Source organism: Athene cunicularia (assembly GCF_003259725.1).
Source record: "Athene cunicularia isolate RWA chromosome 3 unlocalized genomic scaffold, athCun1 chr3_part1, whole genome shotgun sequence".
NCBI lineage: Eukaryota > Metazoa > Chordata > Aves > Strigiformes > Strigidae > Athene > Athene cunicularia.
Genome location: NW_020799097.1, coordinates 39,420,563 through 39,478,856, shown reverse-complemented (window position 1 = coordinate 39,478,856; position 58,294 = coordinate 39,420,563). Strand labels below are relative to the sequence as shown.

The 58,294-nt window shown below is 37.7% G+C and overlaps 2 protein-coding genes across 6 annotated transcripts; one reads left to right on the top strand and one right to left on the bottom strand.

The window, feature by feature from the left end:
- The first annotated feature begins 10,038 nt into the window (after positions 1–10,038).
- AKIRIN2 (akirin 2) lies at positions 10,039–15,968 on the top strand. Of its 2 annotated transcripts, none has more exons than XM_026844466.1 (4): positions 10,039–10,249; positions 10,944–11,078; positions 14,857–14,928; positions 15,269–15,968. In XM_026844466.1, the coding sequence occupies exons 1-4, from the start codon at positions 10,054–10,056 to the stop codon at positions 15,277–15,279; spliced, it is 414 nt and encodes a 137-aa protein (XP_026700267.1). In that variant the 5' UTR covers positions 10,039–10,053; the 3' UTR covers positions 15,280–15,968. The 2 variants fall into 2 exon arrangements, with proteins under 2 accessions (XP_026700267.1, XP_026700266.1); XM_026844465.1 differs by having other exon boundaries at positions 10,929–11,078.
- A 5,257-nt stretch (positions 15,969–21,225) lies between these two features.
- ORC3 (origin recognition complex subunit 3) lies at positions 21,226–55,871 on the bottom strand. Of its 4 annotated transcripts, none has more exons than XM_026844459.1 (19): positions 55,817–55,871; positions 53,024–53,121; positions 48,855–49,014; positions 47,518–47,622; positions 46,601–46,755; positions 45,521–45,657; positions 43,311–43,470; positions 42,386–42,499; positions 40,503–40,636; positions 39,962–40,025; positions 36,649–36,765; positions 35,681–35,760; positions 31,641–31,774; positions 29,124–29,209; positions 28,557–28,654; positions 27,524–27,665; positions 23,711–23,827; positions 22,526–22,605; positions 21,226–21,369 (listed from the first exon to the last, which is right to left on the bottom strand). In XM_026844459.1, exons 3-19 carry the CDS (start codon positions 48,907–48,909, stop codon positions 21,264–21,266), a joined length of 1,884 nt encoding a protein of 627 aa, XP_026700260.1. In that variant the 5' UTR covers positions 48,910–49,014; positions 53,024–53,121; positions 55,817–55,871; the 3' UTR covers positions 21,226–21,263. The 4 variants fall into 4 exon arrangements, with proteins under 4 accessions (XP_026700260.1, XP_026700261.1, XP_026700262.1 ...); XM_026844460.1 differs by having other exon boundaries at positions 48,870–49,014; XM_026844461.1 differs by having other exon boundaries at positions 29,124–29,206; positions 48,870–49,014.
- Between the last annotated feature and the right edge of the window lie 2,423 nt (positions 55,872–58,294).

Sequence of the window (58,294 nt, the reverse complement as noted above, 5' to 3'; positions counted from 1 at the left end):
AGGGAGGGCGGGGAGCGCGGCCTGTCATCAATCACCCGCAAAACGCCAGTGGGAAAAGGCAAAAGCAGATAAAACAAAGGGGTAATTCCGCTTCCAGTTCCTTAATGCGTGCCACTGTCCCGGCTGAGCCATTCTGTGGCATCCTTAAAGTTTCGTAGGAAAACCGAGCGATGAAAGGGATTGTGTGCGAGGGTGAGAGTTGCCTTTAGGGCAGATAAAATGGAATCGGGCAGTCTCCTTGTCTCGGAGACGTTGGGCGAGAACGAAACCCTTTTACATTCTTAACCTGTGAGAGATGAGTCAACCGGTGGCCCTAAAAGCTTCAGGTCTGTTTGTGTAATTGGTGTCAATTAAAAAATCAACCGAGTTCGTTTTACCAGCGAGTAGGGAGAGAAGAAAGGAATGAATCTTGGCTGGGCACGCAGGATTGATGGGCCCTTGCCACGGTTAGTCTAGTGGGTAGCTTCCAATAATGCACTTAAGGACGGTTAAGCTCGCAGCCATGAGTGGCTGTAGCGCTGAGGTATGGATCTTTGTCCTTTGTGTGCAGGAAAAAAGCCTTCTGCAGTTGTTGCAGTTGAATTCCTTCTGCCGTTGCATTTGGTACTCCCTTTTAGACAAAAGTTGGCTCCGGATTACTGCTAGTATTACGGAGCAGTAAGTTTGTGTTTTCAAATCGCTATCTACTCCATGTAGGATAGTGCCTTGTTTCGATATTCTCAATTCTGAAAACTCTGCAGCAGAATACCTTTTTTACAGGTTTTAATCAGATAATTAAAAATTGCTGTGGAGGAGATATATAGAGGGCATACAAACCACTTAAACTTGGCATCAGCGCCTTGATTTTTTTTTTTGAACCTCTAGGAAAAGATCTTGAATGAGTCAGCGGTCTGGGATGAGAGTTGTGATGGATGGCACTCCCTGGTACAGTGAGGCATTACATATGCTTTAAAATAGATGTTTAAAATCAGAATTCATTTGCTTCTTTTTAGAAGATGTTACTTCATTGCAAGGATTTCTTTTTGCTTGTTTTTTGGGGGATTTGGAGAGCTTAGGTTATGAATATTTGATATAAATATTGTCTGGCCAGTAAATGTGTATTGCTGAAAGGAGACAAATCAATAACGTTTTCAGCAGAGATAACCTATAGCCGTATTTGAGATAATACCTAAACTCTGATCTTAATGATTCTGAAGATCTGAAAAATTAAAATGTTACTGAAGTTGAGCAAACACAGGCCTTATCTTCTCTTGAGAAGATCAGAGGTGCAGGTGGTAATCCATGTGAAAATGTGATTTTGTATTGACAAGGGTGTGTTTTATGTAATTTGTATAATATAATGGAAAGCAAAGGACAGTAAATCAAGATGTCTCTTGAATGCTCCCGAGCAAAACTTGAAACGTTTATAAATTGTGCACATTAACAGGGTTTTTGCTTAAACGCTCCCTTTATGGTTTCTGTAACAAGAAAAAAAATCTTTATACCGTGCTAGTGTAAACGTGACTGTTAAGCAGCTTGTTTAGTTTCTCCTTTCAGTTGGATTTAGGGATATTATGACATTGTGTATATTTCATCAGTACCATCAGCAAATAAAATGGAGCTTATCATTTTGAAGGGGCCACTTGAAAGGTTGTGCGGGATTCATCTCATCTAATTTTGTAAATGTACATCTGACCTAATAATTTGTGGGTTTTTTGATGGTTGGAAGAAACAGATGGTTTCTTCTAGAGCTCTGACTTAGAATGAGGCAAAGTGTGCTGCAGAAATATGTATTGCTTTCCCTTCACTGTAAATGAATTTACATGACCATTTCTGGCATAGATGTCTACGTTTGGGTCAGATAAATCTTTCTTTGTGTGTGAAAAGAATTCCAGTGTGATTTTAGAAGTGTTTTGAGTCACTGTTTTGTTCAGTTTTCATGTTGGGAAGTTTAGTAACAATAGCCAGAGTTCAGTTGACTTCACTTACGGTTTCTAAGCATGTTACTGTGATGCTTAGGTTTCCAGCACTTAAAAACTGTCTGTCTGAATTTTGTTTAATGAAAATTAATGGTCGTACAAAATCGGAGCTCTGGATATAAAACCTGATGCTGATACTTTATTTTAAGTTATTGCTTAAGTGTTTTTCTTCTATATGATACTCTGCCCTGGTAGTGTTTAACTTCACCCAGTGGAGACTATATCAGCACCAGAATTTCTTACCACATGGTTAATCATGTCAAAAGTGAATTACCTGGAAGCAGAATATGGATTGATTGAGGGAGGTGCTGAGAACTAAGAATACAGTGTAGTAGTCAGATGAGAAAACAGCTGTCTTTATAGAGTGGTCATAGACAAATAAACGATACGTCTGTTTGAGAGAGGGTAGGCTTATTCAAGATGAAATTTATCTCTCACAAGAGTGTTTTAATATTTTGTGGTTATTTGAACAGCTGTTAGGTCACTTCCAGTTTCTCAGTGAATTTGGCAGCTAAACTGTAATTGTGGCTTTACTGTCTATACTTTTTGTAGAATTGTGCTTACTGGCTTGAGCATATTTTGAGTATGATTGCTAATTTTTGGATACAATTGTTTGCATCTAAAATTATGTTTTTTAAAACTGTGTTCACTCTAAGCAGTGCAGAGCATATTTGCCTGGCATAAGACAGGTTCCATTTTGAAAGATTGACTCCTCTTAAGAAGTTTTCTAGTCCTTGAATACTACACATGAGTTTTATTTTCATGTGCATTCTAGATATAAATGAGACTTCTGTATGATAAGAATAATTGCACTTGGATCTGGATGCTTGTGCATAATGCCTTGTATGTGTTCAGTTTCCTCTGAAGTCCTAAGGATGCTGTCCTGTTGGGAAAGTGTTCAGTGAATTCAGGAGGGTGAAAGCAGGAAGCAATGGAACTGTTTTTTCTATTATCTGCTGGATATCTTAAAACTGTTATTTGCAATTTTACCCTGATTAAATATTATATTCTGGGCAAAATTATGAATAAACTAGTTGTCCTTTAAATTCAAAGACAGGTCCGTGTTAGAAAACCTGCACGTCTGGATATTTATAGGGTGGGAAATACAGTCCAAAGAATTGGAGGAGGGAGAGATAATGTTGACCACAGGGATTTTACATCCCCTAATTCATGATACATAGTAACTGAGAGGAGGAACTTCCATACTCCTCATCCAAAATCAGAGGTTAACTTGCAGCTAGAACTTCGTAGAATCTAAAAGAATGCTGTATTTAAACACAGTATGTGAAATAGCTTAAAAATCCACAAACTGTTACATCTGCATATGCAGTTTTTTCTCCATCTGAAACATTCATCTACCTCAACACTTCCCCAGCAACTAATGCTGCAAACCAAAAATTGTAGTGGGTGGAGTTACCAAGAACAGTCCTTCAACTCAGGTCACTGGTTGCAGTCCAAACAGTGTCAAAAGTTTGATGGGATATGGGAACTATGGAATTTATGCAGTATTTAGTAGTGAGTAGGCATTATTGATGTTTGCTGCTCTAGTGGCAATTGTATGGCAAATGGAGTTGTTTGTAAGAGTCCCTCTCTCATGAAGGACTCTGCAAACAGAAGGTAGATGAATTTGTCTTTAATGTGTACCTTCTGCTGTCACAGAATAATCTGGAAAAAAAATTGATCTAATTAGCACAGATTTTTTGACCTTTCTGATTAGGAAGAACTGTTAGTCTTCCCTATAGGCTGTCCTCCTGTGACCTTTCGGTTGCCCTCTTGAGCAACCTTCACTACTTCTGTCTGAAGCTTGGTCAGACAGTGGCCAAGTATGGGTTTGACTTTGAACAGATCGGGTGGCTTTGGAATGTGGCATATTAGTAGTGCTGCATCTCTTTCCACTTAATTTCTGTTTTGTTAACATTTATCCACATATGTATTTATTGCTAAATTATCTTGGAGAGATGCCAAGTTTCTCATTGTGTTCCAGTATTGCAGAAATCATTAGGATTTTAAAAAACAAAACTTTCCCACCCCTTAAGAAAAAAAGAAAAAGCACGTAATGGCTGCATCTGGACTTGATAATTTCATTTATATGAGAAATTTCTATATATATGCCTGTGGTGACTATAAATGTTAAATACCCTTGGTTGTAGATGTCGTAAAATGTTGAAGCAGTTTTTTGTTTCGGTGGCAAGTCTGATAAATGCAATGTGACATTTTTTTTATGTGAAGAGAAAGATCTAATTGCTGTGTCTAATACATTTTGCATTGCTTGATTTATTTTTCATTCCTCAACCCCTTGATCAGGAGAACTGGGATTTCCTGAAATAACACATTTGCAGAATGAGCTAATGCATATGTGAGCATCCGGCTTGTTGTGGGAGAACGAGAACCTTCGTCAGCCCGAGACCTTGACTAATTGGATCTCGAGAGGTGGCCAGCTCTGTGCCACAGAGTCCATTATGAGCTGCTTCTGTCCGTCAGTAGCTCTAGACACTGGCTGTGAAGTGTCAGCATGTACACCTTATCAGGGTTGTCTCTGGCTTAGAGCATGCTCCTCTGAGGTGAGCGTGATTTCCAAAAGTATATACCTTCTGATATTGAAGTCTAACAGACCATGCCTAATTAAGAAATATAACTGGAGTGATTGATGTCTGTGACCAAAGCAAGGGAGTAAGAGGAATATCTGGATTATTTTAATTTCTGTCTATGCATTCCCTGGTTAAGTAGATAGAAAAAGTGAAGAGTACTGTTACCCATTGCTGTGCTGCCCCCCGGGGAAGCTGGCTTCTTAAAATTAACATTGTATGTCAGTAGTCCAGTGGGGAGACCAAAACTTAAAGTGGTAGCATCAACTAGATGTTGAATAAGGATGATGGCCTAATAGAAATGTTATAAATGTGAACTAGTGAAGCAGCTTTGCTCTAACAGGAGCTGAAATCCCTGAAGATGTGTACAGTAGACATGAGGATAGCACTTGATTGATTCACTTAAAAGGAATCTCAGGCATGGTTCAGGTTTGAATGCATATGTTGAATGGTGACATTGCAAACTGAAATCTGAGCTTTAGGTTCCATTTCAGGCCAGGAAAACTGCTGCTCTGATTTCAGCCTATTGAGTCACCTTCCTACGTGTTTTGCCAAAGTTTCCTTCAGCTAAATGAGAGAAGCCAGGAACTGAGATGAGAGTTTAAAAATCAAGCCAAAAAAGAGAAAGAAATCCTTCAGGGGAAACAATCAGCACCTTCATAGTTGATAAGCACTTATTAAAATAGAGAAAATAATTGTTTGCCTTGTTACCTTTTCAAGTTGAACTGCTGTTTCCCTTGTACATAATTTCTAGGTAATTATAGGTCAGGATGAAGTAATTAGAAACTTTGAAAGAATAACTTTTTATCATGAATGAAAGGAGGCAAGAAGATGACATCACTCGTTGGAAATATTTGGCTTTGTAACCATTAGTGTGACAGATCATGTTTCAGATGTCGAATTTGAATTCTGTTTTGTCCCCTTCATGTTTCATCCTCTTCATTGGGTATGAAAGCAGCTGAAATATGAAATCTTGGTTCCCCGAATCATATCTGAAATTCTGAAAGAATCCTGGTGTGAATGCTCTCCTTCATCTTAATGCAGTATTTCAGGAACCTTTATGCTCTTAGTACACAGAGCTCTAGATGAAAAAAGAGCACCTGTGCATTTTATTATATTAAGGTGTGTTTGACTGAATCCATTATGCCTTTAGTTGTCATGGTGAGACAGTAGCAGTCTTCCTTTGTCATTCTTTATTTTAGTCTTGAACCTGAAGGAGGAATTGGGGGCATATAATACAGTCTTGCATAACTGGTTGGGATTCATAGTCATCTTGAATTTGAAATGTCATTTATGAAGTACTAATTAATTTCAGTATGTTAGCAGTGTGGCTTTTTCTTGCTACTACCCTAGATTCAGCAAGCTTAATTTTCACTTTCAGTACCTCTGCCTGGTGTTTCCTGTTAGCTAGCTCTGTGTCTTCAGAGGTATCTCTTACCGGTAGGAAACACTGAAAATGGGGGATATAGTGACATTAAAAAGAAACTGAGAATAGGTCACAGTGATGTATGTTTGATCATATTAAATATATTCCTTTTGGCATCTTACAAGTGAATTTATTGCGTGACATTCAATGTCTGATTTGAACTTCACGTATAAGATGGATGGAAGTCTTTATTTAAAATATCTGAGGAGTTCTAGACATATGATTCCAGTTCTCACTTCAGTTTTGTAGTCTTAGAGAAACTCAGATTAGGTTTTCTTTAACGAATGCATTTTGGATTGTAAATTCTTACCTATAAAACAATTTGTTAATTAAAATGCATGTAATTGTTAAAAAAAGACAATTTGGGCCCCCACATCAAGGAACACAAAAAACTTGTCCTGTGTTTGACACCAGTTAAATGCACATTTTAATTCAGTTGTCAGCTGCAGAGAGAATAGTTAGAGCTAATTGGAAATAAGGGAGGTTAAGAAACCAAGCTTGAAAAGGCAGGAAAGTTTTCTGGAAGCAAAACTAGGTTGGAGAATGAGATCTGCTAACTCTAAGCTTAATTTAACTGGGCCAGAGTTTTAAAGGGCTTCACAGTTAGATGTCTGCCACATAGGTGGTGTTAAAAAGTTGTCTGGTTTGCACTGTCTTAATATTTTGTGGCTTCTTTCAAGTGCTGAGATGCTACAAAAACTGTTTTGAACAGCTTTGTTCATCAGACATATTTTTGTAGATTTATTAAGCAAAACTGTAAGTGTCAAGTAACTTGGTACATTTAAACAACTTTTCTTACTCCTAGATTAACAAAAAAAAAAAAAAAAGACAAAATTCACTTTGGCTTTCAGATTTTAATTTGAAATCAGTCATAAATATTTGCGAGCTGACCTTTCACTACACAGTGGTTATGTTTACAGTCAAAGATTTTATGCCACTGTATGTTAATAAAAATGACTACTCAGTCTTCGCTGCTGCAAAAATGTGCCTGCTTGATTTGAAGCATTGCTGGTCTGATCATTTATGTGAGAAGTCATTGGACAGTTCAGTGCTACATTAAACTTGTGTTTCTTGGTTATTAATCCCCATTTTACAAATAGTGGAAATTGGGAGGTATGAGATGAATCATTCTTACAGTCATCTTGCCTGCTAGCAGCACAGTACTGGGTAGAGCTTGTAGTCCAGTTCTCTGTGCTGAGCAGTAGTGTCTTAAATTTCCTAAGTTGGGCTAAATAGAGGAATACTGTTTACCAAATCAGGTTATGTACATGCTCAGCAAGTATTCAGTTAAGACTTCAAATATCAGACTTTTTTCTCCTGGTGGCTGTTTGCAATGTAGACAGTGCACTGTCATGTTTAAATAGTCCCCTCCTCCATCTCTCTGTGCTTAGTTTTATACCTTTACCTGAAGTTAAGTAATGCTAACTGTCAGAGTGGTTTTGTCAGGACAAGGATCTCCCAACATATCTGTCAGTGGCATTTTTTGAGGTTTTTGATCTTCAGAGCAAGACTTAAAGATGGCAAGTTAAAAAGTGTTGTCAAATTAGAAGATGATGAAATTACTGTAGTATGATTGAGACTTCTGTGTCCACAATTCAATATAATTTGTCATACATCACATATCCTTGGCACAGAGTTCTTTATTTTTCTATCCCAGTTGATAAGTTTTCACAAAGTCAGTACCTGATTTTTCCACCTCCCCTCCCTCTTCCCCCCCCGTGTTGTGTTTGCTCCTTCTCTTCTGGCTGGTATTTTAACTTTTTCTCTGAATTATTCCCTACTTGCAGGGATTGTTAGGGCTGGAGGAAACCTGTATGATAATTGTTTTAACTCTTGCAGTTTTATCCATTGACCAGTCTGTTTAGGTTTTCTTTCTTAATGGTTCTGTGGTTAATGTGGCTTGAGAATGTTTCTGCAAAAAAGATAATATAAAGGAGAGCCATAGAGAAGATTTTTATCGCAGTTGTTACAAGCTAAATTTGGCTGATGTTTTTGCAGTTCATAAGAATTTGGAAAGTATGCCCAAGACCAAGTAGTCATAGTGAAGGATGCACGTGGTCTGTTACATTTTTTCAGTTAATGTAAATACAGTGTGAATGTTTGCAGTCACATTTCTCACAGTGTAGAAGTGCTTTAGGACAGACGTTATTTTATGAGGTAATTTGATTCCCACTCAAAATTATGTAGTATTGCTTTAGCTAGAACAGCACTTGATTTTGAGGAAAATTATTGTTTTATTACCATAATGCTGTTGAGTAAAAAAGTTGCAGGATCATTCTTCAACTGATGCTGCAGTGTGTATGCACGTGACAAATTCTACATGGGATTCTATTTAATTTTGAGAGCTTGGTTGTATTTTAGTTTAACCTGGTTTATGTATTTCTGTACCACGCTGCATTGTAGTGTGTATAAGTGTCCTACAGAAAGTATGAAACCTCCAGCCACCCTTGAGTACTTTTTTCCCCACTTTCTCATAGTTTCCTTCATTTCCCTACTGCGCTTCTTTATTACATCATCTGCATTTGCTGCTTCCTTGAACCAAATTATTGATCTCCCTTTACAGAGTTGAAAATTATACAAGCACTGTAGGCATGGGACCGAAAAGATATAAACATCAAGGCCTTAAATCAACAGACAAAATCCAAACAAGAAGCTCCTTTGCTGAAAATGCTGGTATTCCTGTAGACTTGAAACAGTTTCCTCTCTTTTCATAAATTGGAAGTCCCAAGACTGACTTACGGAACTGAAGAACCACCACAATAGTTAAACTTCTGAACTAGGAATTGGCAAATGTTTGCTTCTGCTTGGTCTAGCATGGGCTTCAGCCACTGACTGAATAAGCTGGTAGCTGAAGTTACTTTCTTCACACAGTTGTTAACTAGAAAATGTTCAAACATGGAACCTCAGTCGTGTACTGTTTACAAACCTGAAAATGAATTGAGAAGTTTTAATGGTATTGTATTGGCAAAATGTTGAACAGAAGTAGGAAGGTACTAAGTGGAGTCCTTTGCAACTGTGACATGATCACATGGATTTGTATGTCTGTGAGTTTTGGAAAGCTGTCTTTCCAGAAGTCTCAGGGGAAGCCAATCCTGTGGGAAATTTTTTTAAATGTATTTGAGCATTTGAAAAAAAGAATTCTCATTAAGAGAGTGTCTTTGGAAGTCTTTCTGCGAAGGTCTCCTGTAAAAAGTAGAAAATGGCTTGCTTTTTTGCCCCCCCCTCTTTTTTTTTTTTAACGTTTTACATTGCCAGAGGATATGCAGTTAGGGCACTGATGCACCTGAGAGCATTTTGGTAGATGGAATTTCAGAGAGGTCACATAGGATTGATAGTTTTATTGCAATGATTACTTTTTTCCTTGCAATTCTACAATGGAGGTGAGATTATTAAAAGCACTTGCTGTATTTTATTCGGTGCAGTCGAATGCTGAACTACATATTGCCATACTTCTTTAAAAGAGACTACTGATCCTTCTATTGTGTTTATTTGGATAGATCTCAGGCTGTCAAAAATGTTTTGGAAGGGTTTTGTGTTTTGCTCTTGGTTTCCAGTTCTTTGATATTTTAAGCAGTAGTTGCTTTATACATCTTCTGTCTAAATTGTGTTTTTCTCTCCATTTTGCTACCTATATGTCAGTAACTGTACACAGAGAAATGGTGTTTCATGTGCATGTTTTATTCTGGAGTCTTTTGTTACCCTTAACTGTATGAATGATAAATGCTGTCTTGAGGAGAAAGATGATTGCAAACCAAATGTATGAAGGGATGATGATGAATACTAGTAGAAGCTCTATAGCCTCATTTTTATCCATGTATATTGTATAGTTGATAGTTCCTAAATTTTAACCTTATGCTGTTTGTTTTTCTTGGTAGTACTCTGACACCAATACCTGACCTTACCTAGCAACATTTTTGCTAGTGTTCTCCTGGTGGAAACAGTCTTGAGTTACTTTTCTTTTAGGTAGTTTCATTGTTTGTCTTCAGTAAAACATGATTGGTTTTGCAGGCTGTGTGTTAAGAGTCTGGATTTTATCATCTGATAATTATCTACAGTATTTGGTGTTTGAGTGGAAATAAGTGAGATGCTGAAATGTAATTATTATAGGCTTAATTTTTTAATTGTTTTTCTCTTAGAACAAATTCTGTACAACATAAAACAGGAGTATAAACGCATGCAGAAGAGGAGACACTTAGAAAATAGCTTCCAACAGACAGATCCTTGTTGTTCTACTGATGCACAGCCACATGCATTTCTTCTTACTGGACCAGCTTTGCCAGGTACCCAGAAAATTCTTTATGATTCTGCTATGTATTTTTAGACTGTCTGTAAATAATTTTCCCTAGTTATGTGGTGGTTTATGGCACCTTCTCACCAGTTACTGTTGGGTTTTTTTGGGCAATAAATTCTGTCTTTCTGCTATTTGTCGTTAGGCTGAGTAAATAATTTCCCACACTTATCTGGTGGTTTATGGCATGTTCTCACCAGTTACTGTTGCTTTTCTTGGCAATACTATCATTGATCTGTAAGATTGTAGCTTCTCATTTTAAGAATCAATAGGACACAAAGCTTGCATTGTTTTCAAGAGACCATCCTGCATACCCTGATACTGTAATAGGTTTTTGCAGAGCAGCTGTCTTTGCACAAATACGCTGTACTGTAATTTTTACATAGAAGCTTAAGTTTGTAAACAACAACTGCTGTGTAAATGGTGTTCACAGTGTTTGTGTAACACTTTGGAGTTTTGATTCCCCCGTGTACTGCCCATTGTAGATGTCTTCCTTTTGAGTGTCCAGTCTTACTTTAATAGTAATGAGAAGTGTTCAAATGGCAGAGAAAGACTTCTCCACATTTTTTTTAAAGTTCCTTTAGTGTAAAAGATGGGAAGAAAACTGATCATAAAAATGGTTCTGAATTACTTGTGAGTGTAAATTGGTATGCCCAAATATTTAATCTTAGGTACTTCATCTGCAGCATCATCACCATTGAAAAAAGAACAGCCCCTGTTTACTCTCAGACAAGTTGGAATGATCTGTGAACGTTTGCTGAAAGAACGTGAAGAGAAAATCCGTGAAGAGTATGAAGAAATTTTGACCACAAAACTTGCAGGTATATTATAGTTCAAAATAACATGTTAGGGTGAATTTGAAAGCTTGAAATTTTTTCATTTTTGTGTTAAGTTGGGTTTTCTTTTCTGACCCAATCTGATTAAGGAATGAGATTGCATACAGGACAGAAAAAATTAATGTGTAGTCTGATACATTTTTTCTTCTATGCTGCCTTGGATAGAAACTAGGACTCCTGGGTATTACTAATCAATGGAACCAGTGGATTTATTTCAGATAGAACTTTCTCTTGCTATCATGTCTGAATTGACCATTTCCTTTTCATTTCTTTTTTGCCAGAAAGACTTTCTATTCTGCTGGCTTAAGAGCTCTTTGTGAAGGACTTCTTTTTTTCCTGCTTGGAAACTGACTTCCTTTTTCTGGAATTTGGCAAGATGACAGTACCTAATGTTTCCCTTTCTCTTCCCAGTATTTACCATTACACTGCTGCCAGTGGTGTTTGGTATCTGCCTGAGCAGCAGTAGTTCAGCTGTATTTCTGATGCTCTGTGTTGAATTGTTGTATTTCACACCATTCAGCTGTTATTTTTGGCGTCTGATGCCAACGTACCTTTCCATAAGGATCATGTGAATGTCAGCATTGTAAATATGACCTTTCTTTAGTTGCTGAAGTTCTCTACTTCTAAGCATCATGCTAGTATTTGAGCACCAAAATTCTGGTACATTCAGAAGTAGGTGCCTTCACAGTGTGATTTGGTGTGTAATTTACTATTTAGTGTGATGATAATGAACATCTGAGTGCACTCTTTGGCATCAAACCTGCTTTTGAATGCCCATGGCTGTTCTGCTTCCCATCTGAAAACACACTAGAATTAAAGTTTGTTAATCTTTTCAGGTGTGGGAATAAAACCTTCTATAGGTGTGCCCATGTAGAGAAAGTCACCAGACTTGGGTCAGGCTTGTGGGTTGCCTGTGACAGTATTGTCTCTGTACCTGGGCCCCTGTTCATATTCTGTGCTGATCTGCCATGGCTATGTAATAAATTGCTGTAGTTCTAAGTCCCTCTTAAATTTACATCTATTTACAACTATAACAAGAGCACTAAATACTTCTGTTGCCTTGGGCCCAATATTCCATTTCTATGTTTTTCTTTTTAACCTGCTTCAGGTTGATGAATTAGGACTCTGTAGAGCTTTTTTCTTGATTTATGTGTGTTAGGAACTGGGTCATTTCTTGCATTCTCTTAAATGCATTTCAGTTAGCAGTGATCATCATAACCATTTGAAGACCATATATATATATACATTTGTTTTCAGCGCTTTCTGAGTACAAACTTGTAGTTCTTTACAAGCAGGAACACCCCTGGCAAGTTTCTTCCATGTGCTCCATCTGTCAGTCCCAAAGGGAACATTATCATTTTTGGTTCTGTTTTTGGGAAGGGAGGGGTTGCGATTTCTGTTTGGGTGGTTGTGGTTTTACAGTGAGATGAGTTAGGTTTACTTGCTTTTACAATGGTGGTCACCAAAACAGCCATTAGAAAAGATCATGTTACTGCATCCCATATATCAAGCCAATAATTCATTTTCAGCATTATATGGGAATTTAAAGAGACTGCCAAAAGAATTTAGAAATTCCTTACATAGAAGACTGGTTATGTTTTTCTGCTGACAGAATGATTACATCCTTTTCTAAACTTTGTACAGTAAGGTGATACTCATTCTTAGAAACTAGTCAAGTCAATGGAAATGTAACTAGAAATTCTGTAATAAATCTCAGTCAAATAGCTTCTTCAAGGGACTTAATGTTTGAATCTCAGATATTTTCCTCATTCCTTTCTGAATCATTATTTTCTTGTAGGTAGTTAGATACTGCCTTTTTTTCCTTCCCCTTTGTGAGCAGTTGCCTTTCATGCAGAGTGTTTGATAAATGGAAGAATTAGTCCACTGTAATGCCCTGATTTTCCGCTTCTGCCTCACACCTGAAACTGCTGTTAGCATGAACTTGGGTTTGCAAGATCCTTTGCAAAAAGGTTTTAAAACCAGAGGAGTGTAAGGGGCTAAGTGAAACTTCAGCTTGAATCGGTTTGTGGAAAAAAACATTTTTTATACTAAAGGTCAAGCCATAGAGTATAGTAATCCTATTTGTATTCGTGTCATTTAGCTACGTTTTGATTTAAAATAGTTAGAACATATATGAGATGGGATGCCAGTGGTGTAAGTATCTTTACAAGCATTCACTTAAATTTTCAAATGGTTCACTGCAGGTTGCTCTTACCTTTGGATTGCTTAACTTTTCAAATCTGAATACCACAAGAAAGAGGATTTTTAGTAACCGTGGATTCTTTACATTTCCAAAGCTGTAGTTTTAACAAAAATGATGCTACAAAGCAGCTGCATGTGTTGACTTAAACCTTTAAAGAAGAAAGCGTGCAAGTTGGGTTTCTGGCCTTTAATCCATACTTTTAGGAAAAGTTCTGGTTGCTGTTATTTTTGGAAATGGTTTCTGGGCAACAGATCCTTCAGTCTGCTCTTTGTGTTACTTTGTTGTTTGGCTAAGATCCTTGCATGGCTGCTGAAAAGCCATCAGTCAGAACTGCAGGGAAACAGAGGTCCTGCTTGTGGGCAGAGGGGAACTGGCTGCTGTGACCCTGGGCCCCTTCACTCAGGGATGAATGTCCTTAGATCTTTGGGTCAGGTCCGTACGTTGGGCTGCTGCTGCACTACTTGCTGATTACTGATACCCTGTTTACTTCAAAGGTGAAGCTCATCCCTGCAAGAGGATGGGGACTTTAATGGGGCAAACCTGTGGGACTAGGAACCACTACAAATCTAACTGCATTTTTGGTTGAAGATTGCCTTCTTTGACCTTGCCCTTTTCTCAGAACACCCCACATTGCTGCAAATGTATTTTTCCACAAGGGAGGAAGGGGAATGGAGAGGAGCGGCATCTGGTAGATATTACTCTCCTTGTTCAATTTCCTAATTCTGAAAGGTGATATCCTGCTGATGAGTGCAATATTAAAACTGAGTAAAATATTGCGAATGTATTTGTATGTATGTGTGTATAGAAAGAATAATCTTTCTGGGAAGTAACAATGCTTAGTTCAAAGCCAAATTAATAAGTTTGATATCTAAATTTCACTTCAGATCCCACAGTAGCTGTTTTCATGAAGTTCACAGTCAACTATATGTCTCCTATTGTGGCTATTTTTTGTGATTGGAATTAGTTGTTAGTCACTTAGCATTTCATCCTTTTAGTTTGTTGTTTGCTTTTGATTTTCTGGTGGTCACCAAAAAGAATTTTGAACTCCGTAGCAAGTCTCTTTCCTGTGCTTCTGTGTTTCCATTTCGTTCAATTAATTTTCTTACATCTGGTAGGGATAGGAGCAGAGGGAAGTTATGTTTCCAACCCTAGCACTGACCTTAATGCCATGTTTGCTTAACTACTCTGCCCCCACTATGGATCTGTGAAATGGGACACACTTGATTACTTCAGAATAGTGTCTGATACTTAGCAGTTGTTAGGTGTATTGAGGTCTTTGTGCAGCATAATTCTCTTTGAGCATATTACTGTCTTTCCCATTCCCAAACTTCCAGAAGTTTGTAAGGGAGAGCCTTTTAATTAAGGGGGAACATGTGCTGCATTGTTGTTCTTGGGGATGAAAAGGAAATGGCAGCTATGAACTGTGTAAAGTCACTTAAAACTACTGTTAGTGGATGTGTGTTTAACTTATGATTTGTATGTATAAAAAAGTAGCCTTAAATATTTTTCAGCTTGAGTTAAACATAATATATTCACACTTCTAATGCTTCATGCTTGCAGAACAATATGACGCGTTTGTGAAGTTCACGCATGATCAAATCATGCGACGATATGGAGAACAGCCTGCCAGTTGTGAGTATCTATTTCTTCGGGTTCCTATAGCAGTATTAAATAAATTACCAAATATTCAATAATTTAAATGGCCACCGTTTGTTGTTAAGCTTCAGCTAGACCCCAAGTTAAAATACTTTAAATTTGTAATGTGGAAGACTGAGATTGAAAGGAAGATGTGTGATAAAATTCAGCTTTTGTTTAAAATACCTAGAAACTGTCTTACATAACGTGCTGGGTTTTTTTATTTTTGAAGCAAGTTTTGATACTGCCATAGGTTTGTGATAGAGCTGGCATTTGTGAACTCCCATCATTAACACTTTTTTTTTTTTTTTTTTTTTTTTTTTTTTTCTCTTACCAGATGTTTCATGAATCACACTTTCTGCATATGTGGGCTGCCCTATACACCCTGTTTTATTGTTGCAAGCTGTCCCAGTAAAGACTTGCAGCAATGCCATACTTTTTCCCCCTGTGAACACAGGTTATTTCAAGCTTTTGTCAGTGGCAACCACTCTTATGCAGCAACTGGTTTTGGAGTGCTCCCTGATGTCAGTACCACCTGGATGTGGACCTTTGCTACCTGTAATAATACCAGTGGCCTCATTTGCTGTATCATTACAATTTGGCTTCTTATGTTAATAAGTTTGAAAAAGTAAAGGATTAAAGCTGGTGTTCTAGAAGTTGCCCTTCACTGGTTGTGTAAATAAAAATGTAGAATGACACTTCTGACTGAAGTTAGTGTGGTTTTCATAACTGTGCACTACAACAAAGCTGTAATCACAGTTAAGTTAGAATGTAATCCCAGGACAATTTTAAGCAAATAGCCCACAGTACTGCCTGTGAAATAGTGAAGGAGGGCATTTCTGTATTCCATGACTTTTTTGGGGGTTAAGAATGGGTTTATATGATTTCTCATTTTTGTAGTTTTTATTTATTCTATCAGTCTTTAACAAATGTTTATTGCTGCAATTTTTCAGTGTATCATTGTTTTACTGCCCTTGTAGTACTGGAATTTAGTTGGAAGAATAAAACATTTACTTCTAATCTGTTTGTTTTTAATATGCAGGTGGAACTTTTGCTGTGTATGAATAAAGTTAAATCTGAGTGTTTAAATGAAAACTTTATTTACTAGCAATAGAGGGTGGGTCAGAATTTTAGATCAGGAGGAGGTGGATGAAAACCTCAGGTAGTTCTTCAGAGGCAAAGAACTCTTCCTTAGACTGGCTATATTGTTTCCTGTTGTGGAGGTTTGCTTCATACAGAACTGACAAGAAACTGTTGATTTAATTTGCTGTGGCTGACTCAAACAGCTGTGCTTGTCTTCCTTCAGATTTGAATGACACATCAAAGGAGATCTGTTCATAAGATAGAGTAGGCTCTTGCACCACAAGCTGGAACTGCGTAGGTATTGGAAGAGCTAAAGGTGTGTATGTAATCTTTGCATTCAGGGTCGAGGAGTTTGTTGTTGGATGCATTTAGCTGTTTGCTGGCTGCAGTTCTGAGTCTCAGTGTGAATTACTGAGAAGTTAGTACATGGCAAGTCTGGGTCTGTGTGCTGTGGGGTAGAAGTACTGCTTACCTGCTCTTGAGACTTCAAAGCAGTTTCAAAGTAATCCTTTGATTATGAACTGTTGTTTTCTCTAACTTACTATCAGTTTCTGGTTAAGTGGAAGTCTGTTGTGTAATAGATCTTTTTACCATTTCAAATTAATGGAAGAGTTTTAGTTGAAATGTAATTGAAACTTCAGCTGGTAGAGATACACGCATGAAGTGGCTCATGCTGATGCTAATGATACCAGAGAAGCCATGTGACAAGCTCTAGTTCTTGGTGAACTTTTTTCACTTAGTGAGATTACAGGTTCAGAATTGGGGACATCACCACAGTATCAGAGTATTTTCTGCTCACTTTCCTGAAACCTAGCTTACTTAAATATTTGGATTCTTTTTAGTATATTTTCAGCATCTCAGAAATTGTGACCCTCTGTGAGACATCCCTCTTGGGTCTTCTGTTACTGAAGATAAAAACAAAATTATCAAGGGCTCTAATTTCTCTTGTCTGTCTCAGGGTTCTGAGTCCCTCTCCTTCCTGTTCCTCATTTTTTTGACTTTTTATTGTTAACTTGTCCAGGGTAGGAAAACCACTGCTTCTAAATGGACCACTATCCAAATTCCACCATCCTGATAAACCTGTTATCTGCAGATCCTTGTTCCAACTTGACAGAAATGTGTGTATGCCTAACTGATAATTTGAGATAGGAGTAGAATTAAGATACCAGCCATTGTGATCATCTGCCTCTCAGCTTTTCCTTTGGGATATTAAGAGTTATTATAAATAAAAGTGATGTCATGTTAGCACCCAGCCACTCCTGTGCTGTTCCAAATTAATGCATAATAAGCAGTCTTCTGGCAGATTAAATATAATGCCACCATGGGTGCTTATGCATCACAGCTGTGGTATGCTTAATTTGTGCCTGTTTAGAAAATGAGGTTGCATTCTTTGAAATTTTTCATTTTTTAACCTGCTGCTTGTTCTGTCTTGGACTTTAAACTGGCTCCTTTCCCTGATCTTGGTGCCAGTATCTGATGTGATGAATTTCATGTGAAAGGCTTGTTCTAACAGGTGGCTTATCCTTTAGTAGAAAAATGGTTGGTTGCTTGATTACTGTTGAAAAAATTGGAAGATTGGGGTGCTGTGAGGAGTGGGCTCATGCTTAAAAACAAACTTGGAGAGCCTCTTCAAAGGCTTTTGAGTCAAGTAGAAATGGGTAAGCTTCAATAACTGCTCAGTTCTCGGCACTACGTTTTGTGGTGGCCACATTTAGAATCTTTTTGCGATTTGTATGAAACTGCAGTCTATCCAAAAGCAAAGCAAGCTGACAGTTAACTGCAACTTAACAGTGTGAAACCAAAGATCTTGGTTAACATGTTTTTAAGATAGTGATGTGTAAGTCCTTTTCAAGCAGATCTCAGTTACTGTATACTTAAAGAGCAGCATGTATATCCTGGCTGTGTGTTGATTTTTGTGTCTAGATGTGAAAACATAACCATAAGATTATTCAACTTTTTTCAAGGTTGAAAGAGGAGATGCCTGTGTACTCTTGAACAGTGACACCATTAACTGATTCTGGTTAGAAGTTGTGTTTTGTGAAAGCTCTCTTAATCCCCGAGTTGGGAATTGGGAAAGATTTAGCCCTGTGATTCCACGGTGGGGAAGAGAAAACTGAGGCTGGTAAAGTATTAAGAGTTTATGCTCTTCTGAACCAGAGCTTGTGACCTTTGTATTGGAAGTCATTCTCTGAAATGAAAATGAATATTTTGGCTTCTATAAGCACCTGCCTTACTATGCAGACAGTTGTAGAAACTAACATTTAAAAATTGTGAACATATTTGCAACTGAAATTTCCTTTGTGTGTATTTCAGCTAAGGTATATGAAGGTGAGTTTGGAATATTTCCAACAAAAAGTAGTAAATTACATGAGGAGCCATATGTAAAATTCATACTGTATAGCCAGGTTATCTGCAAACAGAAAGCCTGGTGTTATTAGACCCCTAGCACCAGAATTTCATTAAAGGAGGGAAAGCACAAGGTGCATTTTCATAGCTGTAGTGTCTCTGCTGTTACTGATGTTGGTTCAGAATTTAGTGATGTTAAGCTCTTTCCAGGCAGCTAGGACTCACTATGAAGTCCAGCCTCTGAAGAAAGGCAAACTATGTGAGATTTATGACCGGTTTTGTTTGTGTTTTTAACTGTCCTATCTTCCTACCTTCATTGCTGAAGAAAATGAAATGACACAGTACTTCCTATGTGATTTTAGTCAAGTATTTCTCCTTTTTATATCTACAGGTTGAAGTGCCAAGTACTGAATGAATTAAAGATTTAATCCTGAGAAAACATATATAGCATAGCAAATGTGACTTTAAGCTTCAAAATTTGTTAGTGAAAGGGAAGAAATAGCCATTAGCTGTTAATTTTTTCTGTTTTGATGCCATGTTGCTTGCACATTTGGGGATTAAAAGCCGCACACTGTTCAGGCTTGCTTCTCTTTTATTTCCAAATATTTTACACTCCAAAGGTGTGAAAGTTAGATTGGTGTGGGCTTCTCTGGCAGGGGTGAGGTGAGGGCGGGGAGGCTGCAGGCAGGTGGCAGAGGACAGTTGTGCAGAGACTTGGCTCTGTGTCCTCTGGCAGATGAGCCTGCAGAGACCAGCAAGCCATTTGGCTGTTCTGCTGCTCCTTTCTGTTTGTCAGGTGTATTTGCAAGATAAACAGGTGAGGTTTGGGACAGAGGAGGGCTACTCAGCACTCCCCTCTGATGGAAGTGTCTCATGTTGCTCTCTGCTGCTTGAAAGCCTGATGTATGGAGATCAGGACAATACAGGTCCCCTAACTCAGTCTCTGGGGTGAGGCACAGTGGAACTGGTTTACTCCTGTGTCTTGGTGGAAGAGAGGAACTTTTGCAACTGCTCTGCTAAGATCTTAAAAATTCTTGCTCTGACTTTTCATTACATTTTCCAAGACGTATGTTTAGGCAGTATAAAGACCGATAAACTACTCATCCTTCTCAGCCTCTTAATTTGCCTGGCAGCATTTAGAACCAGGCCCTCCCTCTGTCTCTGCAATTAGAACAGTTGGGAAACACATGACTCCTGCCCTCTCTGAGGGTATTTAAAATAAGCCTAACCCATTTTACATACATTCCTGGGTAAACAGCCTGGTAAGTTATAGGTTCTTGTAACAGGACTTCACTCCCCTCCTAGTCCAGACCAGGTTTATCCAAGTGATTCAATCTTCAGTGCTCCAGGCTATTGCTTCCAGTTGTTTTGAGTAGGCTGAAGTGCAAGTGCAGCTAAGTGGGAGCATCTGGATTCTAGTGGTGGCTGAACACATGCACTAAGAGCAGCACTTAAATGCATCAGACAGAAGGAAAGTCTTTAATCCTCTCTTGGTCAGCTGAGGAAGTCTGGGAGTTTTGGAAGTACATACAGTCTTTTACAATAAATTAAGTAATCACCACTAACTTGAATAGGATGGGAGGGACAAAGTCTTAAATGCTTTTCTCTAACTGCAGCCCTTTCCTAGGTGATAAGACTGACCTGAAGTCTCCACCCATACTGCTGAAATGCACGTGTTGTGGCCCTTGAGACAGTTTATCAATGTACAGCAGACGTGCACACTGTTCTAGAGGGAAACACAGCTTTTCCCCCCTTTGGTTTCTAAGGCTTTTTCCATGGTTGGAAAACATGGGACACTAATGTCAGCATAAACACATTTGCTCCCCAAACTAAGTCTGAGGGCAGTTGAAGCTCAATTCAGTAGGATCTGCAGTGTAGCTTTTGAATGCCAAAGAGAGATGGGGCTGGTTAGGACATAGCCGTGTTACTCTGATACCTGTCATCGGCTGTAGGTTTTTCTTAACCTCAGGTTCTTTGGGGACCAGAAATCCAGTAATAGCCAGGTTGCTTCCAGTGCTACAGCACTTTAATTGGGGCTTTTGTTACAGTATCAGGCACTGATCTGTGAATATCTGAGAACAGCAACTCTGGTCTATCCTGATCAAATCAGAAGCAGCTGTGGGCCATTCCAGTCCTATTCCTGGTAACTGTACTTCAGGTGCAGATTTTACTACCTTCCTCCAGTGGGCATGAGTGCCATGCTCTCAGTCTGCTGACAAGTTCCCTGGCAGCAAGTCAGCTAATGCTAATCAACTTCACTAGAAAAAGGGAATGATTGAAAGAGTTTGCTTTTGCTCTTGAAGAGCAAATATTTGTATCTACCTTTAAAATTATTCTGTCCCTTTCTCCTCCTCATGAAGGAGTTTTCAGGGAGTTATGACCAGTTTTGGTTTGAAGAACATGCAGCAGAGGCTGAACATGGAAGCTTACTGTCTTTTTCAGCATACTGATTTTATTTATTTTTAAATCAGTAGTTCAAGGAGCTGGAAGGCATTTTATAATGATGACTCAAATCCTCTGAGTGTATAAGCAGCAAGTTAATAATCCTATTTCATCGCTTCTCTAGCTTACACAGCCAGTGTTGTCCTTTTGGCTTGCTACCCTGAATTCTATCAGTACAGTGTTAAATATCACACATCAAAGAAGATTAAACCTGGCACAACAATACAGTATTTGGAACATGAGCATTAATAGAGCACTACATCACACAGGGAGGCGAGTTAAAAAAAAAAAACAACATTGCTATTCAAGCCTATCCAGGCACCCAGAATGTATCTATCTCACAACATTCAGTCATCATTGACTTTGACTTGGTATGCAGAATTAGCGAGGACTAGTTCAGTGGGAACACAGCCATTGCACAGTGTTAGAAAGAACAGGTTTATTGAGACCTCAGTGGCACATTAACAGCCTCCCCATGTCAACCTTGCCACATGGTCGGTTTTCTGCTTGCTAGGCTTTATGAAGCCTAAGAGTTCCAGTTCAGAAACAGCTCGAATAAAACGAGCACTGGACATCACAGTAAAGGAAATCAAGGGTACTTTTTATGACATCTATTGATGGAGATACCATTCTCTCTAGGAGGGGAAGGTTTCTAAGTATTTCTGTCTTAAGTAAGCACAGATTACATTAAATGTGTTGCACACTAAAATTGTTGGAAATAAGAGCAGACCATGATTTGCCTACAGAAGCATGAATCTTCAATCTGAGCACTATTTCTTTTGCTACATGCTTACAGTGTGGCAACAAAGGAAGAGTTCCTTTCCCCTCTAAGAGAAGATTAAAATCTACAAAGATCCTGATTTTGTAGTCTCTCAGAAGAATTTATACTTCCATGTCCCTTCAAAAAAACCTTTGTAATTATCTTTTTTTGGTGAGGTTTCATAAAACAGCATCACCTTTTCTTTACTCGCTATTCACTGTACCTTTCTTGCTGCCTTACTGACACTCAGCTATATATCCTTGAATTAAAGAATTTACTTTTGTGTTAATTACCAGTGGAGCTTGTAAAGGGAAGGCCTTATACTAAATGGAAGCTATGTATAGTATTAGAGCATATAAGTGTTCTCCTGTAGTTAAGCCTCCTTTTGTAGAACTATTCCTTTCTTTGTGGCAGCACTATTGTTGTAGTCATGAGTTTTGGTTCTAATGCTCATCCGTTAAACATTTTGCAGACCTCAGTTAAGAATCAGGACAATAGATCTGTGGGCACTAAAATTCTCAACTCTGAGGTACAAGAACTCATGGCTTCTACAGAGACGCTACTTTTGTAAGCATTTCTTCTGCTAATGCTCCTGTCTTCCTCACAATAAATTACTGTCTATTTCTCCATTTGCTCACTAGGTCCCAGCTATCCTATCACCTGTTTCCCAGTAATTCTTTCCCTCTATACAGTAGCTGTACCAACTCTCAGACAATCAAGTAGAATAGCTCTACTTGTTTTAACGACTGTTGGTTCTGCTTCAGACCCAAACAGCTCCCATGGACAAAAAGCTGCTGTCTTATTTCAGCTGATCTAGTTCTGTGAAATTTTCCATACATTAAAGCTGTTCAGTTGTCTTATTTTTCTGGAATTAGTTATCAGTCCACATAAGGCTGTATTTTAAAAATCCTGGTTCATTAATCCTGTAAGCATTTGAACATTGAGAAAAATGAGAAAGGATACTGGATAATATCATCCACCTGGTCTGAGGAAGCTGCATCTGCATTTGGTCCCTCAGCTCCCATCACAACAGTTGAGAAAGCCTAGAAAGGGAAAAGCAGCACAGATTTAATACATTTCATGGACAGAGCTGCATATAAAATAATGAGCTCTGAGCTGATGACTATCGCTCAGGAGGAATGAGATTTTGGAATGGTGATGCCATGAGAATGTCAGTTCAGCAGCAATCGAAGGAGCAAGCAAGGTTACATATTGTCATGGCAGGATACAGAATGAAAGCCATCACTCTGAACTCATGTGCCTGCATTTTAAATCCCAAGACAGTTCTGGTCCCCAACCCATTCTCAGAAAAAATAGAGAGCTGAAAAACATTCTCAAAGTGAGACTGCTTAAACATTTTGCAAAAATGAAGGACATAAATTGGCTATGAATAAATCTATAAAATTGAGGGACAGCAAGAGGCTGGGTAGGAACCTTCTGTCCACTTTTATTTCTAAGACATAAACAAAACAAGCTCAGAAGTAAAAGCTGAATCCTCTGCACTGCTTGTAGTTAAGCACAGAATTCCTTGCCAGAAGATGCCGTGGTTGCTAAAAAGTTATATTGGTCATGTAATCCAGGTGGTCTTAGGAAATACAGAGAAACCATTCCAGTTTAGGAAACTTCAGAGTTAAAATGTGATTGTTAGCTAGGGAGTATTTGGAGAATGTGTATTAATATATGTTCTCTTGTTATACTCCCTCTGCTTTTGGTCTCAGTATGAGACAGGATATCAGGATAAAAGGACCTTTGCTCTTCCCTAGCACAATCGTTGTCTCCAAGAGCCCCACACTTGTCAAGCAGCAGCACTTGCCTGTTTCCATAAAAGCGTCACAGAATATTTAAAAGCAAAGGGGGGAAAAAAGGTAGCTTTGTGAAGCATAAAATCTTATCTGTACCATACATAAAATAGAGGCAGAAGCAAAAGATTTTCACCACAGAGTAATAATGCTGAAAATAAATGATTCACAGTAGTCAGAAGAAGACTCTGTGGGCTGATGATTAGAGTTACTGGCTGTTCTTGCACAGGAGAGATGGAGGTATGCCATGATTTAAGCTGTCAAAAGGGGCACTAAAGAAAAGCAGACATGCAGCAAAAAGATAAATCAGAATACTGAAAGCAGGTAAAGTAACTGCATTGTCACATACCTCTAACCAATCAACAAGATTGATTAATCTGCCACACTCCAAATGAAGCTTGTAAACTATGCATATGTCAGGGGCTTTATTAGAAATGCTTCCTTCATCACTTTTCAATGCTTGATTCTGATGAAAAAAAAATGAAAGTAACTTTGATCAGTTTTTAATCTTGAACAATCTCTAGGGCTAGATATAATATTTCAGGAAATTCACATAGTAGATATTTTAACCAAATGTTTACTGGTTGTGTGTTTAATGGCAAGTTGATGGTACAAAGGAAAAAAAAACGAAACAGGAAAATAAGAAAATGTACAATTGAAAAAAAACCCACCCAAAACACACCTGGATACTTACTCCTGGTGTTCCTTCAACAATTCTTTACACTTACACAGTCTCTAATGAGTTATTATCTAATTAGGCTTTTCCCCAATTCTTTTGCTAGTTCTATTTATGTATCTCTGGATTCAGGAAAATAAACTAGTCATGATTTGCCTCAGACTGTACTATGTAGAAAACAGAAAAGGGTCTCTTCCCCTCTGCCTGCCCCCCACACCGCCCCAGAGGAAAGAGTAAGTCTTACTATAGATCTACCAGAGGTACTAAAAAGGAAAATTGCTTCAATCATCTAAGAGTTTTATCCCTGAAATGTAGTAATTATTTCTCTGTGGCTTCAAACAGCACCTATAAAGGCAGAAATCTGATTTCTTACAAACTATATGTGAGGAAATTCAGGTCATCAGCACTGAACCTTTTACTCGAGAAGTAAAAAAGCCACTTGAGCCAGAAGCAAAAGCCTCTGTAGAGCTGCAGAAATTTACATTTCATATCCGTTTCCCCCCCCCTTCCAGTTTTCAGTTTCATGCACTCGAAGTAGTCAGCTCTCAACATGAACACACCCACTGATCATTCAGTTCACAGAAGGTTTTGTTAAAATGCTTTTATATGCTAGTAAAACGTGTCAGTTACTTTTGGGAAGTCCATAAAACCCTAGCAAGAATACCTTCGTAAATAAATGCTTTTCAAGATAGGAAAGAAGGTTGGGCAAAGAATAAAACTGCTCAAGAATCTCTAGCTTCATAGATCTCACTTCCTGCAATTTGTAAGACTCAGATTCAGTTTGGACTCTTAGCACTTACGAGACATTCACAATTTCCAGAAAGCCTAATAAATTTCAAGTTTTATTTATTCAGTACAAGGGACACAAAAGCTGCAGACATTAGGTTAATGTCTGTCAGTTCAGTCTGGATGGTGTCCAGATAAATTCAGAGTAACACAGCTAAACCCTCAAAATGTTACAATCCAGACATAATTTTACTAGGCTGTAATTCAGGGGCATACCATAATAGTTTCAAATACTACTGTGTTACTAACCAGCACGGGTGAAGTTAGACATGGCTGATCTAGTGGCTCCCCACTGCCCAGAGGGATAACTCTACAACTTTCATTTCCCCTCTGCTACTTCTAGCTCTGTGGCTTCCTATACTGCCCCAATTTTCTAATCTTAAAGCCAGAACAGGTATCACAAGCAAAAGAGGACACAACTTTGAGCAACTACACTCCTGGCCCATCTGTAGAAATGAGAATCTAGCTAGACCACATGTAAGTGCCGAGAATGATCCAGGGAAGACGTTACTGATTGGCACTGCAGGGTCTCTGCCAGCACCTGAACAAATGCAGCCTCACTTGTGACAAGTAGGCCAAGCCTTTACAGCACAGTGGGAGGGAGCTGCAGCTGCATGCAGGGAAACCTCAGCTTCCTGAGGCAGCAGCACACGTGTTGTGTTGTCCCCACAAGGAAATAACTAGACTGACAAGCAGGAATCTGCCCTAGAATGAGCAGCCACTTGTGAAACCACATGTACAGAACAGAGGTGCTATTTCAGAAAGAATATGGGAGTGGGAGCAACCCAGAACACCACTGATTAGGTGTTTCTCTTGCTTGACCCTGCCCCCAGAGGCTAGATGGGACAGATTCATACCTTGCCCTGGAATCAATGTTACTGTCTTTCCCAAGGACCAAACACTAGTATCCCCATTCCCTGATGTGGGAGTTTAATCGTAACTCAAGGACTTTTGTTTCACAGCAATCATAGTATCTTCATAGGTAGTAGGGCTCATTCCCTGAGGTCAATGTGAAAAATCACCCTTCTTACACAAGGTCAAGAACAAAACTCACATGACCATCTAAACCCCAGGAAGAGCCAAGATCAGATTTCCTTCTGCTGACACAATACTAAGCAGTGTCTTGCTGGTATTCCAAGTTAGAACTTGTTGAATTTTCAAGGGATCAGTGAAAACAAAATTATACTCCCCTCCCCATCCCCCCCAAGGGTAAGCATGATCCTTAGTTCATGTTTTGCTAAATAACTGGACTGAATTCCTGTAAGAAATGCATCATATATTATCAATCATTTGCTGGTACTCCACTGAAGCAGATCCTTTTCTGTCCTAGACTTCTGGAAGGAACAGCTCTAGAGAACTTTGCTCTGGTCATGGCCCAGGAAAGTACAAGCTATGCAGAAGTCACGGATACAATCAAGAAAAAAAAATTTCTTTGATTCACATGGATTAAAACGTTAAGCAAGGTACACAGCCAATACTGCTGCTGCTAGAAACTATGCCAAACCTTCACAATCTATTCAGAAAACACTGGAAATATGTTAAAGTATGTCAAAGAACAAAGTGCAAGATGACAGGGCTTTAAACCCTGTAAACTCAAAGAGAATACTTATTAAACACATCAGTAGGTCAATTTTGCAAGCTCTTCTAATCTATATTTTTACAGGTTTCCTAAAAATATAAATTACTGAGGTTCATATTAGGTCTCTTTAATGGTAGCCCACTTGCTAACTACTGTTTTCACAAATAAGCTCTTTAAGTGGTTTTAGAAATAAGCCCTGCACACAGCAAAACTGACAACCCTCATTCAAATAGAGGCGCTGTGCCAACAAACCCAGTACAAATCAGGCTGTAGATTTCAAAGAGTGATCTTTATCAAGTATGATTCCTGATAAGTGTTGGCCTTGACTCAAATAACATAATCATTCAGATACAGCTACAACTGATGTCTTCTTCAAAACTGTAATCAGGCTTTTAAGGGAAATGTTAAGGCATGAGGATAACTCCAAATTGCATCTGTAATCAAAGTCAAAAACAAATGTACATTCTCTCCTTCCACAACTCCTGCTTTATTTTCTTTTGGTCATCCTGTGAATTTGATTTATGAAAGAAGTGCAAAAGGGGCTGCTTTTCTTCTCTAGAAAAGGGCAAGGTTAACTAATAGAATCAATGACAATCCTTTTCTTGGACTCAGAAAAGATATGTCAATACACAACAGACATTAAATGTAAAAAGAACAAAGGAATCATTCAAATATGCTGCATTTAAGCTACTGTTAATGTCATCACTCTGGCTGAACAGAGTCTTCACCTTAGAGCAAGTCTACACAGTGAGGACTAAGCACCAGCCCTGTAAAGAAAGTCTCTGGAAAGAGCCACAGGCACTGTTTTTCCCCACGGACAGTCCTCCCATTTTTAACGGAGGACAAAATTACTTTTCTGCTACATCTACAGGAGAAAGAAAAGATCATGACTAGAACAGGCTCTGGAAAATGGATTCCCCATATAGAAGTCTTTCCGTAATTGGCTCCTTTATTTCAGCCAGATTCCTTAGCTCTTTGCAAAGTCCCCAGCTGCTTATTCTCGGCAAAACAGCTGAATGCGTGCCAAGCTTCGTGAAACAGCAAAACTAAGCCTTTGACATCGTCCTCGTGTAGCCTTCAGAAACTACTCCAGCACCACAAACTACTCACTTGTTCCTTACCTTCAGGTAGCGATATGGGTTATTTAAAGCTGTATGAAGTGCAATCCTTGGGGCAGCATTCAAGTGCTCACGGAGAACACTGGCTGTGTTGAAATACATTATCTCATGCAGAGTCTTGTGGTTTGCAGGAACAAGGTAATTTCTGAAAAAGCAACACGAAGTATGGGGGAAGGAGGAGAGATACAAAGTTTTACCTTAAGGGAAACAACAAAAGTCTAATGCAGTCAGAGACAAGAATGTGTTTCCCAACCAGTATTGACAAATCTCTGAAAGAACAAGATGAACAGTGCTCAAGTCGACTTTTAAGCAGGGACATCAGTTATTATCTACTTTACATCTAACGGATTTAGCATAGAACTCTAGCTGGGCCACTGACAAATTAAAAAATAAGGGCAGCAGCTGAAATGCTAACAGCAGTCGTGTACTGTACCCCACAGATCTTATCTACCTTTAGGCCTCCTGATGAGCGTCTGCTCATCTCTGTGTTCATACTTGAAGCTTTTTTTCTTGGCACAGTCATACTTCTGTTAGCTTCTCTGCCTCCCCCCTTGCAAGGCTCTATAATTAACAAGTGCCTTCTTCTCTTCCCCCACCCCAAGCCTTTCACATTTTCTGCTTCCGAGCTGCCTCCAAAACCCTATCTGCTATGCCTTGCTCACCAAAACAGTTCCCAAAATGGATTCCAGGATATCATACTTGACAGCTATATGGTTTCATAAGTAGAACAGATCAGCAAAGATTAGGTTAAGAACTCTTGACTTTATTTTGCCACATATACACAAGGCCTCAATGTTTTTCTGTAGCCAAAATGAGTTGGTCCATTCATGTGCCAATTACGTTTTAAATCTATGGAAAAGAGGGATTTTATTATTATTTTTAGGGCCCTCATCAAAGAAAGAATAAGAAGGAAAAAGAAGTGTGCTTCATACTACAGGGACCAAGACACAATTTTGACAAGATTAACATGTTAGCAAAATTTCTGTTACAATTTATGCTGCAAAATAATGCAGGAAAATAAAATGGGAAAGCTCACCTTACAAGACTGTCTATATAGTCAACAACTTCAAAACGAAGCATTTCAAACTTTGTCAGTTTCTTAGACCGCCTTGATTCCTTCAACTCCAACAAAGTCTTTAAAAAAAAAGTGGTGCATAAAACTACATGGGAGGTAGTTATACTCTGGAGAACACAATCTATATGTTTAACATGTATAATTAATTTTTGCTGGCATGTCTTCACTGATGTTTGAAAGTGTGATCGTGCAGTTATTTTTATTTAGGTCAGTTCTCAAACTGGTAGGAGTTTGGGAAATTCAAAGAAATATGTGTTAGGCAGAATGTGTAATTTGAAAGTTAAACAAGAAGAAAACCCCTAATTTGCATTTTAAAACTCTAGTTTATGACAGATATTTTCTATAATTTTCTATGCGTCAGGTGGCCTAACATACATAGTTGGTAGTTATTCATTCATTTTAAAGAAGAGTTACTTATACACAACATTTACACAGAGATCCAGCAAGCTGGGAAGAACCAACCACGGACAATTACATCATAAAAGATTCAGTTAAGGAACTAGTCAGTAAAGCCTACACAGGCCTAACCTTCTGAAGATGATAAAGGTCTGTCTTCTTCTGGAGCTCCTTTTGTGATGATACGGACACATCTTGTTCTTGGAAAGCTTCTTCTACTAGAACAAAACTAATGTTTTATACGTGGTGTAAACTTTTCCTGGCTACCTATAAGCCCCCTAACCCAAGCAATCTGAGAAATGTTCAGTTACTTGTTCACACATACCCAAACACTGCCAGCTTTTGAGTCCTGCACCTTGTAAAATACTGTTAAAAAGGAGTCTGCAGTGCAGCTTAACCAACAGTAATTAAGTAACAGAAGCAATTCAGCCCTGAGCAAAGATCCAGCATAAGCCTTGCACATCACTTGAATTCCGCTTATGTCATCCTAGGTCATACTCTCAACATTTGTAAGGTGGACAAGTTAGTACTAGATACTACTGATGCTTTAGGAGTGTTCAAAAAGCTATATGCTGCATATTTTTTCCTTCTCATGGGAAAAAAAACCATTAAGAAATGAGTTCTCCATACTTAACCCAGAAACTGCCACCAGAGCAACAAACCAAAAGCATGCTAAGGTATTTCACTGTCCAGTCTTATTCTCAACTTAATTTATAACAAATTTTGTTTTCATAGCCATGTAGTCTGTTAATCAACTGCACCAATAATTAGTAATTTATAGGTAAAAACAAAGCAGCAAAAACTCCCAAAGCACAATCAATGTCATGACAAATGATAATCAAATCAAAACAAAAGGTAACTAGATTTCTTGCTTTACTTTTGAAGATGGTAATAAGAGGGAGATTCTACCTACAGATGACAGGTAAAGTTCCAATCAGCAGTGACAACCGTGATACAAAAAAGCTTTTTGGTGACCTATATAGAATGAGTTGGTGTTTTCCAGTGCCCTGTGGACATTTGCATTTGTATTGAAGATTTTAAAGCAGATAACTTCCTCTCTTCACTACACAGATATATTTTTAGAGATTTCTTTTTATCAAATCCTTCAAGTCAAAATAGATTGATCATAATGATACTTTATTCCTCAAACTTCATGTTGTGGGTTTTGTTGTTTGGTTGGGTTTTTTTTTTTTCCCCAGTTCATTAGGCATCTGGAAAGATGGACTTTGCTGTTGTTAAAAAAAGAAAATATTTTGGACTATCCTTTCACTCTAAGGGCTCTGTGGGAGCTTTGAGTACATAACATTTTTGGCAGACTTCTGAAAACTCCCACTAAAGATCAACACAATCACAGAAGTAAGACAGGAAGAAGTCCCCTAACTTAGCAATCTATTAATGTGAAGTTTATATTAACTTCCCCTTGTCACTTTTTCATTACAGCTTAAATCCACTTTGAAAACAATCTAAGATCATTTATGGATTCGTTAGACCTTCTCTGCTTTAAAAATAACTTCAAATCCTAACTGAAAATAAATACTGACTTTTTTGTTTTATAGTTCTGTACATCCCTGAATTCCCAGTTGTTCTTTTATTATTTATTCCCTCAAAGTAAAAATTCAACTACTTAAAAGCCTTTTGCTTCAATTCTTTTTTTTCCAAACTAGATGAACCTTTAGGTTTTCCATGATAGTTCAGATTCTTCAGTGATGGTATCTTCCATGACATATACAGCTTTTTCAGTATTTCTTGTACCACAGCCCTGCTATTAATCCATTTATTCAAATATACATGGTACTGGCAAGAACCAGTTCTTCTAAACAAGCCTCAGTTAACCCTAGAGTGTTTCATGACTGCTTTTAATATTAGACTGCATTTTGTGGCTTACTGCCTACTTGTTCAAATGCTGAGTAGCAACCACACTGATAATGAACTTCATTTAATATGCGTAAAACAGACCAGATAACCCCTTCATCTTCAAAAGGGAATCACAGGGGAGCACTTCTCCATAGTTCAGGGAAAACACTAGAATGTGTTATATTCCTGCTTCAGAAAGAACATGGCAGTTTCTGTTAATGTGCCTCTGAAAGACTGAAGGCTGCTACTCATTTGCCTTAATAAACTTTCAAATATGTCCTCTACCATGAACAATCAAATGTAGGGGCCTGACAAGTTACAGCATGTCAGCACAGCCCTGATAACTGGCTCTTGGTGTCCTAGATCTTACATGAATTTAACTGAAGGTACAGGTGAAAGAACTTTATATACATTTGGATTAAAGACCATGTCATAAGGAAGTCTGCTCCTATTTTATCTTTCAATATCTGTTTTTATTTGTTAAACGTTTTTAATGATTGCAACATCTGGTAAAATGCTCAAAATATACATGACAGATTTACTGAGTAATGTTTGCTGATCTGTCCAATTTCTTAATCTTACATCACTCTTCTGTCTTATAAAAAGCATGAACCACATACCAATAAAGAATATAAACATTTCCTAATTTTGTGCATGTATTTGAAAAAAAACCCTGAAAAATCTGATGGTTTGATACAATGACAGTATATCACCAGGGAAGATTATACTCATGGGTAAAATCATAGAACAGCTTTCATATAATCTGCAACGGAATGTATGACAGTACACACCCACCTTCTAGTTTCTGAAACTGGGTCAAGAACTCCTTCAACTTCTCTACTGTGTTATCAAACTCCTTTCCAGAAGATGACACAAAAATTTCCACACATTGTTGAAGCATGGTTACCAAATCAGACTTATTCAACATCCTAAAAGACACAATTGTTGGCTGAAGTTGAAATGCAGAATGATGAAATAGCTGTCAATGTTCTTGGTTGAAAAAAAGTTAAAAATTAATTTGAAAAACTCCTTTTAAAAGATAAAACTTTCAAGATCTCAAGCATTCAGGCTTGCAGTAAAGTCTATTATTTTTACTTGCTGTCATTAACAGAAAGAAAGAAATCAACTTGGATAGAAGTCCTTCACATTTTCCTGCAGAACTGACAATGAAAGGTTTTCTAATATTCTAAATAAAAACACTTGCTGGATACAGTTATAGTTTTTGAAACTTAGTGAGGATAGCAAAAAAAAAATGGTAGGGTTCATAACATTCCCAAGAACAGTAAATGAAATGGTAAAAAAAAAGTCAGATTAGTATGCATTCACACATCCACAAAATCCATGACACTCTGATTCAAGAATGATCTTCAACAAAATTCAAATTGCTGCTTTATGTATTTAATTGCTATAAACCTAACCACAATGAGAATCCCAGAATCATTTAGGCTGGAATAGACCTCTTGAGATCACCTAGACAAATCTCCAGCTTAGCATTTACTTGCTTTTAATGATGTATTCGGGCATTTTATAAATGTCACCAAGCACTGCTCAGTCTCAGAATCTTCATTTAAAAGATATCAAAGCAAGTCCTTTCAAATATCCATAAATGAAATCCAGAATTACAGTCATTGCATCAAGTCAGTACCATTACACATGCACGCAACCTTTTTCATGCACTGTGAGAGGTTCCTATTGCTAAACACCCTGGTTCTGAACAATCATACATTTGTAATAGCTGCTGTTACTAGGAGCCCTTCCCAGCTTATTCTCACATTTTTGCTTTGTCTTATACCAAAAAAAATTACAAAAAATAAAAAACAAAGATGCTAATAGTGTAAGGATTTTAGAAGACACAAAAATCCCCACAGCTACATGAAAAAAGGAAGGATGACAAAAGAATGAAGAGATGGTGATCAGTGTGTCAGGCAGAGGGTCTCCATATCAGCTACCTGAACACTGACTAGCAGAGATTTAAGATTTAGAAGAGGCTGGGGAAGCTTTACGGATGTCTGGAGGGGCAGTTGCAGTTGGAGCTCTAGTTTCTAACTGGCAGTTGATGCTAAATGCTTGTAAAGGCTAGAATTTGAAACCTGTTTATCTGATTCAGTATTACGAACTTTGGCAAGTCAGATGTTGCCTTCAGATACACTTGTTTGTACAGAAAAGCATCAGGAATTAATAACAAAAAGAGTGACCTTGACCACACAAAAGGCTAGAAAACATTTTGAAACTGTCCTGTAGAATTGTAATGGGTAAACAAGATAACCTTCCAGGCCAGACAAAACACCACAATAGTTAAACACCTAAAATGGAGAGAGAATAACCAGATTTGGAGATCTGTGAATGGGAAAGAAAGAACCTTTTGGGCTTGAGATTTTAATGCAAGGTATGCCACATATCAGAGAGTGGGGTTAAGATTTTAATTCAGTTAGGAAACAGACTTAAAGCAGAAAGGAAGATCTCAGATCATCTGAAGACAGTAAGCCAATCTTATTATTCGGAGACAAGTTATGAAAGAGAGGAAAGGAAGCTAGAATGAAGTCCATAGAAACTCCTGAATGCTGAAGTGGGCAATCATCTGAAGAAGTGATAACAGAGATTGGTCAACAACAAAAACCAACAGTCATGGAAGGGCAGGACTGTGATAAGCAGTATGTGACAAATGGAACCAATGATGAGCAGAATACAGTATCTAGACAGAAGACAATACATCAGACAATCCTCAAAGTTTTGCCACCTAAAAGCTTGACCAGATGTCCCAGACAGTTAGCTCCCCATAACCAATCAGTGAGACACTCTCCAACATCTCTTAATCTCGCCTCTCTTCTGAATGGATTAATCCAAAGTGAACTAAAGCTCATGCACTCTCCCTGTCTCCCCATGATATTTTACAGACTCTACACAACTAGATTTAAGTAGAATAACTAGTCTAGATTGCTAAAGTTATATCACCCGAAACACCACCTGTGGTGAGAGCACTTTTAGCAGAAGGAATAAGCGCCAGTTCAAGGAAAGGCTGAAGTAGAGAACCAATCAACTAACAACAAAAGTAACTCAATGCAACAACTGAAAATCCCATATTCAAACACAATTTATGAAGGGCAAAAGAGAGACAGTTAGAAATTGAGAAATAAGCAGACCAAAATCTTCTCTATTTTTCACTTTCTAAATACAAGGAAAAAAAGATTGACGCTAGAAAAACACTGAAAAGATGAATAAGGAATGGGAAAGGGCAAACATAAGGATATCAGCAGGTGATGTGGCCCCTGGGAAAGCAGACATACTAAGGAACAGTGAGTAAATTCCATACCTGAGCAAAGGGGAGAAAAAAAGACGACTGTGAGTAAAAGGGGGGGAGGGGGAAATCACATTTTATCATTTTCTTCTGAGAGACAGCAGCAAGATTCTAGGCAGAAAAAACAGAGACAAGAGAAAGTACGTGTAAAATGGAAGAGTTAAAATCTGAAAAAAATAATTAGAGCTAGAATCCCAAGTATCTGAAGGAATTGTGTTGAAAGAGGTTTTTTTGAAAAATGACATAATTCCTGATTTTAAAAAAGAATTATTATCTATGAATGACTGTGATCACTGTATTTCTATCAGAAGCTCCCATGGCGGGAGCCAGGACCAGAAGAAAAACAGGAGGGAGATGAACAGATAAGAATAAAGGGGAAGCAAGCCAGAATCTGATGGCATCATCAACTTGGAGACAAGAGAAAAGGTGGATGAATTCAGAATGGAAGAAAAACGAAACACAGGAGGAGGAAAAGGAGAGGAAAAAATGGCAAGCATTATTAGAACAGACAGTACAGGAAAGCAAAATGACACATTTGTGGGCAAGAGATGATAGGTGAGTGCAGTCAAGATTCAGGACAGTCAGAGAAGGATTAAGAGGGAAAGACTGTAGAAATGACAAATAAAGCATGTAATCCTTTCAAAGGGATGAGGGTAAAGAATATAGTGCAGTGGCAATGCATAAGAACCACTCAGTATGGCAAAGGTACAGTTTAAAGTATATGTTTCATGGTGTGTATGAGCCCAGAAAGTTATCTTCCCCCCACCACTGACATGGTTTTTCTATGCAATTTTACTGTCAGACACATCAAACCTCATAAGCTGAGGGTCTTGAAGAGGCTGTTACAGTAACAGTGTTACATCAGCTCCTTGTGCAACAGAACCACTGTATAATCTGAACGAATGCAGCTATCAGGAAACAGCCACTTGCTGTGATAAAGCACGTTTAAAAGTCCGTAGCGGGAACATTGCAATTTAAGGGTTTTCTATTAAGAAAATTGGCTTGGATGTCTTTTCCATTTTAAACACTGACAGACAACACAAGCATAAGCTCTCCTAAAGTCCTAAGAGTAACATAAGAAATTAACTCAGGCTCTGTACAAACTGTTAGACAGAGAAGGCAGGGGGAAAGCAATAAAATAAACAAATAAGAAAGGCCTCAGCTACTCAGTTGGAACAGATTCTAATTTTCACAACAGATTAAAATTTAGGCCAACTAAAACGAATAATTTGGTTGATAACATCTAACATAATCATGCTTTGAAAGACAAAACCAACTGATGTTCTCATTCACACACAGTAATCTCAGTGGTTTCAGCATAATTACTCAAGGCATAAGAGATATTAGAACCTGGTTGAATTTTATGGAAAATGGTAGAATGACTGCTGCTTTCATTTTGTCTATTATACTTGCAAGCAATCCTATAACTAGCTGCAAACAGGTGATATCCTCAGCTTTAAGTGCCAGAATAACTCATGACTGATACTCTCCATGTGTACAATGGTATTAAAACAGAATGGAAAAAAAAATTTTAAATTACCTTGCTAGCTGAAGAGATGACTCATACTCCTCTGTCTCCCACACTTGGTTTTCCAAACATGCACAGTACAACTCCCTGATCTGTTATGCCAAAGGTGAAGAAAGGATAAAGTGTTTTACAAACAAAGTAATGCGTAACTCTTACAACAAGCTTTTCAAAGTTATATGTAATTTCTCTGGAGCTTGTTTTCTGGAGATGCAGAATGATTGCAAAAGAAATGAGAGCATTTAGTATCTTACAGAACTAAGGTCCTAGTGTTGCTGGAGTCTATGTGTTGCTATGCACCAGGTTTCAAACAACTAACATTCAGATGAAGGTAACTGCAGAGAACAGAGAGGAACTCCAATCAAGTGCCCCAGCTAAAACATCTTTTTATTCTCAAATACTGGTAAAGTTCATGCTGGTTTTGTAGTTAGGGACAGATTCTAGTAACAGTGTGAAATACACCGAGAACTGACAGCACGTGCACAGAATATACTGCTCTTCTAGCAGAAGGAATTGGTTAGCATGAGAAGGTGGATTTAACTACATTAGAGCAATCCGGCTATTAAAAGTAATCATCATTGTTCCCTTACTATCATTTTAGTAAGGAGGTTGCTAAAACTCAGTCTCTTCATCTGAATTTGATGGGTGAGCTAATAGATGGTAGAACAGTGTACACTGTCTGCAATGCATACAGATAATCCCAGATGTGGGAAAGTCAATGTGTGGATTTTTTTGCTGATCTGTGCATCTGCTTCCTCCTGGAAATTCCCTCCTGTTGACTGACAAGGTATCATCCATGCCACTAAAGAAACCACATGCTGTTGCCCCCCTGCTCATAGCAAGAAAGCATCTGTCTCCATTTTAAGAAGCAGGGGGCAAATCAGCAGAATAGTAAACAAAGAGAAAGAATAAATACTTATTCTGAAGTCATACTTTGAAACAAACAAAAAATGTTTCACTAAAATGGAATAATAATACATCACCTGCTTGCCCAAAGGATACTTTGGAAGAAAAGATGTGAAAACGTGAAGACATCTCAAAACTGAAAGGTAATTTTCATGGTAAACATGCAAGTCCTCCAGCAACTTCTGTGTTATTTCCTACAGTAACAGAATAATTGTTTAATAAGTCATTCTGACACCTATTAATTTAAAACTCTCATAAAGTATTTAAAATTACTCTGACATTGTGGTGTGCTATGATTTATATCACTAGGTGTTAAATTAAGACTACTGTGCAAAAAAGATGTATTTCAACAATTTACTGCAACGACATTCCACATTATTAACTTTAATTTCTTCCTCCATCTCACTGGAGATTTTTTTATTGATTATTTTATAATTTTCAACTGTATTTAGCCTTTAGATTTGGTATGTCATCTCACAAAAACAGGACTATACACTATACCTTTAATAGGCAATGAGAAATTATGTAGCGACTTTCACTCAAATCCTTATTATTTGCATTTTTACATTACAAATGCATTTAAAAATTTATCTCTTATGTTGGGAGTTGCTGCTGTTTTTATTAGTTAGGTACACATAAAAAGACCAGTTCACGCAAAATAAAGAAATACGAAGTTGCTGCTCCTATGTGGTCTTAACTTGACTTTTGTTTATTCATAGGTTAAGAACTGCAGAAAAAAAATAAATAATGTATTAGGAAAGAGAAATTATTAACTGCTGCTATTGAATTTACTGGATGGCATCTCATTATCACCAGCCTCCCATGGAAGCACACGTTAACACTTCTGGAAAACCACACTCAATTCCTGATAGCTGTATTGAAGTACTTTGGCCTCATTACATTTAAGTTTGTGAATCAAAAGATCTTCTCTCACCTGTTTCAGTTAAAGAGGAAAAAGCCACAGGATTCTCTACATATTTTATTGCCATTTTGTTCAACTCTGAGCAAATTATTCCAAAATGAAAAATAAAACAAGCCACTGAAGTTCTCTAAAGTTAAACTAAAATAAAGGGTATCAAAGATTTAAAAAAAAAAAAAAGGGCAAAACCTTATCTGCAGGCAATATAAGGAAGTACTGACATGTGGAAAGATTAAGTATCATAGTGCAAAGACTGAAAGTAACAAATAGACTTAGTGCTGCAGAGAGCTTTCTGATGTTAAAAAAGTTCGAGATCATTAAAAACCTTAAAGACATTTCTCCCTATTTATCTGTTAAAATGTACAGGTTGTTGATAGAACAATTATTTAAATGCCTTCCAAGACCTTAGGGTAGATACTCACAAGTCTGGTGTTTTAATTCTAAGCAGAATCATTAAAAAAAATAATTATACCTACCACAATAAAAGCTGAGAGAAGAAAACAAGTTCTCTTTAATGCTGCTACATCAATCTTACTCCCCCAGACTCAGAGCATTACAGCATCTATATTTCCATCATCTTGTTTCCCAGCTCAAGACTGATGTAGTTAATATACATAAATAACGATGCAGTAGGACTATGTATTATGCCAAATAATGGAGTGCAAAAGCATATTCTGTTTTAGAAGAGTTTTAAAACAGTATCAGAAGACTGTGCTATGTTATTTCCCCAAATATAGATTGCCACATTTACACCATTTCAAATTAAATTTGCCATGAAAACTTTCAGAGTTGCAAGTAATCAGCATGTAAAACTGCTTTTAAAACTGATATTCTAAATAGGTGGAACTCTTCCCATAGTTATTTTTAAAAGTGGCAATAACATGAAATATGAATTACTTCTGACAAAGGTTATTAAAGGTTTAGGTGCTAAGCTTGAACAGCAAGTTTACCAGGTCCTGAACACGAACAGTAAATTTATATGAGGTAGTACCACAGTGACTTTGACAGTGTTTCCAAAGCATGGAGTGATACTGTAGATGAGTATGACATACAGAATAAACAACACCTCATTAATGCAGCAGTAGGGCCTTTTCTCCAAGCAGACTGCTGCCAGTTTGGCAATGCAATAATAGTCCTACCCCTGTTGTAGACATTAGAACAAGTTTCTTCAATTAATATTTGTCAGAAGCATCATACACACATAAGCACAAGAATTACGGCTTCTTTCCCAAACTTACAGAATGAGGTTTGTGAAATAAGGAGCACATTATTAAACACATACAGTTTAAAACATAAAGTTTAAGCTCATGGTATTCAGCTTTCAAAGTAGCAGCCCATTACATGGTCTTTAAACAAAGAAATAGAATCTCAGCTTCTCATTCCCCCTCCTTCCCTCCTCTTGTTTCAACAGAAGTGTTTATGTACCTGCAGAGTGAACTGCATTGAGGTAATCATTCTGCAGAAATAACTCAGAAAAAAATTCTCACATCTTGTCTTTTTTTTGGTTAGGTTACTTTGATTGGACCGTTTCTCTGATTACATTCATTGCACAGCCACACAAGCAGTTGTGCTGGCACAATTGCTGATGTGTGAATAAACAGCAAGGGAACAACAGTAGCTTCAGCTATTTTTGCCCCTGAAGACTATGGTCATAATATCATGTCTAAATCATGTATCACCTTGACTACTGTAACTGTGCTGCACTTGCAAACTTGCCTGCTACCACCTCTCTTCCAGCCATTACCATTGTTCTTCACACTCAAAAAGTCCTTACAGACCAGGAAGCTCTGCTAGGATAAATTAATTGCTTTATCTCTAGTAGTACCATTTGCCTGACAGGATAGCTATGCTTGAGATGAAGAGTCAGGGCAAACCCTTTACCCTGAGCAATGCTTCCACTGGGGGTTGGTTCAGCTGGTGAAAATTCCTAAAGGGCTCACAATACTAGTAACGACTTTAATCACTTGAGAAATCTTCAGATAAACATGTAACATAAATTAAAGTTTTAATCCTGTATGACATGTAGTGTGAATGTGTGCCTCGGGATCCAGACTGTCCTACTGAGTTCAATCAGAAATTACACAGAGGGTAAGGAGGATTAAGAGTTTATGAAATAACCGCTAAGATTACACTGCACTGACTTTCCAAGAAAATCAGTCTGATTAAGCATTAAAAAACCAGGCTGTAAATAAACCTTGTAACCTTATTTTAAAGCCGTTACACTTCTAGACATAGCTAAAATTTGATATAAATACAGCTTTGTATAAAAGTATACCTGGCAACCCTAGAGATTCAGAATTTTGATTTGCCAAACCTAATTCTTTGAATACTGGACAAGAAGCACAGTGTATACTGTGTGAAAGATGTTATACAAAACTATACATCTTAGTCTTGTATTTTATTATGCCCTGCAAACTAATATATATTGGGAAAGTTATTTTTGCTTTTCAAAGACATTCCCAACATTTTACCTTTAAGTAGGTGTCTACTGTCAGCAGTGCAATCTGTTTCTCTGATACCTGACTTTCCACATACCTGATGGCAAGAAAAAACAAGAACATAAAAATTATAATGTAAAGTATGATTAAACATTATAGAGTTAAAAATTTCAAATTATATACTTCTATAAGGATGTCATCAGAAAGATTCAAAAAAGGACAGTCACATTCAGAAAGTTGAAAAACCCTAGAGATGATGCTCCAAGTCATCTTAACAAGTTCAAAAGTGATTTATTGTTTTTTGTCATAATAGCTTTTTTCTGTATTAAGAAGAGGAGGAAAAAAAAAAAAGTTCAAGTGCTTACACGTCACAGAAGCTGTACTTTCTACACCAGAAGATTTAGGTCTCCTGAAATTATTTAGAACTGTCCTCCTTTTGATTGATTTACCTTTGCTATAGAAACATATGCACAAGTGATCTATAGTTTTCAGGGAGCTGCATTTACAGATTCCTTTCATCTTCTTTAAAGCTGACTAAATACACAGCTGTCCAAAAATTTATTTCCCCTTTTACCTTCTAAAAGAGGGCAGTTTTCGAATGTTTTCACACTGATCATGTGATAAAGAATCTGCTCTCTTCTTAGCATCTACCAGTTGGCAACACAATACACTAACAGGCTGGGAACAGAAGTGCTCCACAATACAGAGCTGAAAAATAGAGAACCAGTTATGTTAATAAAATTCATCCTACCTGCTGTATGTACCTTTTAATGCTTTCCTATTAATACAGTGCATATACTACAAAGTTAGTATGTTATTCCTTTTAAAAAAAATAAATCATTACAGTTCATAAATATTCCATGAGTCACTACAGGACACTGATTATTAAGTTTTAAACAGTCACATAATTATCTTTTTTGCTGTATGTGCTATTCATTTTTAGTACCTCAACTTTCCCCCCTCTTATATAATAGTAACTATAGCTTGTCAGGTATTTTCTGTTCACTTACGTGAATTACTGCATTCTTTAGGTTACATATTCATCTCCAATGCTCACAAATAACACAGAGTATATTTAAAGATATGAAAAGCAACTATTGTACACAAGCAAATGTATCACACATCCTGATTTCAATTTCAGTTTCATCTACACAAAAATACACTGCTAAACTCTTACTATGCATATGTACAAATGCACTTTGTAACTGATTTCAGCTGCACTAAATGTCTGTAGCATCAAGGCCTTGCAGAGTAGCAGCATATACTCATCACATCTATTTTTAAAAACAAAAAAACCCCAGACTATCTCACTAAAGCTCTTAAAACATAAAAACTGTCAAAGAGGAAAGACTTCCTGTCAGAAAAGTTAACATCACTCCTAGACATAATGAAATGATGGTGATCCCTTGTACCTATCATTTATGAAACCTAACCTGAAATTGCTTTATCCTTGAATATATTTAACACACAAGGGTACAGCTAGGTGCTGTCAGGGTGAGGACCTGTATTTTTGTATCAGGCCAATGGGTAACTTTCAGAAAAACACGAGGAGTCGAAACCTATGAAAACCTGCTCGTCTGTCTGCAGAAAGAGATACCGCAGCCAGGATATCTCTCCTGGCCACGTGTAATCACTGAATCTTAGACATCAAAGAATCTGAGACACTCTAAAGGTGTACAATACTAAAAGGGCATGTTCTACTAACAGGTTTACACATGCAACCAGGCAAGAAAGAAACGATTTCACAATCCTGCATTACAACAGATTACAGGGACTACAAATTCTTTAGGGAACTCTTGTCCGCAATCCACAAAAGCTATAAGGAGACTTAACATAAAAACATCTAGATGTGAAGGTCTATGTAAGCAATAAAAATGTAATTATCATGCTCTGTGCAGACTCTTTTTGGAAACCTCAAAGTCTTCTACTTTTTCTCCTGAGAGGGTATATGTAACTCCCTCATTGTCACACAGCTGCTTGGAGCACAAGCACCACCTAATCTGAAGCACAAAGTAGGTGACCCTACAGCTTCTATTTCCCTGAAAAAGTAAGAAGTGTGCATCCAGAAACTGTGCCAGAAGAGTTCAGGTGGGGAAGAGACACTGCTGTAGCCTGCTCACACCATGACAAACCAGAGTACAAGGACCTACGACAGAGCTGCCAAGGGTGTTAGAAGCTACAAGTTAATCAATAGCAAAATACAGGTCTTCCTACCCACTAAGACAGGTTACCCTTTTAAATGTAACCTTCTTAATATATTTTTTTTGTGGCAGAGTAAGCTTTTACATGCTTCTTCACACCTGTCCTACACATTAGCTGTTAAGGCTTTAACTTTAAAACTGTTTCCTAAGGACATTTTTTGATCCAGCAAGATTAGGACCTAAGAAATCTTTCAGTGCCTTGTAATTACCCTTTGCTTTCATAACCATAATTTGAGTTCATGTTACCATTGCCTACCTGAAATCCTTTGATAAAATTCTGGACAGAAAAATCATGGTACAAGAATATGTTGATGAGAACCTGCAGAACTTTTTCACCCAGTTTAAAGGGAAACGAGGCTCTCAGAAGTAGCTAAGGGAGACAAAAAGCAAAAGTAGCCATAGCAGAAATTCTTTCCTGAATTCAACTCAGCAAAAACCACATATACAATTTGGTACAACTCTTGGTAGGTGTTAGCATTCAACTAAATGAAATACTAAACACACCGCCAACTTCTAAAACCAGTATTTCTGCCAAAACATGGATCAAAGATGGATTTTAAGTTTAATATTTCACCACATTTTTCTAAGTACCTTTCCCTAATATGCAACATTTGAAATTAGTTTTGCTTAACACTATTTTTATTTTGAAAATTACAAACAGAACAGAGATTGCTGTAGCCACCAGGGATACCGCTACTTTCAGTATGTGTAACAGTGATTCTGGAAGTCCCACACAAAGTGGTGTACCAAGAATTGCTTGGGCACAGAGTCTATATGGCTTGAGCATTTGAATGACTCTGCTAATTTTTGACAGATGGCAAAATTCAGGTTGGACTCTATTTTTCTATGTTTAAAGCTATCTTTTTCTGGAACAAAGTAAAACTCAAATCAAAGCACTACTTTAATGAAGAAGTGGGAATGTCAAAGTGTAATTGGCCAAGTATGTATGCACAGATGTCTACAGAAATGAAAGATGAAAGCGGGTGTGTGACTGTTTCAATGTGAGAAGGAAGCTTTCAGTATTAAGCTGCTCAGCAGCTTTAAGTAGAAATATCTAAAATCCACAGCTCTCAGGAACAAATTCCATTTCAAAAGCTTCAGACAAACCCACTTTTAAAGGCCACACATGTACACTGTACTTGAATACACACACACACACTCCTGTTTAGAAAGGGAATTACCTTGTCAATTATAGTAGACAGGTGGTCCTTACAGGAAAGGGACTGGAAAAGCTCTATGCACAGCAGAGAGGAAACAAAGTGAGGAAGCAAGCTGTGGATAATCATTGGAGATGTAGCGATTCCAAAAATCAGTACTAGAGGTAATTCATGGATATGCTGACTAGATCATGGGGAAGGGAGAAAAAAACAATAGTTAAATTATAGAAAATCATGAAACAAATGCATTATGTTCCTACTACAGTAGTGAGCTTAAATGCAGGAAGGGGTAAATGAAAAGATTTGTTGTCAGTAAACCAAAATAGTTTTGATGTGGAGTAAAATAAAAAAGAAAGGAAGCTATCTAAAGCCCTTAAGTAGAACAGCAAATTAAATTATATTTTAGGATTCAAATTTCAGGAAGTGGCATAAAAGGCATCTTTTCAGTTAGATTATTGCACTGATCCTATCTTCCCCAAAAGTTATATATAGATATTTGAATCTTATGTGTTGGGTTTTTTTCCAAATAATTAGAGAAAAAAAAAAGAAACATTAAACAGCTGTCTCAAGAAAATTTACAAATTTCACACCATTTAATAAATTTAAATATGAAACTCCTCTAATGTTCTATGTTTCCATTATACTTTTTTTAAAAAAAAAAATTAATTCTAACTTCCCCAGAGTAAATCTTCCTCTTCAGATAATTTTTTAGTCTATGTTTTGAGAACTGATAACCAGGATCAAATGTAGTATTCCTTGTGGACAGCATACAAATTATACAAAACAGTGGTTTCAGTATGAGTTCATTATTGTTTTCCTTTTTAAAATTAGTTTCAAGCAGATACAAATTCTGCTGTCTTAAATATCGTCTAGGCTAAAATTAACAATTTATTCTTTCCCTGTTTTCACCACAGCAACTTTCTGACCTTGGTGTTTTAATTGTTATCCCACAATTATTTCATTTCTCTAACTCCTCAAAAGTCATTGCTAGAGACTTAAACATAAAACCAATCAAATTCATATATTACTGTCCACTGTTGATAATGTAAAAGAGTATCAGAAAGAAAATGAATCTTGTGATTAACAGATCAGAAGAACCTCACCCTTACCCACTTGCCCTTTAAGACTGAAAAGCCCAATCTCTACAATATTCCCAAAGACTTTTTTCAAAAGTATTATGCAACTCTGCCAAGCTTCTATTTTACCCATCTTCTACTTTACTTTGAGACAATCATTAGTTGTAAGATCATGTGAATCCTCTAAACTTTTCTGGACACACATTCTATTAAAAGAACTGTATTTGCAAATAGACTGACAGACTTGAACTGTACTTCATCTACATTCCATATGCTCATAATTATTTATCCTTGCCACAAAAAGCAAAATAAAACATGACACTTAAACAATTAAAACCTCGTTTTCCCCTGCCTCACACCCTAATTACTTCCAGATAATTGTGCATTTCCGATTTTACTTCTTGAAATGTTTCCTAGAGAACCCATCTGCCACATATAAAAAATATTTTTATTGTGAGTCTTTCAGCAAGTGAAACTGCCTAGCCTTGTTTAGAGGTAATGTCAGATGTGCATACTGCAGCTGAATTAATTGTACAACTACAGCCCCAATTCTGCTGCAACTGTAGTTTCAACCCAAGGACTAAGTTTAAGTGCACTTTTTGGAGAACAGCATGAGGTTTTGATAGTGCATGAGATGATATTAAATAAGACAGGTTAAGAAATGACAAAAGCACAAGAGCACCTGAAGTAGACAGTTACTCATTACAGATCCTGGCCAACACTGAGAAATTCTCTGGCTAAGTTTCATATACTCCTACTTGTAAGCTAGTGACCTTTAAGCAGCATTACATCAGTAGTCATGCAAAAAACACACTCCAAAACCAATTTTAAAGTCTACAGAAAAATTATCTAGGTGTGTTAAAAACCAGTTTCACAATCACAAATTCTGTAACAACTAGTACCAATAAATCCTCTTGTGTAAAGAATTAAATCAGCCACCCAATATCTCAATTCAGCCCTTAGGCACTCTGGTTCAGAGTCCCAAGTCAGCTTTAGGATAATTTATCCTCAGAATCTAGCAAATAGGTTTTTCCTCAATCACTGCTAAAAAGAAGCAGCACCAGTATTTGATTCCAACTCTCCACTGACCTCATTCAAAACAGGTGCAAATAGAAAATGGGTAAAGGAGTGGAAGAACTAAACTTCAGGTCACATTACCTGCTGATGACTATGAAGTCTTGAAGTACTTTTGTGGAGAAACTTTCCATGTCTTTGAATACAACTACAACTGGAGGAGATTGCCAGTGTCTGGAAGAGGAAGTTCTTTTTTTGCTTGGAGTTTCAGAATCTGGTTTCTTTAAAGCCATTCATTAGGCATTGATAAACAGAAGACAGTAAAATAAAAAGACTGAATCATATGTACAGTATTATAATGCTTCAAAGTGACACGACTGACTTTTTGCTACAGTGCTATTTATTATTAGCATCTAGAATTTCAATTTTTCTTCCTTCCGTTTGGCACAGCATGAAGTACAAAGAATAAACATTTTAAACTCACATTCCAACAAAGACAAGAATAGCTCTGTGGGACAGAACTGGTGAAATTCTGTTGGGATTGAGGGAGAAGATTTGAGTTGTGTACACAGACATTGTCCATCTCCTATATTTTTACCCGGTAATAAAAAGAGCATGTACTCATTACACTTTTGTTTAACACACCGCTCTGATGAAGTCATCATAAAATCGGTTCAAACTTTTATTGGTGACAGAAACAAAATTTAAAACTTCACTGGCTTTATTAAATACAAAGATACAAAAACATTTTGAAAGTTATTTTCTCACTGCTGGTCGGTTTAGTGTGGGCTGCAGATGACATAATGGCACATTAGCACTAACACTGTGCCTTTCCCCTGGATGGCTGCTCTTTCTTAAAGTTTCGTTTTAATAAACAAAACATCTCAGCACTCTTGGGAGAAAAGCATCTGTCATGAAATTGATACTGCATTTTAAGCTTTTAGTTCCTGAGTAAACATATGATAATACAATACTTTTTGCTTGTTTTTCAAAATTCTGACATTCACACCTCATCAGAAACTAACTCCACATTTGTTACATATGTTACAGATTTATTATTCAAATCACCTCAATCTCAGTTATTTCTTAGTATTAAATTAAAAACTAACCTTTGGCATTTTTTCATTATGGCACAGAAATATGAGTTATTAATTATTTTTTTAAAGCATCTAAAGGTTAGGCATTTTTATAAACTGGTGATACCAAAAAAAAAAAAATTCATACCTTTGTTACATGCTCATACCAGTTGATAAGAGAAGTCATTGAACAACGTATTCTGTTATGGGAAACCTGCACGTAGTCCTCGTCTTCAGAAGAGTCCACATCTATATAGCAGTTCATCAACTGGCCCATCAGCTTCTGCATCAGATTTTTTATGCCTGCACAAAAAAATTTATAGACAGTATAGTAAAGACATTTGGTTATTTGGTAACACTTCTCCAATTCATACTCTAAAAAATTACCCTGAGTTATCACTATTCTTTTCTAGTGATTCTCCTCTCTCCAGAATGCTCATCTCATGCTTCAGAAAGCTTGCAAGTGTTCGTGACATGCATGTTGTTAATGCAATAAAAATGATCCTATTAATTTGCCTGGATAGCAACAATTCAGGTTAAGATGTTGTCCCTTCACTTTCCTGAACTCCAGCCACATGTTATTAGTATCCTAAAATAAATAAGGGAGCCAATCCATAGATCTAGAGATGCTGACATAAGTGATTTTAATATTTTTACCTAAAAAATAAAAAAGGAGCAAGGAATGTGGGAACTAATTTTATTCTACACATTCCCTCACTGTAATAATGTGACTGTAAGGATTTAAAAAATGGAATGCATACATACACCGTTCAGTTAAACAAGAGGAAAACCAACCTACAATATCCATATGCAATACACTAAGCAGCATGCTCTTGACATTTATGCTACAACTAAGTAGTATTTAAATCTTCATTGTTTTAAACAGAACTGGATATCTCTTAAAATTCAGTAGGCATTACTGCTCTGCTAACATGGGATTGAGCAAACCTTTAGAAAGTCTTCACGATCCCTCCATCCCATTATTCTTACATTTGGGGACAAAAGCTAGAATTTCTAGTTAATTGATAGCTTATTCAGAAGCAGCAAAGCTACTGCATTACTTACCTGGGCAATCTTTGGCTTCCAGAAGGGCTATATAGGGAGTAATATTATTCTGAAGGACTTCTGAGAGACTTCTAAAAGTCAAGTCATGATCTGTAACATTTACACCTAGAAAAAAGACAAGTTTTTCAGAGCATTTTTCCTGTAATTTGTGACCACAATGATTGAATAATAAACTGAACAGCAGACAAAAACCAGGACACCTCAAATATTCAAGGAAGTAATGAAAAGCATCGCATCATCTATGAGGAAAGATGAAAAACTAGCAAAAGATTAGACATACATTACAATACTAGCTGATTAAAAGGAACTATTAAAAATCATTGCAAAGACCCCTCATATAGTTTGGTTTTCATTTTTAAAGAAAGATTTCTCAAGGGTGCAAACCTGCAAGGAGTAGGACTGGTGTTCCACCTTCCCAGATACTCATACCCTCAGAAGCCATTCCACAGTCATCCAAGGCCTGCAGAGAAGATGAAATGCACCTTCTCTTGAGGGCAAGCAGTGCATACACCTGAGACCTGGATTCTCACATAGCTTATGTAAGGAGGAAAATTACTACAAGTTAGTATGTACTACAGTCTGAATTTACTATGAACTACTCAATATCTACTACCTTTGTTAAAATCCTTAGTCAACCCAAAAAAGAACAAGCCCTTCCAGAAGGCAGTTCACAGCTTCTTCCACAGAAATATCCAGGGCAGGAGTTTCTCACTTTCCACTACCTACAAAAGTAGATTACCTTCCAGGCTTTGTTAGTGCTTACATGTTAAGTCAGAAGTACAGGCCTGATTTTAGGTTCCCTAAAATGATCCACTGAAAATGTCACCAGATTGCCTTGAACCAGGTTTAGGATTAGTTACAACCCTTTGAAAGAAAGAAGAAGAAGAAAAAAAAAAAAAGACTTCAGAACCTCACTAACTTTAATAGCAATATCTTCATGTATTTTCTTCACCCACTGCTTCTTTTCCAAGATGATGACACTGCTTTCCTACACAGAAAGATGCACTGCAAGAACATATATCAGCAATACAGAAACTGAGTAATTCCATGGTTAGTAATAGAAACCACCAAGTATGTTGCTGGCAGAAACAGGGACAGAATCAAAGCATCTCCAGTGCCTCAGGAAAAAAAATCCAAATCACTACCAGTTGCCTAAGACAGACCTTTGGGGAAGTTGTTAACTTACTGGACCATTATGCATACAGACAAAGGGGAAGGTCTTATCTCTTGTGTTAACATTCCTGAAGCCATACTGCTCACAGTAATTGCTGGAAGTCAGCAATATTTTTCTTTCATCTCTCTGTCAGTTTTAGTCAGATGTAAGTAACAAAATATACCTTTAAAAAAATTACCTAAGACAAGAGCTGCAGTAGGGATTTCTTTGGACTTCATCCGACAAGTCCATTCTGTTGTCTTCTCTTGGAACTCAGAATGAGATCGCCTCAAAAAACTGACTATATTATCAAATAACTGCTTATTCAAGTCTTCCTGTATTTGCTGTAAACAAACACAGAAAAATGATATTTATAAAAATGTGGAAACACCAGAATATCTTCTTTTTTCTACCCCTTTCCTGCATAATTTTTAATCCTTAAAACTCCAGGGTAAAATTTTAAGTAGCATGAAGTTTTCCTGCAAACTATAAACATGTTAATTTATTCACCGTGGCAGACGCAGACATTTCCCGTCTTGGAACTTCTGGCCAAATGCCTCAACAATAACTTGGAAAGCAAATGATCTTAACTGCGTCACACCACTGGCTTTAAAGGAGGGAAAAAAACCAAACCAATGTACAAAGTGTAGGTAACATAGGAAGAATAAAACAATATAATTAGCTTCTGGCAGAATGTTCATGAAAACTCCTATTATTCCTTTTTTGCTTACAAAAAACCTGTAATCATTTTTCTGAGAGATCTAAATGAGAACAAACACTCAACCCCTCCAAATCTAACTCAGGGTGAAAGAAAAAAAAAATTAAGAAAGAAAAGCTTTAAGCATGTTTTATAGGAAAAAATACTGAACTACATGACTGCCACATTTGCTACTTTGTCTTTCATCCTTCAGGATGATTTTTGTATGAGAAAATGCATATGCAGGAATATGGAAAGGTGTAAGAAAATAGGGGGAGATAAAACTTTTAGAGGCAGATATACAGTGGCAGCACTTTGTATTTCTTCTATGATGTATGTGCCTTTGAAAATCTGTCTCTAATCCAAGATATCTCTTCTGCTAGAGCAGACAAAAACACCAGTACTCTGAATTTCAGGATATCAATATATACTCTAGATATTAGAAACAAGATCAAACCCCTGCCCCCAATAAAATCATCACCAAGCTTTATTAGCAACAAGAAGTGACATACACAGCAGTAAACTTGATTTTAAATGAAGTGGCAAAGGCCATCTCTAGCAGCTTTGACGAGGCAGCGATCAACTGAGTTAAAGCCACATCTTGAGGAGATTGCACACAATGCCTACTCAAAAACCTGAGTTCCTTTTCCATTATACAGTAGAATTCCTGTACATGAAGTAATCCTAGTCTTTTCACCCTCTATTTATTAAAAAACATTCTTCTGGCCTTTCTGATGTTGATTATGCACCTCTGAGCTCCCATCTGACAAATTCTATAGCAACTCAGAAAAAACTGTAACATGGCATTTTAAAAAGGAAAATTTAAACCATGAGCTTTCTAACAGCATTGTAACAGCTCCTGTATTACCGTATGTCCCATAACAAACCTCTGAGCTTCTGCTTCAGAAACTATCAGACCTTGAGCTGCTTCTGATCATTAAAGTACATAGAACTTGAATCCCTACTTTGCATGGATACAGTATATATTATTTCTTCAATGCACACTTGTGAAGATGGAATCCAGTCTGCCATAGAACTACATATTTACTTATCTTTCTTAAAATCCATCAGTCTTGTCAAAAAGCTTTGTTACTGGCAGGGTTTTGGTAGTGTTCCAGGAAATACACCAGGCTGCTCTGCATCTCAAGTGACCAGCTCATTTACTTGCATGACACTACTTATTCTGGAAAAGTCATATAAACTGGAAGTTCAGTCCTTGCTACAACACTAGGTTTGGTCACGATTATCTGTTGTGTGGTCTGAAAATGCTTATCTGCACATTAGAGCTAAAATTACCACATCAGAGTCCTGCACTTAGATTTTTAGTTTTCCACCTGGATCCTGGCAGTACAACTGGAATTCCTCACCTTCCAGGAAGGGAATGTTTCTGAAAGACCTTGATGAGATGTATCATAATAAGAACACTTGAAAGGCCACTGCTGAGAGCAGAGGTCAAAACTGGGATACCTTGCAATACTGAAACAAAAAAGGGCAGAAAGTCATCTTCCAAAAATGAAGGACAGTTCCTGAAGTACTTTTGTCAGTTTTTCATGTAGTGAGAAGCCTGAAAAGATCTCATCACTAAACAGATGCCACTGCCACAGTTGCAGCATGGTTTATGATGGACATACAAAGGCCATGAGTGCTCTGCAACAAAGCACCTGGAGGTCAAATCCTCTTCACTCTTCAACACCTCAGGCAGATACCAAAGAACTGGGAAAACACCAGCATATGCACATGGCCTGCCAACAAATCACCAGGTAACACTACCCTGGCAAAAACTGTGGAGAACATCCTGCTAGGCTCACTTAGCACACTACCAGAACCCCTAGGATATAAGTCCAAACCACCAAGTCACACACTTCCCAGGTACTCCATCATGGATTAAGTTTACTACACCAGGGTTTGAAAGCATGCAAAAAATAAAATCCTGACTGGATAAAACCCTCACCTACCTGGTCTGACCTCACAGATGATGCCACTTTGAAAAGGAGTTCAGACTAGAGACTTTCTAAGGTCCCTTCCAACCTGAATTATCACACATTTATACATAAGAACAATAATCACCTCCATGTTTTCCACCAGTGGGATAAGGGGATGGTAATTCAAAACTCAGCAGAAAAAATATCAGATACCCCAGAAGCTGGATAAAGAAAATTCCACGCATAGCAGCAAAAGTAATGGCAGGTATCTGCCCTTGGGGAAATCACACTTTAAGACAAGGCCCATATCAAATTCATCAATGTAGGATGAACTGTCTTCAGTCAGGAGGAGGAAGAACATAAGAATGTATTTGGCAAACTCCTAGCAGCCTCAAAGAAAACAAGGGTAGGAGATTTAGAACAGGAAAGAATGAGGATTTTCCAGATGGCAATGGCTCTGTGCTTCTGTGGTTAAGGGAGACTTTCGCTGTGATGGGCTGTACCAGCTGCTCTGGGAGAAATCCTTGCAGAGCACTACAAAAAAGCCAACAGCGCTTCTTCAACCTGAAAATTCTACAGCCACTGTTGGCAGTGTAGAAGCATTGTCTCAAAAGCCTTGACAACACTGGGCCAAAGAAAGAAAATCCATGAAAAGGTCTTCCAGAAGTAGCTAGAGAATGTCACTTTCCCTGTAGTCTACTGTGCAGCTGCCAACATCACTGCCAATGCTAGTAGCTAATCTGTCAAGCTGAAGCAGGTTGGCAGGAAGATACCAAATATACATCCACAAACTTCTGTGTGTTCTCTATAATCAACACCATGACGTGGTGTGCTTTGCACAGCTTGGCTAGCTATGGCTTGAAAAGGGCGCTGACTAGTCAAAGTGAGCTGGATCATGGAATAGTAGGAACAGAATTAGAGGAATTTACAAGTTTAGCCCAAGGGTCCCAATTGTAAGCTACATCCAGCTGGCTTCTACTGTACATCCCAAAACAAACTTTGGAAAAAAAATTCTCATAATGTCCAGAGCCCAACAGCAGGCAGAGGAATATGGAATACTTGCCCAGAATCCTTGACACTGAATAGAGGAAATCCCTGCTGTACGGAAGCAATTATTCATACTATAATGCAAGCCAGCTGGCTATAGGGACACAACAACAGCATGCCATCTAACACACAACAATTAGGAGGCCACAGTTCAGTATGAAATTAACTCCAATCCACACCAGACAACCCCACTGACACTGTCTGTACTAATTCAATAGACTATGCTTGCAGCTGTGTCTTTCAGTATTTGACATCCATGCAGCTGTATTCACATAAATCCACTGTAAACCCTGGGCTTCTATGAACTCTGTGACACTGAGGTCAAGAGCAGCCTAAAATCCTCAGAGGGCTGGCAAGCATGTAACTGAATTGAAGGTAGAAAGCAGCAGTATGCCAGGAATTAATAGAAAGGACAATTAGGAAGAACAGAAGCTTCGGAGCAGCAGCCTGAAGCATCAAAAGCATGCAGTTCTGTGGTTAGAAGCAATGTGTAATTGATGGATTTATTATTGCCATCTTCTATTCTGGACAGGGATTTCAGTCTCAGCCAATATTTCTGGCCCTTTTATTGCTTTAACTAATTGCTGTTTTAAGTGTGGAAAAGAAAAAAAGATCTCCAAAAACAAAGAAGCAAGCAGCATTGTTATAAATGCAAAACATTGCTTTAGTATGAGGTGCAAGACTCACCTTTGTTTCTGATTTGATCTGATGCCATAAAGACTGACAGGTAATAAACCGCAACTCGGAATCCTCTGAATCATTATTTCTTTCTTTGAAATCAGTAACTAGAAAGACAGAAAGCAAAGGCAAGCACAAATAAGATTATTAGAACATTTTTTTGTTGAGAAGAAAACAAAGCATCTGACTGAAACAAGAACATCTTAATGTATGTATGTATCTGACGGAGATTGCTTTTAACCAATTAAATAACTGGTGTTATCTGGTAGAATAAGCAAGGGAACAAGCAGAATCTACTACCCAAGCATGCAGGCTAAAGCTAAAGAACTGGCTTCCATCTCAAGTCCCAGATGAGCTAAAGGCCAAATCAGAGCAAATGGTCTTCAATATTAAAGTAAAATTAAAAAAAAAATAAAATCTTTCCCTTGCTTCAGAAAGTTTTGTGGGTCTCTTTAACCTATTAAATATTCAATCCTCCTTCACTATTACAGCCAGGGATGAACCATAAAGGCTTACAAAAATAGATACATAAAAATTATTTTGTTCCCCAGGGAAGATGTAGCTAACACCAATTTCCTGAAAATAATAAGGTATACTGGGGAAAGAACTGTCAGGTTACATGAAATATAGCTTTATTTTTTAAAAATACATTTAACCAATACAACTATGCCAGCACAACTTTTAAGTGCAAACTAGGCCTACATTTCTGGCTCAACTTCTAAATTGCCTCCCACTTCTACACATGCTCTTTATGAAAAAGAGGAGGATCAGACCCTTTTTGGTAAAACAGTGTCTTGGCACATTTTCTGAATATATCTAGCTTCCCAGGTGCTGCTCTGCCTCACAGATGTGAGTACAGAAGCTCTCCACTAGCTTCCAACGAAGACAGACAGAGAGAGCTGGGAGTAAAATAGGAGACTGAACAGAAACTGGTATAACTGAGTGAGGCTTTTCTCATTGTTTTTCGTCCCACATTCACACAGCCTACTTTTTTTTTTTTTTTTTTTTTTTTTTTTTTTTTTCCTTTAAGGGAAAAGGCACAGGCTGGGAACCATCCTTCTTCTCCCAGCATACACTTAGCAGGTCTGGTATAGCTTTAAGGCTTCAGTAATGCCACCTGGAAGAATACAAACACTGAACTTTATGTAAACATCCTGTTAACTGTTGCTACATGCAACATTAAACATAACAATTGATTTTTTCTAAATGTATGCGTAAAAAAAATTAATTTACTAGTCATTAATGTCCATTTGGTGACCATTCAATGGAGGATCATCAGTGGCCTGATCTCTAGAAAAGAACCGGTTGATGAGCACATTCCACCTCCCAAAACATTAAAACCACTCAAAAGCTCTATAAATGACAAACAGGAGACACTCCTTATCCTCCATTTTCATTGTCTCCCCTAAAATAACACCTCATTCGTATCCCTAAGAAAAATCACTTAAAATACATAATCCACTCTGATTACCCAAGTCTTAGGCTTTTAGTTAAAGAAGATCCAGCCACCACATTATTGGTAATATACCAAGGCATTATATTCTTTTTATGCTACCAAAACTCAAACTATAGGTGCAAATGTGCACAGAAGGTCTTTTGTGGGGTACAACAGTACTATCAACTATCACTGCTGTGAAGTTTCACAACTGAAACTTCACACTTGACAGGTTTGGGCTTCCAAATGGGACGAATGTACATCAAAGTACTGTTTATTCAGAACACCATTCTAACCAACTGCTGCGAGCAGCTAAACTAGCTTACCTCTGCCTCTCTTTTAGGGGTAGTTCAGCCAAATTTGTTTTTCTGTCTCAAAGCATTTGATAACTAGAACAACATGTTTAGTAGGATTTATCACAGCATTACTAATCTTGAAAAAACAAAACCATAATATCCAGTAAGGGCTAAAATGTCAATGTGGTTTAAGTGCATAGATCTCGGTTGTGGGTTTATTCATCTTGCAATGACGGACCAGATTCTATTTCCCTGCCTCTCATTCCCTGAGCTACAGATGTGCCAACTCTCATGGAAAAAACAACTTGGGATTAATTTTAAAGTAGATGTAAGTACCTCTGGTAATAAATGAGCCTGTGGTGATTTCCACAAAAATCTGGCCTTATTACTTTTCCTTCCACTGTTTTTTATAGAAATTGTCACACTTTTGACAGCTCTGGTGATGCCAAAAAAAAGTTTAACCTGGGAATAAGAACAGTAAGCTTCCTAACTGAATTTCAAACAACTGTTTAAGCAGCATTATTTGTGGCTCCAGTAAGAGTCAGTCCTGCTCAGTCATCTTCAGTTGACAAAAGGCATGTATACATAGCATAGAGGCTGGAGAAAATGTACATAACAAATACTAGTGGACAGAAGCCATGAGATCTTCATAAATGGCTTTTCTTTCTTCTTTTCCTTAAGAAATTTAGGCAAACTACCCAGAATATGGTAAGACTTATGAATGGGATATTATTTCTGACTCCTATAGCTTAAACATGGGTCATCCAGACTCTTCATATAAATAGCTTGTCAGTCAAGAAACAATTTATGGTAGCATGGAAAAGAGCTCTCTTGTTAAAAAAAAAAAAAGTGCAAAGATAGCTACACTATCTTGATTGCTGGAGATGAAAACCACATTTACATTAGACAACAATCTGCTGGGGTTCCTCCGAAGAAATTAGTTTTCAGCAATACTGACATGAAGGAGCAACAGAAATCCTCACACAGCTATGACAGAACTCAATCAGATGTAGTGACCCTTCCAGGATTAACCCTTGTCAAGCACAGAAACATATATCAAAACGCACTAACCTGTTTTCTGAGACACCCTTCTCTTCTTGGGACTTGGTTTAAAAACAAAGCAGCCCTAGAGAATAGCAGAAAACATAAACTTCAATACAAGCATCAATCTGACTGCTCCCAAGGCTACTTTACTCTCTTTAATGTCCGTGCTCCATTAAACCAGCAATTTGAACTGAATTGCCAGCATCTTAAGGATATCAATTTGCACGTTGTCCCTTTATATTCCTGTTTCAAGCTGGAAAACTAGTGGAAGCAGTATCCCAGCATATTTGAGAGGAACTCTTTCATCTTTCCATTATGTTCTTCAAATCAACCATCAACTAGAACCGTAGACGACTTTAAAACATCTCATAACCTCCAACAGGTCTAGAATGAAGAGGAAATGATTCCCTGGGGACACACTGATAAGAGTTTTCTCAGTACAATTTCATCTGAAAACAAAACAACAAAAAAGCAAGAGGCTGGGATGCATCAAAAAGGTTATCCAGAATAATGCAATGAGTATTATTAAGTCATTTGCAAAAGCCAATCACATACTCTAGCTACAGAGGACAAGTGCATCCCCATTCAAAAAAGTAGAGATTGAAGCAGAATGACAAATGTCCTCCAGATAGAAGTCATCTCCCAGTTAGATCCATTTCATCACAAATGAGAAGAAAATAAACCACAAGCTCTGAATTCTGGAAATTTTTTTTCATTTTCCTCTAGAAAATCTGAAAATTTTCCCCCCATCCTCTCAAATAAAAACTCCTCTATTTTGAAGAGTTATACAGATTTCCTATATATATCAGTAGTCATATGCATTCCCCAGCTCTCCCTGTGAGGTTCTTGTGCTACAGCAAGGGGGAAGGAAACACACAAGCGTTCGAGACAGATAAACAGACTGATTCAATCCTGTATTTCTCAAAGAAGATGCTTATACAAGCAAAGATTACCGAACTCAACCTAGGATAGTTCAGCCACTAGCATAAGAATGATCTAGTGAAAATAAAACTCCAAGAGATATGTTCAATTTTGATCACAAGCACCAGTCCATTGGGTAACTTCAGACATGTTATTTCCTTTCTTATACAAATAAGAAATTACAGTAAAACACTGATAACAATATTGGCCTGCTCTAAAAAACAGCCTTATGAACTGGAGATGCTTTCAGATACTTTCCATTTTACCATGCACGTTAACAACCATCTAAAAACAGCTGGACAAAAGTTGTGGCTATTCCACAGATTCTAAACACTCCAGAAGAATTCCACTACAAAAAGCTATGCTACAGTCTTAATTTATGCTGCAGCACACACGTGGCAGAACAGTAATTCACGAGAGCACAACTGGAATTGGCCAAAATAACTATAAATCATATATATATATATATATATATATATATATATGAAGAAACAATGTATGCTTCAAATCAAACATAAATACTATTTCATGCTTTACAAGCACTCGATTTCCCTACACCACTGAAAGTAGCAGAGCAGATTATAAATTGGCAAAGAAGTATTTTATATATATATATATATATATGACACCAGAGGCAAGGTGGGAATGGGGGACACACGCACTTTTCACTACCTAACTACTCAACGGCAACAGCCATTATTGAAAGGAAAATCCACCAGGTTTGGACGAAATTTTAACTTTGTTTGGAAGTACTTCCCTTTAGCAGTAATAACGTGCACAGTGACTTCCACACCGATGGATCCAGCTGCATACTGTAATTCGGTGAAAAACAATATAAGGGACAGGAGCCTTCTGACGATAAAACACATCCCTTCCCGCTGTGAACCACTGCTATTATTCACTACATGGTCAAGCAAGACAAGAAGTCACAATGTTCCAATACATTTTAAGCTTCCCCTACATTAACACTCTGATGAACGCATGTCCCTACTGCCAGCCCTGCCTAAAGGCCTGACAAAAGCTTCCAGCTCAGAAATATCAACGCAATAATAGGTATTTAACATCACGTGTGAGTGACAGCACTTTTATTTTTGTATCTCCAGCAAATTAGTTTTTTGGGGAAAACGCAGTGAGTTGTTTCAAAGTGGCAGCAAAGCAGCGCCAACAGACTTTAGCCGAAGTGACAAAACCTGCAGCCACAACACTACCGCTCAGTGGTGGGTGATGTTTACTTCAGGTACGAGCGCTTTTTGTGTGCTAACAGGACGGAGAAGCAGGACGAGAGAGCTGGCTGGTGGGAGAAGAAAAAGCGTCCTGGGTAACGCGGGACCGATTGGGCGTCAGGGCACGGATGAAGAGCCACGACTCGCCACAGCTCGGGAAGAGAACGGACAGAGGCACAGGCAGCTGGGAGCCGGGCACAGGGGAGGAGGGAACCGGCAGCGGAAGAAGAGGAGCAGAGGAAGATGCGACAGGGAGACGGGGCAGCTCCGCGGGTCGGTTCCTCCAGCACGCGCACAACCGCGTTCCTCCCCTCCCGGGGCCGGCCGGGATGGCTCCGAGGGGCCGCTCTGCTCGGAGGAA

Bases quoted from the DNA above. Each gene is read 5' to 3' on its own strand.
- AKIRIN2 (XM_026844465.1), top strand. From the start codon at position 10,054: ATGCTGAAATGTAATTATTATAGGCTTAATTTTTTAATTGTTTTTCTC. The intron at 10,250-10,928 runs GTACCCAGAAAA...ATTTAATCTTAG, and splicing joins TACTGGACCAGCTTTGCCAG to GTACTTCATCTGCAGCATCA. The intron at 11,079-14,856 runs GTATATTATAGT...TCATGCTTGCAG, and splicing joins TTTGACCACAAAACTTGCAG to AACAATATGACGCGTTTGTG.
- ORC3 (XM_026844459.1), bottom strand. From the start codon at position 48,909: ATGAAGTCCAAAGAAATCCCTACTGCAGCTCTTGTCTTAGGTAATTTT. The intron at 42,500-43,310 runs GTAATTCCCTTT...TGTCTCCCTTAG, and splicing joins TGTCTACTATAATTGACAAG to CTACTTCTGAGAGCCTCGTT. The intron at 40,637-42,385 runs GTAGGCAATGGT...TCTATTTTTCAG, and splicing joins ATTTTATCAAAGGATTTCAG to CTCTGTATTGTGGAGCACTT.